The sequence below is a fragment of the Phyllobates terribilis genome, unplaced genomic scaffold (assembly GCF_046119375.1).
Source record: "Phyllobates terribilis strain yellow unplaced genomic scaffold, ASM4611937v1 Scaffold_150__1_contigs__length_4496277, whole genome shotgun sequence".
In the NCBI taxonomy this organism is placed as follows: domain Eukaryota; kingdom Metazoa; phylum Chordata; class Amphibia; order Anura; family Dendrobatidae; genus Phyllobates; species Phyllobates terribilis.
In genome coordinates, this window is record NW_027362910.1 from 3,055,324 (window position 1) to 3,127,412 (window position 72,089).

Genomic DNA, 72,089 nt, shown 5'->3' on the forward strand with positions numbered 1-72,089 from the left:
CATACACCTCGTACACACGCGGCTCCACTCCGTACACCTTGCACACATACGGCTCCGCTCCGTACGCCTCGTACACACACGGCTTTTCTCCGTACGCCTTGTACATGCGCGGCTCCGTACGGCTCTTACACACGCGGCTCGGCTCCGTACGCCTCGTACACACGCGGCTCGGCTCCGTACACCTCGTACACACGCGGCTCCGCTTGCCTCGTACACGTGCGGCTCCGTACACCTCGTACACACGCGGTTCCGCTCCGTACACCTCATACACACGTGGCTCCGCACACCTTGTACACGCGCGACTCCGCTCACCTCGTACACACGCGGCTCTGCTCCATACACCTCACACACATACGGCTCCGTACACACGCGGCTCCGCTCCATACACCTCGTACACACACTGCTCCGCTCCGTACACCTCGTACACACGCGGCTCTGCTCCATACACCTCACACACATACGGCTCCGTACACACGCGGCTCCGCTCCGTACACCTCGTACACACACGGCTCCGCTCCGTACGCCTCGTACACACACGGCTCCGTTCCGTACGCCTCGTACATGCGCAGCTCCGTAAACCTCGTACACACTCGGCTCCGCTCCGTACACCTCGGACACACTCGGCTCCGCTCCGTACACCTCGTACACGTGCGGCTCCGCTCCATACACCTCGTACACATGCGGCTCCGCTCTGTACACCTCGTACACGCGCGGCTCTGCTCCATACACCTCACACACATACGGCTCCGTACACCTCGCACACATACGGCTCCGTACACACGCGGCTCCGCTCCGTACACCTCATACACACGGCTCCGCTTCGTACACACTCGACTCCGCTCCGTACACCTCGTACATACTCGGCTCCGCTCCGTACACCTCGTATACACTCGGCTCTGCTCCGTACACCTCGCACACATACGGCTCCGTACACACGCGGCTCCGCACACCTCGTACACACTCGGCTCCGCTCCGTACGCCTCCTACACGCATGGCAACGCTCCGTACGCCTCGCACACGCGAGGCTCCGCACCGTACGCCTCGTACACGCGCGGCTCCGCTCCGTAAGCCTCGTACACGCGCGGCTCCACTCCATAAGCCTCGTACACGCGCGGCTCCGCTCCGTAAGCCTCGTACACGCGCGGCTCCGCTCCGTAAGCCTCGTACACGCGCGGATCCACTCCGTAAGCCTCGTACACGCGCGGATCCGATCCGTAAGCCTCGTACACGCGCGGATCCGCTCCGTAAGCCTCGTACACGCGCGGATCCGCTCCGTAAGCCTCGTACACGCGCGGATCCGCTCCGTACGCCTCGTACACGCGCGGCTCCGCTCCGTACGCCTCGTACACGCGCGGCTCCGCTCCGTACGCCTCGTACACGCGCGGCTCCGCTCCGTACGCCTCGTACACGCGCGGCTCTGCTACATCCACACTGTAAACCCCTCCTGACCCCACACATAAACTTCAGCTCATCCAGCACCATGACAACCAGCACAGCAGAGTCCTGCATCCACTGAGGCCCCTGATCATGTGACCCCTGACTCCTCCCCTCCTGTGACCTCATCACAGCTCCTGTGCGCACACAACAGCCATATATGTGGTGGCGGCTCTGCAGGTGGAGGTATGTGGAGACCCCATTACTGGGCGCAGGGGGCATTAACCCCTTCAGCACGGAGGCTCTTTGGGGGTCTTGTGTTGCCCCTTTATAAGAATCATAAGGTTTCTGTTCTGTTTCCTGTAATAGATACATACGACCCCACTATGGAGACAGGAAGGGAGGAAACGTATTGTTCTCATAGTACAGGGCCCCGTTCTTGGCCCCACATAGTGTAATTTTCCCATAGTACCGCCATCCCCCCACACAGTACAATCAGAGGCATAACTAGGGTCTGATGGGACCCGTTGCGAGATTTCGACCTCCCCCCATCCTGATACGTGCTGGATTGCAGATCCTAGCAGGATTCTCCGGCCTGTTGATATCCGTTCATTCGACTGAGTCCTGATTTTGCGGATCGTTGTAGCGTTCTCCGGCTGTGACTGGCTGTACATCTGGAGTCACAGCCAGAGAACGCTACTACAATCCGAAAATCAGGACGCTGACAGGAACAAAGGGACGGAATTGCTACAACGTGGCCTTCTTTTAAACCAAGGCCGCCCAATCAGAACGCAGTAGCGTCCACCAATCGGAGATGAGGGGGCGCGAAAAAGTGATTTTATGCATGCCTTTGTGACACAGTACAGTCCCTATCAAGGTGTGGATCGTTGAAATAGCTGCTGTGTGAAAGCGTCCCAACGACCGCCGAGATCGTTAGTTAGATCGCTGGGGTGGCCGAAATCGTTGGGAAGTTCTGCATGTTTGACAGCTCCCCAGCAATCCCAAAACCGTGACGTAATAACGATCTCGCTAGCGATCTCGTTATGTGTGATGGGACCTTAAGTCCACTGGTTATTAAATTGAGTAACAAAGTGTGTATATGGGAAACACTACCTTGGGCAGAGTAAACCTCATTAACATGTACTTAATGCCATGCATTCTGTACATTGTACATAAGCCACCTCTCTGGATTCCTAAATACTGGTTTAGGCAAATGCACAACAGCTTTAGAGACTTTGTGTAGAAGAGAGGGACCCTTAGAATAAAGACAGAAAAATTGCAATTACCAAAAAATCAGGGGAGTAGCTTTGTCTTATATACAGTGGGTACGGAAAGTATTCAGACCCCTTAAAATTTTTCACTCTTTGTTTCATTGCAGCCATTTGGTAAATTCTAAAAAGTTCATTTTTTTCTCATTAATGTCCACTCTGCACCCCATCTTGACTGAAAAAAAACAGATGTACAAATTTTTGCAAATTTATTAAAAATGAAAACCTGAAATATCACATGGTCATAAGTATTCAGACCCTTTGCTCAGACACTCATTTAAGTCACATGCTCTCCATTTCCTTGTGATCCTCCTTGAGATGGTTCTACTCCTTCATTGGAGTCCAGCTGTGTTTAATTCAACTAATAGGACTGGATTTGGAAAGGCACACACCTGTCTATATAAGACCTCACCGCTCACAGTGCATGTCAAACCAAATGAGAATCAAGAGCTCAAAGGAACTACCCAAGGAGCTCAAAGACATAATTGTGGCAAGGCACAGATCTGGCCAAGGTTACAAAAGAATTTCTGCATTACTCAAGGTTCCTAAGGGCACAGTGGCCTCCATAATCCTTAAATGGAAGAAGTTTGGGACCACCAGAAGTCTTCCTAGACCAGCCAAACTGAGCAATCATGGGAGAAGAGCCTTGGTGAGAGAGGTAAAGAAGAACCCAAGATCACTGTGGCTGAGCTCCAGCTATGCAGTAGGCAGATGGGAGAAAGTTCCATAAAGTCAACTATCACTGCAGCCCTCCACCAGTCGGGCCTTTATGGCAGAGTGGCCCGACGAAATCCTCTCCTCAGTGCAAAACATATGAAAGCCTGCATAGAGTTTGCTCAAAAACACATGAATGACTCCCAGACTATGAGAAATAAGATTCTCTGGTCTGATGAGACTTTTTGGTGATAATTGTAAGCGGTATGTGTGGAGAAAACCAGGCACTGCTCATCACCTGCCCAATACAATCCCAACAGTGAAACACGGTGGTGGCAGCATCATGCTATGGGGGTGTTTTTGTCACCCTATCTCGGCGTTCAGGAGGTCAGGAGCCTATGCTGACCCTACACTGAGGCCCTGCCTAATCCCTCTACCTGGAGGTACTGTTGATGGTACAGAGGTCCAGGCCACCAGCGTAAACCTACCTCCTGAGAATCCCTGAACCTCAGTAATCTAGTCCTGAGAAGGACCCCGATCACAACAATTGGGGACAGGACCGTATATGCCAAACACAGTACAAGACGAACGAGACAGTACAAGGGGCAAACCAAAAACCACCTTGCATACAAATAACTTACACCACTACAACGGAGGGAACACCAACGGGTAAGGGGATAAAGAATAAAGCGAGGAAGGGAAAAAACCACACCGAGTACACTTCGCTCCTACTTCACAATACCACGTATCACTCCGATAGTCTGCATGAAAAGCTTTCACCGACAACCACCCTATCAGAACGGCAGGTATTTGAAGGAGTCCCAATACTGCAGAATTAACTGCAGCTGGGCGAGGCTGGGCCTCGTCTAGCACAGAGAGAGAGAATTAACTCCCTCCCTGCCGAAAAACACCAAGCACCAAAAACTCAGCTGCGAGAAGTCAGGCTGTGTAATCGCGACGATCTTCATGGCGACACACCCGTGACAGTACCCTCCCTTCTACGAGGGGCCTCCGGACCCTCAGGGCTAGGTTTATCCGGGTGAGTCGTGTGGAAGGCCCGAATTAATCGGTCTGCGTTAATATCCGACGCAGGAACCCACATCCTCTCCTCAGGACCATACCCCTTCCAATGAACCAGGTACTGAAGGGACCGGCGATTAAAACGTGAATCGATGACCTTCGATACCTGAAACTCCAGGTTACCATTGACCACCACAGGAGGAGGAGGTAAAGGTGACGGTATCACCAGCGCCACATACCTTTTAAGCAAAGATGTGTGGAACACGTTGTGAATTTTAAAAGTAGAGGGGAGGTCAAGACGAAATGCCACTGGATTAATTATAGAGCAGATCCTATACGGCCCGATGAACCTGGGACCCAGTTTCCAGGAGGGAACCTTAAGTTTTATATTCTTGGTAGACAACCATACCCGATCGTTCACACTTAGGTCCGGACCAGACACTCTCTTCCTATCAGCCATACGTTTGTATCGGTTCCCCATAGAACTTAGATTATACAGCAACCCTTTCCATATCGAAGCGAGTGATGACGAAAATCGTTCCTCCTCAGGAACCCCCGAAGAGCCCCCCCTACTGAAAGTACAAAACTGGGGGTGAAAACCATATGCCCCAAAAAACGGGGACTTACCAGTGGACTCACTCCGCCTATTATTAAGAGCAAACTCCGCCAGAGGTAAGAAAGAAGCCCAGTCCTCCTGGTTCTCTGACACAAAACACCGGAGATATGTCTCCAAACTCTGGTTCAGACGTTCCGTCTGACCATTGGTCTGGGGATGAAAAGCCGAAGAAAACGATAAATGCATCCCCCGCTGTGTACAAAATGCCCTCCAGAATTTGGACACAAACTGAGACCCCCGATCAGACACCACATCAGAGGGTACACTGTGAAGCCTTACAATCTCCCCAATGAACACCTGCGCAAGAGTTTTAGCATTAGGAAGAGCGATAAAATGTGTCATCTTGCTGAACCTGTCCACTACAACGAGTATGACCGTTTTACCCGAAGATGGCGGGAGATCCGTAATAAAGTCCATAGACAGATGAGTCCAAGGACGCTCCGGGATCTTCAAAGGTAAGAGAGCCCCAGACGGACGGGTACGTGGGGTCTTAGAGCGCGCACAAACCCCACAGGACGCAACAAAAGTTCCCACCTCCCTATGTAAATTAGGCCACCAAAACCGACGCGAAAGGAGATCCACAGTTGCTTTACTCCCTGGGTGTCCTGCCAAAGCTGAGTTATGGTGTGCCTCGATCACCTTTTGTCGCAACTGATCTGGAACAAACAGTCTCCCAGGAGGTCCAAAAGGGGCGTCCCCCTGAGCCTCCAATACTTCCTCCTCAAGCTCAGAGAATACTGCCGACACCACCACCCCCTCCTGAAGGATAGGAACTGGGTCATCTGTATTCCCGGCCCCAGGGAAACTACGAGATAAGGCATCCGCCTTTACATTTTTTGATCCAGGACGATATGTGACGACAAAATTAAACCTGGTAAAAAACAATGACCACCTAGCTTGTCTGGGATTCAGACGTTTTGCGGACTCCAGATATAGCAGGTTCTTGTGATCGGTGATGACGGTGACCGGATGGATAGCCCCCTCCAAAAAATGGTGCCACTCCTCAAAAGCTAACTTAATGGCCAAGAGTTCCCTATTGCCGACATCGTAATTCCTCTCAGCGGACGACAATTTTTTAGAGAAAAAAACGCACGGACGCCATTTACCAGGAGACGAACCTTGTGATAATACTGCCCCTACCCCTACCTCAGAAGCGTCTACCTCTACAATGAATGGCTGTGACGCATCAGGTTGAATGAGTATGGGTGCCGAGGCAAAACATTTTTTCAAGGAGGAGAAAGCTTGACAAGCCTTGTCAGACCACCTAGAAAAATCCGTCCCTTTTTTTGTTTTGTCTGTGAGAGGTTTAACCATGGACGAGAAATTACGAATGAATTTCCGGTAATAATTAGCAAACCCCAGAAAACGTTGTAGTGCCTTAAGATTCTCTGGCAGATCCCACTCAAGAACTGCCCGCACTTTCCCAGGGTCCATACGAAAACCAGAAGCTGACACCAGGAAGCCTAGAAACTGGAGTTCCTGAACGGCGAACACACACTTTTCCCACTTGGCGTACAGTTTATTATCCCGCAAGATCTGTAACACCTGCCTAACATGCTCCTGATGAGACACAAGATTAGGCGAGTAAATTAAGATGTCATCCAGATAAATAACAAGAAACTGACCCACCAGGCAGCGAAAAATGTCATTAACAAAGTGTTGGAACACCGCCGGGGCATTAGTCAGACCAAATGGCATGACCAGGTTCTCATAATGTCCCTCCGGAGTGTTAAAAGCCGTCTTCCACTCATCCCCCTCCTTCATCCTTATCAGATTGTATGCCCCCCTGAGATCCAATTTAGAGAACCATTTGGCGCCCATGATCTGATTGAAGAGATCGGGGATAAGTGGGAGCGGATACGGATCTCGGACAGTAATCCGATTAAGTTCACGGAAATCCAGGCTTGCGAAAAACTTCCCTGACCGAGAGGCCTGGCGTTGATCGAGAATATGGGGATGGGTTTAGCCAACACACTCAATCGCATACCTTGAACCCGAGCAAACCGAGCGTCCACCAGATTAGCCCCGGCCCCACTATCCAGAAGAACAGATATCCTCTCAGTTCTCGTACCCACCACCACCTCCGCCGGTACAAGAAACTGAGACGAACCTAGGGACGAAATACCTACTCCCAGATTGCCGTCCACCACACAACCTGGGATCAATAGTTTTCCGATGACTCTTTGCTCTGCGAAGGACGGGAAGGACACCCCCCAATAAAATGTCCCTTTCTCACGCAGAAGAAACATCTTCCTGTCTTGTGGCGCACCGCCGGTCCCCTCCCCCGAAAGGATGTCCCTCCTAACTGCATAGGCTCCTCTGGACTGACCAGGGGAACCTCCATATAAGGGACCCTTGTAGAAGGTGGAGTCATCACAGGGGGTGGAGTTATCCCGCACCTCTCCCGAAGCCGTCTGTCAATGCGAATAGCAAGGGCCATAGCGGCTTCCAGCGACACGGGAGAGTCATACTGTGCCAACATATCCTTTAATTTGTCAGATAAACCTTGACAAAACTGGCTCCGAAGAGCCGAGTCATTCCACTGGGTGTCCGTGGCCCACCTACGGAACTCTGAACAGAATTCCTCCGCTGGACGATCTCCCTGCTGGATCCTACGTAACTTAGATTCAGCAAGGGAGATCCGATCCGGGTCATCATATACAAGACCCAGAGCAGAGAAAAACCCATCCACTGTCCGGAGAGCCCGGGGGAAGAGAGAACGCCCAAGATTGGGGGTCCCCTTGAAGGAGCGAGATGACTATTCCCACCCTTTGTTCTTCACTCCCCGATGACCGAGGCCGCAGCCGAAAGTACAACTTACATGCCTCCCGGAAAACAAAAAACTTGTCCCGCCCCACCGTGAACCTGTCAGGGAGAGCTACTTTGGGTTCTGATCCGGCTTGCTCCAGGGGATACAAAACCTTGGACTTAACGTCCGGCAGCTCCAAGGACAAACTCTGCAACTGCCGAGCTATATTGGCTACTGGATCCATGGTGGCTGGAGAGAATCTTTTAGTGGGTCGGTGAAAATGTCACGCTGTCTCGGCGTTCAGGAGGTCAGGAGCCTATGCTGACCCTACACTGAGGCCCTGCCTAATCCCTCTACCTGGAGGTACTGTTGATGGTACAGAGGTCCAGGCCGCCAGCGTAAACCTACCTCCTGAGAATCCCTGAACCTCAGTAATCTAGTCCTGAGAAGGACCCCGATCACAACAATTGGGGACAGGACCGTATATGGCAAACACAGTACAAGACGAACGAGACAGTACAAGGGGCAAACCAAAAACCACCTTGCATACAAAAAACTTACACCACTACAACGGAGGGAACACCAACAGGTAAGGGGATAAAGAATAAAGCGAGGAAGGGAAAAAAACCACACCGAGTACACTTCGCTCCTACTTCACAATACCACGTATCACTCCGATAGTCTGCATGAAAAGCTTTCACCGACAACCACCCTATCAGAACGGCAGGTATTTGAAGGAGTCCCAATACTGCAGAATTAACTGCAGCTGGGCGAGGCTGGGCCTCGTCTAGCACAGAGAGAGAGAATTAACTCCCTCCCTGCCGAAAAACACCAAGCACCAAAAACTCAGCTGCGAGAAGTCAGGCTGTGTAATCGCGACGATCTTCGTGGCGACACACCCGTGACAGTTTTTCAGCTGCAGCGACAGGACGACTGGTTGCAATCAAAGGAAACATGAATGCTGCCAAGTACAGAGAGATCCTGGATGAAAACCTCTTCCAGAGTGCTCTGGACCTCAGACTTGGCCGAAGGTTCACCTTCCAACAAGACAATGACCCTAAGAACACAGCTAAAATAACAAAGGAGTGGCTTCAGAACAACTCTGTGACCATTCTTGACTGGCCCAGCCAGAGCCCTGACCTAAACCCAATTGAGCATCTCTGGAGAGACCTGAAAACGGCTGTCCACCAACGTTCACCATCCAACCTGAAGGAACTGGAGAGGATCTGCAAGGAAGAATGGCAGAGAATCCCCAAATCCAGGTGTGAGAAACTTGTAGCATCATTCCCAAGAAGACTCATGGCTGTACTAGCTCAAAAGGGGGCTTCTACTCAATACTGAGCAAAGGGTCTGAATACTTATGATCATGTGATATTTCAGTTTTTCTTTTTTAATAAAATTGCAAAAATTTCTACATTTCTGTTTTCTTCAGTCAAGATGGGGGCAGAGTGTACTTTAATGAGAAAAAAATGAACTTTTTAGAATTTACCAAATGGCTTCAATGAAACAAAGTGTGAAAATTTTAAAGGGGTCTGAATACTTTCCGTACCCACTGTATATGTATGTCCCTTATCCTGGGCCTCAACCTAGTATATGTCCCCCGTTCTTCCTCTGTTCTTTAGTGTATAGAAAAAAATAAACTATTACACTCACCATGGGCGAACATAGAAGTGATGGGGCCCCATAACAGAAGTATAATTCACTCCCCATAATCCTCCATACAGTATAATGCACAGCTCATAGTCCATACATGTAGTATAATGCACAGCCCATAATCATCCATGTAGTATAATGCACAGCCCATAGTCCGTACATGTAGTATAATGTACAGCCCATAGTCGTACATGTAGTATAATGCACAGCCCACAGTCTGTACATGTAGTATAATGCACAGCCCACAGTCCATACATGTAGTAAAATGCACAGCCCATAGTCCACACATGTAGTATAATGCACCGCCCATAGTCCACACATGTATTATAATGCACCGCCCATAGTCCACACATGTATTATAATGCACCCGCCCATAGTCCACACATGTATTATAATGCACCTTCCCATAGCCCACACATGTAGTATAATGCACAGCCCATAGTCATCCATTTAGTATAATGCACAGCCCATAGTCATCCATGTAGTATAATGCACAGCCCATAGTCATCCATTTAGTATATTGCACAGCCCATAGTCATCCATGTAGTTTATTGCACAGCCCATAGTCATCCATGTAGTATAATGCACAGCCCATAGTCATCCATGTAGTATATTGCACAGCCCATAGTCCATACATGTAGTATATTACACAGCCCATAGTCATCCATGTAGTATAATGCACAGCCCATAGTCATCCATGTAGTATAATGCACAGCCCATAGTCATCCATGTAGTATATTGCACCGCCCATAGTCCATACATGTACTATAATGGACAGCCCATAGTCATCCATGTAGTATATTGCACCGCCCATAGTCCATACATGTACTATAATGCACAGCCCATAGTCATCCATGTAGTATATTGCACCGCCCATAGTCCATACATGTACTATAATGCACAGCCCATAGTCATCCATGTAGTATATTGCACCGCCCATAGTCCATACATGTACTATAATGGACAGCCCATAGTCTGTACATGTAGTGCAACAAAAGAGCATGGACCGCACCTCCAAAAATCATACATTTGATCTAATGCCTCTCGGCAAAAATATATATAACTGAACATGAGGTTCTTAGTTTAACATTCTGATCAAACAGTATGAAGCCCACTGCCACGTCACGGCAAACCTCGTAGCGGGTCCTAACATTTCCTACCTGAACGGGAGTGGAGCCGTGCGCCAACCACCGCCACAGCGACCAATGCACCAGCAGGGCGGGCGGCCTGGTGCCTCACAGCACCCATACTGCAAGACCGAGTCCCCATGACTCCAGGCCACGCTGCCCCACAAGCACAAAACTACAGCAACAATGGCCGACACACTGCACCAACACCACAAGAAGGGAGCATTGTGACTCACCTTCCTCAAGCTCTCAAATGAGAGCAAAAATAGGCTAGACCCTCTTTGCAGTCTCCTGCTAATTAAAATCACCTGTGCCAAATGGGAGGAGTGCTGGTCCAAGAAAGGGGAAAGAATATGCAATGCAAAAAAAAGGAGCATGGACCGCACCTCCAAAAATCATACATTTGATCTAATGCCTCTCGGCAAAAATGTATATAACTGAACATGAGGTTCTTAGTTTTACATTCTGATCAGACTGTATGAAGCCCACTGCCACGTCACGGCAAACCTCGTAGTGGGTTCCTACATTTCCTACCTGAACGGGAGCGGAGCCGTGCGCCAACCACCACCACAGCGACAATGCACCAGCAGGGCGGGCGGCCTGGTGCCTCACAGCACCCATGCTGCAAGACCTAGTCCCCATGACCCCAGGCCACGCCGCCCCACAAGCACAAAACGACAGCAACAATGGCCGACACACTGCACCAACACCACAAGAAGGGAGCATTGTAGCTCACCTTCCTCAAGCTCTCAAATGAGAGCAAAAATCGTCCGGTTGTTGCCTACTCATATAATAAATGGTTCGAAAAAAAGGAGAAAAAATTTGTTTTACAGCATAAAGAACATGATTTTATTAGGTAAAATTTACAAAATAGCACATACAAAATTATTTCAAATAAATCACAACACAAGGGAAGTAAGGTGCAGAGTGCCGGATGCCGGGGGGTCCCACGGATAGTGTGGCAACCGGGCTATATGTGTAAGTGGCTGCATATATAGATTCAGGGTGGGCATGAGGACATTCATCTAAAGGGATTATGGTAAAAAAAAACACAGCAAAATGCTAGACTGCTTATGCAGATAGTAAAGAGTAATAGTAAGATATGCAGACAGTCCCATTCGCGGTCCAGCCCATCCCACACAGGTCAGAGTAGCATTACATGTAGAACTCACCCAAGTTAGGTGCCGGCACGATCCCCACGTCAATAGGACCCCCCCGCCACTGGTGATGATGAAGGTGGCGCGCCCCAACTCATACCTGTAGTATAATGCACAGCCCATAGTCCATACATGTAGTATAATGCACAGCCCATAGTCATCCATGTAGTATAATGCACAGCCCATACTCATACATGTAGTATAATGCACAGCCCATAATCCATACATGTAGTATAATGCACAGCCCATAGTCCATACATGTAGTATAATGCACAGCCCATAGTCCATACATGTAGTATAATGCACAGCCCATTGTCATCCATGTAGTATAATGCACAGCCCATACTCATACATGTAGTATAATGCACAGCCCATAATCCATACATGTAGTATAATGCACAGCCCATAGTCCATACATGTAGTATAATGCACAGCCCACACTCTTACATGTAGTATAATGCACAGCCCATACTCATACATGTAGTATAATGCACAGCCCATAGTCCGTACATGTAGTATAATGCACAGCCCATAGTCCATACATGTAGTATAATGCACAGCCCACACTCTTACATGTAGTATAATGCACAGCCCATACTCATACATGTAGTATAATGCACAGCCCATAGTCCATACATGTAGTATAATGCACAGCCATAGTCCATACATGTAGTATAATGCACAGCCCATACTCATACATGTAGTATAATGCACAGCCCATACTCGTACATGTAGTATAATGCACAGCCCATACTCATACATGCAGTATAATGCACAGCCCATAGTCCGTACATGTAGTATAATGCACAGCCCACAGTCATCCATGTAGTATAATGCACAGCCCATACTCATACATGTAGTATAATGCACAGCCCACAGTCATACATGTAGTATAATGCACAGCCCATAGTCATCCATGTACTATAATGCACAGCCCATAGTCATCCATGTAGTATAATGCACAGCCCATACTCATACATGTAGTATAATGCACAGCCCATAGTCATCCATGTAGTATAATGCACAGCCCATACTCATACATGTAGTATAATGCACAGCCCATAGTCCATACATGTAGTATAATGCACAGCCCATAGTCATCCATGTAGTATAATGCACAGCCCATACTCATACATGTAGTATAATGCACAGCCCATAGTCCATACATGTAGTATAATGCACAGCCCATAGTCCATACATGTAGTATAATGCACAGCCCATACTCATCCATGTACTATAATGCACAGCCCATACTCATCCATGTACTATAATGCACAGCCCATACTCATCCATGTAGTATAATGCACAGCCCATACTCATCCATGTACTATAATGCACAGCCCATACTCATCCATGTAGTATAATGCACAGCCCATACTCATCCATGTAGTATAATGCACAGCCCATACTCATCCATGTACTATAATGCACAGCCCATAGTCATCCATGTAGTATAATGCACAGCCCATACTCATACATGTAGTATAATGCACAGCCCATAGTCATCCATGTAGTATAATGCACAGCCCATAGTCCATACATGTAGTATAATGCACAGCCCATAGTCATCCATGTAGTATAATGCACAGCCCATACTCATCCATGTAGTATAATGCACAGCCCATAGTCATCCATGTAGTATAATGCACAGCCCACACTCTTACATGTAGTATAATGCACAGCCCATAGTCCTTACATGTAGTATAATGCACAGCCCATAGTCCTTACATGTAGTATAATGCACAGCCCATAGTCCATCCATGTAGTATATTGCACAGTCTATAGTCCATACATGTAGTATAATGCACAGCCATAGTCCATACATGTAGTATAATGCACAGCCCATACTCATACATGTAGTATAATGCACAGCCCATACTCATACATGTAGTATAATGCACAGCCCATAGTCCATACATGTAGTATAATGCACAGCTCACACTCTTACATGTAGTATAATGCACAGCCCATACTCTTACATGTAGTATAATGCACAGCCCATAGTCTGTACATGTAGTATAATGCACAGTCCACACTCATACATGTAGTATAATGCACAGCACATAGTCATCCATGTAGTATAATGCACAGCCCATAGTCATCCATGTAGTATATTGCACAGCCTATAGTCCATACATGTAGTATAATGCACAGCCATAGTCCATACATGTAGTATAATGCACAGCCCATAGTCCACACATATAGTATAATGCACAGCCCATACTCATACATGTAGTATAATGCACAGCCCATAGTCCATCCATGTAGTATATTGCACAGTCTATAGTCCATACATGTAGTATAATGCACAGCCATAGTCCATACATGTAGTATAATGCACAGCCCATACTCATACATGTAGTATAATGCACAGCCCATACTCATACATGTAGTATAATGCACAGCCCATAGTCCATACATGTAGTATAATGCACAGCTCACACTCTTACATGTAGTATAATGCACAGCCCATAGTCATACATGTAGTATAATGCACAGCCATAGTCCATACATGTAGTATAATGCACAGCCATAGTCCATACATGTAGTATAATGCACAGCCCATACTCATACATGTAGTATAATGCACAGCCCATACTCGTACATGTAGTATAATGCACAGCCCATACTCATACATGCAGTATAATGCACAGACCATAGTCCATACATGTAGTATAATGCACTGCCCACACTCTTACATGTAGTATAATGCACAGCCCATAGTCCATACATGTAGTATAATGCACAGCCCACACTCTTACATGTAGTATAATGCACAGTCCACACTCTTACATGTAGTATAATGCACAGCCCACACTCATACATGTAGTATAATGCACAGCCCATACTCTTACATGTAGTATAATGCACAGCCCATAGTCCATACATGTAGTATAATGCACAGCCCATAGTCCATACATGTAGTATAATGCACAGTCCATACTCATACATGTAGTATAATGCACAGTCCATAGTCCATACATATAGTATGATGCACAGCCCACACTCATACATGTAGTATAATGCACAGCCCACACTCTTACATGTAGCATAATGCACAGTCCACACTCTTACATGTAGTATAATGCACAGCCCACACTCTTACATGTAGTATAATGCACAGCCCACACTCATACATGTAGTATAATGCACAGCCCATACTCATACATGTAGTATAATGCACAGCCCATACTCATCCATGTAGTATAATGCACAGCCCATAGTCCATACATGTAGTATAATGCACAGCCCACACTCTTACATGTAGTATAATGCACAGTCCGCACTCTTACATGTAGTATAATGCACAGTCCACACTCTTACATGTAGTATAATGCACAGTCCACACTCTTACATGTAGTATAATGCACAGCCCACACTCATACATGTAGTATAATGCACAGCCCATAGTCCATACATGTAGTATAATGCACAGCCCACACTCTTACATGTAGTATAATGCACAGCCCATACTCATACATGTAGTATAATGCACAGCCCACACTCTTACATGTAGTATAATGCACAGCCCATAGTCCATACATGTAGTATAATGCACAGCCCACACTCTTACATGTAGTATAATGCACAGTCCACACTCTTACATGTAGTATAATGCACAGCCCACACTCATACATGTAGTATAATGCACAGCCCATACTCTTACATGTAGTATAATGCACAGCCCATAGTCCATACATGTAGTATAATGCACAGCCCATAGTCCATACATGTAGTATAATGCACAGTCCATACTCATACATGTAGCATAATGCACAGTCCATAGTCCATACATATAGTATGATGCACAGCCCACACTCATACATGTAGTATAATGCACAGCCCATACTCATACATGTAGTATAATGCACAGCCCATACTCATCCATGTAGTATAATGCACAGCCCATAGTCCATACATGTAGTATAATGCACAGCCCACACTCTTACATGTAGCATAATGCACAGTCCACACTCTTACATGTAGTATAATGCACAGCCCACACTCATACATGTAGTATAATGCACAGCCCATACTCATACATGTAGTATAATGCACAGCCCATACTCATCCATGTAGTATAATGCACAGCCCATAGTCCATACATGTAGTATAATGCACAGCCCACACTCTTACATGTAGTATAATGCACAGTCCGCACTCTTACATGTAGTATAATGCACAGTCCACACTTACATGTAGTATAATGCACAGTCCACACTCTTACATGTAGTATAATGCACAGCCCACACTCATACATGTAGTATAATGCACAGCCCATAGTCCATACATGTAGTATAATGCACAGCCCACACTCTTACATGTAGTATAATGCACAGCCCATACTCATACATGTAGTATAATGCACAGCCCACACTCTTACATGTAGTATAATGCACAGCCCACACTCTTACATGTAGTATAATGCACAGCCCATAGTCATACATGTAGTATAATGCACAGCCCATAGTCATCCATGTAGTATAATGCACAGCCCATACTCATCCATGTAGTATAATGCACAGCCCATAGTCCATACATGTAGTATAATGCACAGCCCATACTCTTACATGTAGTATAATGCACAGCCTATAGTCATCCATGTAGTATAATGCACAGCCCATACTCATCCATGTAGTATAATGCACAGTCCACAGTCATACATGTAGTATAATGCACAGCCCATAGTCATCCATGTAGTATAATGCACAGCCCATAGTCATCCATGTAGTATAATGCACAGCCCATACTCATACATGTAGTATAATGCACAGCCCATAGTCCATACATGTAGTATAATGCACAGCCCACACTCATACATGTAGTATAATGCACAGCCCATAGTCCATACCTGTAGTATAATGCACAGCCCATAGTCATACATGTAGTATAATGCACAGCCCATAGTCCGTACATGTAGTATAATGCACAGCCCATAGTCCATACATGTAGTATAATGCACAGCCCATACTCTTACATGTAGTATAATGCACAGCCCACAGTCATACATGTAGTATAATGCACAGCCCATACTCATACATGTAGTATAATGCACAGTCCATAGTCATACATGTAGTATAATGCACAGCCCATAGTCATACATGTAGTATAATGCACAACCCATACTCATACATGTAGTATAATGCACAACCCATACTCATACATGTAGTATAATGCACAGCCCATAGTCCATACATGTAGTATAATGCACAGCCCATACTCATACATGTAGTATAATGCACAGCCCATAGTCCATACATGTAGTATAATGCACAGCCCATAGTCCATACATGTAGTATAATGCACAGCCCATACTCATACATGTAGTATAATGCACAGCCCATAGTCCATACATGTAGTATAATGCACAGCCCATAGTCCATACATGTAGTATAATGCACAGCCCATAGTCCATACATGTAGTATAATGCACAGCCCATAGTCCATACATGTAGTATAATGCACAGCCCATACTCATACATGTAGTATAATGCACAGCCCATAGTCCATACATGTAGTATAATGCACAGCCCATAGTCCATACATGTAGTATAATGCTCAGCCCATAGTCCATACATGTAGTATAATGCACAGCCCACACTCATACATGTAGTATAATGCACAGCCCATAGTCCATACCTGTAGTATAATGCACAGCCCATAGTCATACATGTAGTATAATGCACAGCCCATAGTCCGTACATGTAGTATAATGCACAGCCCATAGTCCATACATGTAGTATAATGCACAGCCCATACTCTTACATGTAGTATAATGCACAGCCCACAGTCATACATGTAGTATAATGCACAGCCCATACTCATACATGTAGTATAATGCACAGTCCATAGTCATACATGTAGTATAATGCACAGCCCATAGTCATACATGTAGTATAATGCACAACCCATACTCATACATGTAGTATAATGCACAGCCCATAGTCCATACATGTAGTATAATGCACAGCCCATACTCATACATGTAGTATAATGCACAGCCCATAGTCCATACATGTAGTATAATGCACAGCCCATAGTCCATACATGTAGTATAATGCACAGCCCATACTCATACATGTAGTATAATGCACAGCCCATAGTCCATACATGTAGTATAATGCACAGCCCACACTCTTACATGTAGTATTATGGCCAAGGGCACCGTGTAGTCGCTGATTTAAAAAAACAGAACATTATACTCGCCTTCTCTCTGCTCCCTCGCCGCTCGGTGTCTTCTTTCTGGAGCTGCCGCTGACTTCAGCTGCAAGTGACAGGAGAGCATGATGTTACTTCCATGCGCCCCCTAATGGCGTACATGCCGATGTCAGCTGCTGGCCTCTGATTGGTCAGCAGTGTGTATTATGGCACTTCAGCTGAATGTCAGTCCGAGAACACATCCAGCTGAAGTAGGGGTCGGTCACAGGAGCCACTGCGGTCATTAAGCCTCTCAATATAATGCTCTCATAGTACCTCTATTTCCCCACACCGTATAATGTTCTCACAGTACCGCCATCCCCCCACATACAGTATAATGTTCCCACATTACCACCATCCCCCCCACATACAGTATAATGTTCCCACAGTACTGCCATCCCCCCACATACAGTATAATGTTCCCACAGTTCCGCAATCTTCCCACATACAGTACAATGTTGTCACAGTCCCGCCATCCCCCCACATACAATATAATATTCCCACATTACAACCATTCCCCCCACATGCAGTATAATGTCCCCACAGTGCCACCATCCCCCCCATATACAGTATAATGTTCCCACAGTTCTGCAATCTTCCCACATACAGTATAATGTTGTCACAGTACCGCCATCCCCCCACATACAATATAATATTCCCACATTACCACCATCCCCCCCGCATACAGTATAATGTTCCCACAGTGCCACCATCCCCCCGCATACAGTATAATGTTCCCACATTACCACCATCCCCCCACATACAGTATAATGTTCCCACATTACAACCATCCTCCCCCACATACAGTATAATGTTCCCACAGTACCGCCATCTTCCCACATACAGTATAATGTTCCCACAGTACCGCCATCCCCCCACATACAGTATAATGTTCCCACAGTGCCACCATCCCCAGTTTTATTTTATGTTTTAACACTTGGTTTTCCTTTTTTGGTGTTTTTCGTGTAATATATGGAAGCCTACAGGAAAATGCTAAAAGAAACATAATATCCAGGAATAAAACCACTGTACATGGAGACATTAGCATCAAATAACTGTCTTGTTCTTACAAACACGCTCTTATAAATGAGATCTAACGTGATAAAAGATTACAACCTGGGGAAGACGGGAAACATTCATATAGACGGTCGGTGGTGATGTAGTCAGTGACGGACTTTGGCCAAATTTGTTTCTAGAGCCGTATTAGAAGATGAAGATGTTGTCCTCATCATGAAGTTGTTATTTCTCATGCCATGTGTAATGTATATGACGAGAATTAGCGTTATGGAAGATGAGTCTATAAGAAACGTATTCAGCTGCCGACTCCGAGGAAGAAACTGCTTGTTGTCTGTGGCCTAAAATACACTGCTCAAAAAAATAAAGGGAACACTTATACAATAGAATAAAACTCCAAGTATATCAAACTTCTGTGAAATCAAGCTGTCCACTTAGGAAGCAACACTGATTGACAATCAATTTCACATGCTGTTGTGCAAATGGAATAGACAATAGATGGAAGTTATTGGCAATTATCAAGACACAGTCAATAAAGGAGTGGTTCTGTTGGTGGGGAACACAGACCACATCTCAGTACCAATGCTTTCTGGCTGATGTTTTGGTCACTTTTGAATGTTGGTTGTGCTTTCACACTCGTGGTAGCATGAGACGGACTCTACAACCCACAGAAGTTGCTCAGGTAGTGCAGCTCATCCAGGATGGCACATCAATGCAAGCTGTGGGAAGAAGGTTTGCTGTGTCTGTCAGCGTACTGTCCAGAGGCTGGAGGCGCTACCAGGAGACAGGTCAGTACACCAGGAGATGTGGAGGGGGCCATAGGAGGGCAACAACCCAGCAGCAGGACCGCTACCTCCGCCTTTGTGCCAGGAGGAACAGGAGGAGCACTGCCAGAGCCCTGCAAAATGACCTCCAGCAGGCCACAAATGTGCATGTGTCTGCACAAATGGTTAGAAACCGACTCCATGAGGGTGGTATGAGGGCCCGACATCCACAGATGGGGGTTGTGCTTACAGCCCAACACTGTGCAGGACGCTTGGCATTTGCCACAGAACACCAGGATTGGCAAAGTCCCCAGAGATGAAAGCAGGTTCACACTGAGCACATGTGACAGACGTGACAGAGTCTGGAGACGCCGTGGAGAGCGATCTGCTGCCTGCAACATCCTTCAGCATGACCGGTTTGGCAGTGGGTCAGTAATGGTGTGGGGTGGCATTTCTTTGGAGGGCCGCACAGCCCTCCATGTGCTCTCCAGAGGTAGCCTGACTGCCATTAGGTACTGAGATGAGATCCTCAGACCCCTTGTGAAACCATATACTGGCGTGGTTGGCCCTGGGTTCCTCCTAATGCAGGACAATGCCAGACCTCATGTGGCTGGAGTGTGTCAGCAGTTCCTGCAAGATGAATGCATTGAAGCTATGGACTGGCCCGCCCGTTCCCCAGACCTGAATCAGATTGAGCACATCTGGGACATCATGTCTCGCTCCATCCACCAACGTCACGTTGCACCACAGACTGTCCAGGAGTTGGTGGATGCTTTAGTCCAGATCTGAGAGGAGATCCCACAGTAGACCATCTGCAACCTCATCAGGAGCATGCCCAGGCGTTGTAGGGAGGTCATACAGGCACGTGGAGGCCACACACAACACTGAGCCTCACTTTGACTTGTTTTAAGGACATTACATCAAAGTTGGATCAGCCTGTAGTGTGTTTTTCCACTTTAATTTTGGGGGTGACTCCAAATCCAGGCCTCCATTGGTTAATAAATTTGATTTCCATTGATGATTTTTGTGTGATTTTGTTGTCAGCACATTCAACTGTACAGAACAAAGTATTCAATGAGAATATTTCATTCATTCAGATCTAGGATGTGTTATTTGAGTGTTCCCTTTATTTTTTTGAGCAGTTTTATTAGTACGTCAGGGACAAAAGCAGAATGTTGTAAAATAATAAAAATACCATTGCTGCTTGGGTTTCTGGGTGATTCTTACTGAAGCAGTGGCCAACTTAGCCAGTGATTGGAAGTATGGAGGAGATGTCTAAGTCAGCAATTCAACTTATGTTCCAGTCCATAAAAACTAGAGAACACAACATCTACACATTCTATCTCCTGATATATTTCCCTTATTGTCTCCAGTAATTGTATTAATACACAGAATTCTTTATGATGTTACATCGGCTCATCTTCTTCTCATTCAGGTTTCTACAATATCAGATCCTCTCAGTGAAGATCTTCTATATTAAGAGAATTTTTCTAAATCACCTATCAAGGATGGACATGGACAGAGACAAGATGGCGGAGAGGTTATTACACCTCACCCTAGAGATCCTCTTCCGGCTTACTGGAGAGGTGAGAGATTCTGATGACGTCACATTACATCATTCTTATCTATGGGAATAACAGATGGACAGAACTGGAGAGGTGAGGACTCTGGAAATGTCTGTAGTGAGATTTATTAATGTGTCTCTCCATAACCAGGATTACACAGTGGTGAAGAATACCTCTAGTGAGCGCTGTCAGGACCCTGTGTCTGAGGGTTGGGGAAGACCCCTGAGCCCAATCACAGAGCCTCCATCTCACCCCCTGATACATGAGGACATCAATGACCAGAAGATCCTAGAACTCACCTACAAGATGATTGAGCTGCTGACTGGAGAGGTGACACTGCTGGGAATGCTGGGACATTATACAGTAACGCTATGGAGGGATCGGGGGATGACGGTATCATTGTATGTGTCAGGTTCCTATAAGGTGTCAGGATGTCGCCGTCTATTTCTCCATGGAGGAGTGGGAGTATTTAGAAGGACACAAAGATCTGTACAAGGACGTCATGATAGAGGTTCCCCAGCCCCTCACATCACCAGGTAATAGACAGGACTAAATACACACGGCCTATAATTATCTGTATGTAAAGAATGAATTCAGTCCCTGTATGTGTTTTCTCCAGATCTATCCAGTAAGAGCACAACACCAGAGAGATGTCTCCCTCCTCTTCTTCCACAGGACTGTAAACAAGAAGATCCCAATGTTCCTCAGGATCATCAGGGAGATGGAGAGAAGGTTTCATGAGATCTCCCCTGTGATGTGTAGATGGCTGTGAAGGTCTTGTGTTCGGTCTTGTTTTATCCACCAGTATTATATGTTTTCTACTTGTGTAATGAGACCGGTGGAGATGGCAAGATTAGAGCTGATCATAGATGTGACTTCTCCATCTGTCTGTGACTTTTACAATATTTGTTTCAGGGTGAAGATCTGACCCATATTAATACTACAGAGACATATGTGAGGGGTGATGAGCGGTGTAAGGAGGAGATTCCTACATATGACTACCCAGGTGAGTAGTGACCACTAAATGCAGAAAAGTCACAGATTCTTCTCAGTCACTGCTTTATCAGTCGTGTAGTCCGGCCGTATCACAATCGGGTGATCACCATTTTCCCTCTAGATCTCAACATTTTCCTCCATCCCAAACTGTTCACATTACTTTGTGTAATTGTAAAAGCCCTTTTCTGTAGAATTTACAACCTGGAGGATCCACCTACCTCCTGGGATTAGAAGACGCTGACCGTTACCTGCCCAGGTCTGTAAACTACAAAGTCAAATGACAGCGTACGTAGAAAGTGCTGACAAGTGAGAAAATCACTTGTAGAAAAATATTCTGATGGGCCTGTAAGAGAAAGCGGAGGGTGATGATGCTGTTGACTTCCTAGATCCCTGATATCTTATTGGATGAATCTACCTTCTCTCCCTTCTGTGCGGCTGAATGTTCTCATATGGTCCCTACAAGACCAGGTCCAGTCTTTCTGACCAAACTTCACTTTTATGATCGACAACATTAAATGTACAGTGAGGGCCAGGTGTGAATATCTGTACAATAACAACGGAGTTTCCCTTTATCCCGACTTTTCAAACTATCTTCAAGCAGGATTGCGATAAACTACATAAATAACATTACACCTGTGCCATGATATATCTCTAAGCTGTGCGTGGCTGATGGCTGTAATATACATCTATTCACGCCTGCAGGAGATGTGGTGGCATGGCTCGAGCCCTGGTTTCATGGATTCACTCCACGTCATAAATTCCATTATGTTTTCAATCCTAAGGAATTCAGATTACTGCACAATCTCTCCTGAAACGGGGGCACTAATACTTTCTCTACTCTCCTGGTCAGGACTCATCATACCTCCAATGGTCCACCATAAACGAGTGCGACTCCGGTTTAGTGTTGGAGCTCTCCCTTATATATACGTTCCTGTTGGGGATGTAACAAATCTTTTATTCTGTCTTTTTTACAGGTTCATTCTCTATGATAGCTTGATTGTGGTGGGATCGGCCTTACTCACTTATGTGTCTCTGTAACTCCATGGTGGTCTTTAAAAGGTCTCCATTACGTCTTCCCAATGCCCGAGGTCTAGATTTAAGACCCCTCATCTCTGCACTATTATAAAAAGTTCTACTTCAATGTCTAATATTTCTTCTTGAAATTTATCTGACAGAAAATATTGTCCCTTACGATAGTTTAGATGATGAAGAGCCCCCGAGCCCCAGACTCTAATTACCCCAGAGAGGTTTCTCCACTAGTTACTCACTATTTACTGAGAAGACTGTTCAGTTCCATCATTTCAGTAGATGTTATTGTCTATACTCACAGTTTTTGACTACAGCAGTTCGTTCCCAAAATACTCTGATTTAACCCCTTCCTGCAGACAGTTTTTTGTTCCTAATCAGGTTCCATTTTTCAAATCTGACGTGTGTCACTTTATGTGGTGATAACTTTGAAATTCTTCACAAAGGATAATAGGAAACAAATGGACCTTACAAATTATTTCCAGCTACTCTTGAATGTGACAATCCCCTATATACGGTTGTACACTACTGTCTGGGCACATGGCAGGGTAAGAAGGGAAGGAGCGCCATTTAGCTATTTGAATGCAGATCTTGCAGATCCCAGAGGAGATGGGACACAACATTTGCAGAAACCTTAATATGACAAAATGGCAGAAAACCAGAGCAATATAAATCCCCATAAAGTGACTGCATTTTGGAAATGATAACCCTCAGTGAATTAATCTATAGGAGTAGTGACTATTTTGACTCCACGGCCACTTTCTGGACATTAGCTCGCAGTCGATGTTGGAGAGTAAAAATTGCACATTGGCCATTTTATTGCCCGACACATAGTGCCCAGATTGTGCTCCAGGAGACACACACCGTAAATGAAGAGGGTTCTTCTCACTATAGTAATGCCAAATACATGGATGATAAATGTGGTTTGGACGCACTGCAAGGCTCAGAAGAGAGGGGGAGATCTGACTTTGGGAGAGCGGATATTGCTGGATTGTTTTTTATTGGTATCATTTTCATCTACATAACATTGTTTGGTGGCTTCTTATTCCTTATTTTGGAGGCAGAATGAACAGTTGAACACCACGATCCAATGGTTCATCCTATGAAGCTTTCTATTAGACTGTGAATTGTCATTCACTGTCATTCTGTCAATAAGTTGTCATTTCTACTGACATTTTAAGTAAAAATGTTCAAAAATATAAATTTCCAGGTTGTTTTATTCAAAATTAATAATTGTTTTTTTTTCTTGGCAGATGACTGTACCAGGAGATCAGAGGGACAGGAGATTTTTATATCAGATGATCTTCAGATCCCACAGGATACAATTGAAGTGAATGCCATTACTCCAGATATCCCATCATCCCTTCACATCAAAGATCTGTCATCTGATCATATGAAACACGTCCCGTCTTCTGATTCATTACCGACTACTAAGGAAAATCAAAATAAAAAAATAAGGATTGAAAAACGAACTGCTCCTAAAGCAAAGAAGCCATTTTCACTTTCAGAAAATGTAAATAGTTTTACCCTCGAAAAGTCTATAAGTCAAAAAATACACACAGTGGACAATAGATTTTCTTGTTCCAAATGTGGGAGATGTTTTAACCGTAAATCAGTTTTGGTTATTCACCAGAGAACTCACACAGGGGAGAAGCCTTTTTCATGTTCAGAATGTGGGAAATGTTTTAACCGGAAATCTGAACTTGTTAGACATCAGATAATTCACACCGGGGAAAAGCCTTTTTCATGTTCAGAATGTGGGAAATGTTTTAACTGGAAATCCAAACTTGTTAGACATCAGATAATTCACACAGGGGAGAAGCCTTTTTCCTGTCCAGAATGTGGGAAATGTTTTAAACAGAAATCATATTTTGTTATTCACGGGAGAACTCACACAGGGGAGAAGCCTTTTTCCTGTTCAAAATGTGAGAAATGTTTTATCCAGAAATCAGATCTTGTTAGACACCAGAGAACTCACACAGGGGAGAAGCCTTTTTCATGTTCAGAATGTGGGAAATGTTTTATCCGGAAATCAGCTTTAATTAAGCACCAGAGAACCCACACAGGGTAGAAGCCTTTTTCCTATTCTTTTTTTTTTTTAATCCAATAAATTTTTCAGTTTTTTTCATTAGTTTTTTTTTTCCAAAACAAAAACCAGTACATACAATAATAAAATAACATACATGCATCTCTCCGATATATCCTTTCAGCTTGCCCATTACCGTCTGATAACTTGCAGTTACTATATCTTACAATTAACATTCCACATTCTTGAAATCTCTTATTAGCATAATATTGTAATAAACATTATAATCCTATACACATATAGGTGTGCTATATTATCCAGACCACATGTTAAGGAATTCCAATACACAATGAAACATTAGACCTCGTCAATGCCTCCCTTCCTCCATAAGTCAAACTGTCTCTCCAGCAATAACCCCCTTGATGGCATTCCAGGTGTATCCAACCATAAGTCTCGTATTTTCTCAAATGTATCCATTGAGTTTCATTTTTGATATACCCCTTTTTCTAATCTTTTATACCGTATTTTTCTGAATATAGGATGCACTTTTTTCCTCCAAAATTTTGGAGGAAAGTAGGGGGTGCATCTTACAGTCCGAATGTGGCATATATATATATATATATATATATATATATATATATATATATATATATATATATACAGTTATATGAAAAAGTTTGGGCACCCCTATTAATCTTAAGCTTAATGTTTTATAAAAATTGGTGTTTTTGCAACAGCTATTTCAGTTTGATATATGTAATAACTGTTGGACACAGTAATGTTTCTGCCTTGAAATGAAGTTTATTGTACTAACAGAAAATGTGCAATCTGCATTCAAACAAAATTTGACAGGTGCATAAGTATGGGCACCCTTATTATTTTCTTGTTTTAAATACTCCTACCTACTTTTTACTGACTTACTAAACCACTTTTTTTGGTTTTGTAACCTCATTGAGCTTTGAACTTCATAGCCAGGTGTATGCAATCATGAGAAAAGCTACTTAAAGTGGCCACTTGCAAGTTGTTCTCCTGTTTGAATCTCCTCTGAAGAGTGGCATCATGGGCTCCTCAAAACCACTGTCAAATGATCTGAAAACAAAGATTATTCAACATAGTTGTTCAGGGGAAGGATACAAAAAGCTGTCTCAGAGATTTAACCTGTCAGTTTCCACTGTGAGGAACATAGTAAGGAAATGGAAGAACACAGGAACAGTTCTTGTTAAGGCCAGAAGTGGCAGGCCAAGAAAAACATCAGAAAGGCAGAGAAGAAGAATGGTGAGATCAGTCAAGGACAATCCTCAGACCACCTCCAGAGAGCTGCAGCATCAACTTGCTGCAGATGGTGCCACTGTGCATCGGTCAACTATACAACGCACTTTGCACAAGGAGAAGCTGTATGGGAGAGTGATGCGAAAGAAGCCGTTTCTGCAAGCACGCCACAAACAGAGTCGGCTGAGGTATGCAAAAGCACATTTGGAGAAGCCAATTTCTTTTTGGAAGAAGGTCCTGTGGACTTATGAAACCAAGATTGAGTTGTTTGGTCATAGAAAAAGGCGTTATGCATGGCGGCAAAAAAACACAGCATTCCAAGAAAAACACTTGCTACCCACAGTAAAATTTGGTGGAGGTTCCATCATGCTTTGGGGCTGTGTGGCCAATGCCGGCACCGGGAATCTTGTTAAAGTTGAGGTACGCATGGATTCCACTCAGTATCAGCAGATTCTTGACATAATGTTCAAGAATCAGTGACAAAGTTGAAGTTACACAGGGGATGGATCTTTCAGCAAGACAATGATCTAAAACACCGCTCCAAATCTACTCAGGCATTCATGCAGAGGAACAATTACAATGTTCTGGAGTGGCCATCCCAGTCCCCAGACCTGAATATCATTGAACATCTGTGGGATCAGTTGAAGAGGGCTGTCCATGCTCGGCGACCATCAAACTTAACTGAACTGGAATTGTTTTGTAAAGAGGAATGGTCAAAAATACCTTCATCCAGGATCCAGGAACTCATTAAAAGCTACAGGAAGCGACTAGAGGCTGTTATTTTTGCAAAAGGAGGATCTACTAAATATTAATGTCACTTTTGTGGTGAGGTGCCCATACTTATGCACCTGTCAAATTTTGTTTGAATGCAGATTGCACATTTTCTTTTAGTACAATAAACCTCATTTCAAGGCAGAAACATTACTGTGTCCAACAGTTATTACATATATCAAACTGAAATAGCTGTTGGAAAAACACCAATTTTTATAAAACATTAAGCTTAAGATTAATAGGGGTGCCTAAACTTTTTCATATAACTGTATATCAGTACAGACCAAAAGTTTGGACACACCTTCTCATTTAAAGATTTTTCTGTATTTTCATGACTATGAAAATTGTACATTCACACTGAAGGCATCAAAACTATGAATTAACACATGTGGAATTATATACTTAACAAAAAAGTGTGAAACAACTCAAAATATGTCTTATGTTCTAGGTTCTTCAAAGTAGCCACCTTTTGCTTTGATGACTGCTTTGCACACTCTTGGCATTCTCTTGATGAGCTTCAAGAGGTAGTAACCGGAAATGGTCTTCCAACAATCTTGAAGGAGTTCCCAGAGATGCTTAGCACTTTTTGGCCTTTTTGCCTTCACTCTGCGGTCCAGCTCACCCCAAACCATCTCGATTGGGTTCAGCTCTGGTGACTGTGGAGGCCAGGTCATCTGGCGTAGCACCCCATCACTCCCCCCCTTGGTCAAATAGACCTTACACAGCCTGGAGGTGTGTTTGGGGTCATTGTCCTTTTGAAAAATAAATGATGGTCCAACTAAATGCAAACCGGATGGAATAGCATGCCGCTGCAAGATGCTGTGGTAGCCATGCTGGTTCAGTATGCCTTCAATTTTGAATAAATCCCCAACAATGTCACCAGCAAAGCGCCCCCACACCATCACACCTCCTCCTCCATGCTTCACGGTGGGAACCAGGCATGTAGAGTCCATCCGTTCACCTTTTCTGTGTCGCACAAAGACACGGTGGTTGGAACCAAAGATCTCAAATTTGGACTCATCAGACCAAAGCACAGATTTCCACTGGTCTAATGTGCATTCCTTGTGTTCTTTAGCCCAAACAAGTCTCTTCTGCTTGTTGCCTGTCCTTAGCTTTGGTTTCCTAGCAGCTATTTTACCATGAAGGCCTGCTGCACAAAGTCTCCTCTTAACAGTTGTTGAAGAGATGTGTCTGCTGCTAGAACTCTGTGTGGCATTGACCTGGTCTCTAATCTGAGCTGCTGTTAATCTGCGATTTCTGAGGCTGGTGACTCGGATAAACTTATCCTCAGAAGCAGAGGTGACTCTTGGTCTTCCTTTCCTGGGGCGGTCCTCATGTGAGCCAGTTTCTTTGTAGCGCTTGATGGTTTTTGCAACTGCACTTGGGGACACTTTCAAAGTTTGTCCAATTTTTCAGACTTACTGACCTTCATTTCTTAAAGTAATGATGGCCACTCGTTTTTCTTTACTTAGCTGCTTTTTTCTTGCCATGATACAAATTTTAACAGTCTATTCAGTAGGACTATCCGCTGTATATCCACCAAACTTCTGCACAACACAACTGATGGTCCCAACCCCATTTATAAGGCAAGAAATCCCACTTATTAAACCTGACAGGGCACATCTGTGAAGTGAAAACCATTTTCGGTGACTACCTCTTGAAGCTCATCAAGAGAATGCCAAGAGTGTGCAAAGCAGCCATCAAAGCAAAAGGTGGCTACTTTGAAGAACCTAGAATATAAGACATATTTTCAGTTGTTTCACACTTTTTTGTTAAGTATATAATTCCACATGTGTTAATTCATAGTTTTGATGCCTTCAGTGTGAATGTACAATTTTCAAAGTCATGAAAATACATAAAAATCTTTAAATGAGAAGGTGTGTCCAAACTTTTGGTCTGTACTGTATATGTATGTATATATATTAATATATATATATAAATAATACTCTGGCTGGTTGAGGACCGGGGCACAGGAGGCAGGAGCCGCCTGCTGCAGCCTACACTGTGCTCGCTGCTAAAGAAAATGACTATTCACTGCTCCCCACGCCCATGGGAGTGAATATTCATGGTCTTTAATAGCAGGCACACGCGATCGCTCAGCAGCAGCAGTATCCGCGCCGCGGCTACACTGTGTGCCGGCTATTAAGGAGAATGAAGTTACTGCTCCCCATGCACACAGTCCCGGCAAACTCTGTGGTGACTCTTCCCGCAGCTCATCTCACCTTGTGAGGGCGCATGGCAGTGAGATCAGCTGCTGGTAGACAGGATTCACGTCGTACACACGCGGCTCCGCTTTGTACACCTCGTACACACAGGGCTCCGGTCCGTACACCTCGTACACACGCAGCTCCGCTCCGTACACCTCGTACACGAGCGGCTCCGCTCCGTACACGAGCGGCTCCGCTCCGTACACCTCGTACACGCGCGGCTCCGCTCCGTAGACCTCGTACACGCGCGGCTCCGCTCCGTACACCTCGTACACGCGCGGCTCCGCTCCGTACACCTCGTACACGCGCGGCTCCGCTCCGTACACCTCGTACACGCGCGGCTCCGCTCCGTACACGCGCGGCTCCGCTCCGTAGACCTCGTACACGCGCGGCTCCGCTCCTTAGACCTCGTACACGCGCGGCTCCGCTCCGTAGACCTCGTACACGCGCGGCTCCGTTCCGTACACCTCGTACACGCGCGGCTCCGCTCCGTACACCTCATACACACACGGCTCCGCTCCGTACACCTCGTACACGCGCTGCTCCGCACACCTCGTACACGCGCGGCTCCGCTCCGTACACCTCGTACACACTGCTCTGCTCCGTACACCTCGTACACGCGCGGCTCCGCTCCGTACACCTTGTACACGCACGGCTCTGCTCCGTACACCTCGTACACGCGCGGCTCTGCTCCGTACACCTCGTACACGCGCGGCTCTGCTCCGTACGCCTCGTACACACGCGGCTCCGCTCCGTACACCTCGTACACACGCGGCTCTGCTCCGTACACCTCGTATACGTGCGGCTCTGCTCCGTACACCTCGTACACGCGCGGCTCTGCTCCGTACACCTCGTACACGCGCGGCTCTGCTCCGTACGCCTCGTACACACGCGGCTCCGCTCCGTACACCTCGTACACACGCGGCTCCGCTCCGTACACCTCGTACACACGCGGCTCTGCTACATCCACACTGTAAACCCCTCCTGACCCCACACATAAACTTCAGCTCATCCAGCACCATGACAACCAGCACAGCAGAGTCCTGCATCCACTGAGGCCCCTGATCATGTGACCCCTGACTCCTCTCCTCCTGTGACCTCATCACAGGTCCTGTGTGCACACAACAGCCATATATGTGGTGGTGGCTCTGCAGGTGGAGGTATGTGGAGACCCCCATTACTGGGCACAGGGGGCAATAACCCCTTCAGCACGGAGGCTCTTTTGGGGTCTTGTGTTGCCCCTTTATAAGAATCATAAGGTTTCTGTTCTGTTTCCTGTAATAGATACATACGACCCAACTATGGAGACAGGAAACGTATTGTTCTCAGAGTACAGGACCCCCCACAGTGTAATGCCCCTGTTATGCAGTATGTATGATGCCCCCACACAGTGTAATGTTCCCATAGTACCGCCATCCCCCCACACAGTACAATCAGAGGCATAACTAGGGTCTGATGGGACCCGTTGCGAGATTTTGACCACCCCCCATCCTGATATATACAGTGGGTACGGAAAGTATTCAGACTTCTTTACATTTTTCACTCTTTGTTTCATTGCAGCCATTTGGTAAATTCTAAAAAGTTCTTTTTTTTCTCATTACAGTACACTCTGCACCCCATCTCGACTAAAAAGAAATGTAGAAATTTTTGCAAATTTATTAAAAAGAAAAACTGAAATATCGCATGGTCATAAGTATTCAGACCCTTTGCTCAGACACTCATATTTAAGTCACATGCTGTCCATTTCCTTGTGATCCTCCTTGAGATGGTTCTACTCCTTCATTGGAGTCCAGTTGTGTTTAATTAAACTGATAGGACTTGATTTGGAAAGGCACACACCTGTCTATATAAGACCTCACAGCTCACAGTGCATGTCAGACCAAATGAGAATCATGAGCTCAAAGGAACTGCCCAAGGAGCTCAGAGACAGAATTGTGGCAAGGCACAGATCTGACCAAGGTTACAAAAGAATTTCTGCATTACTTAAGGTTCCTAAGAACACAGTGGCCTCCATAATTCTTAAATGGAAGAAGTTTGAGACCACAAGAAATCTTCCAAGACCTGGCCGTCCAGCCAAACTGAGCAATCGTGGGATAAGAGCCTTAGTGAGAGAAGTAAAGAAGAACCTCAAGATCACTGTGGCTGAGCTCCAGAGATGCAGTAGGGAGATGGGAGAACGTTCCACAAAGTCAACTATCACTGCAGCCCTCCACCAGTCGGGCTTTTATGGCAGAGTGGCCCGACGGAAGACTCTCCTCAGTGCAAGACATATGAAAGACTGCATAGAGTTTGCTCAAAAACACATGAAGGACTCCCAGACTGTGAGAAATAAGATTCTCTGGTCTCATGAGATGAAGATAGAACTTTTTGGTGATAATTCTAAGCGGTATGTGTGGCGAAAACCAGGCACTGCTCATCACCTGCCCAATACAATCCCAACAGTGAAACATGGTGGTGGCAGCATCATGCTATGGGGTTGTTTTTCAGCTGCAGGGACAGGACGACTGGTTGTAATTGAAGGAAACATGAATGCGGCCAAGTACAGAGATATCCTGGATGAAAACCTCTTCCAGAGTGCTCTGGACCTCAGACTTGGCCGAAGGTTCACCTTCCAACAAGACAATGACCCTAAGCACACAGCTAAAATAACAAAGCAATGGCTTCAGAACAACTCTGTGACCATTCTTGACTGGCCCAGCCAGAGCCCTGACCTAAACCCAATTGAGCATCTCTGAAGAGACCTGAAAATGGCTGTGCACCAATGTTCACCATCCAACCTGACGGAACTGGAGAGGATCTGCAAGGAAGAATGGCAGAGGATCCCCAAATCCAGGTGTGAAAAACTTGTTGCATCATTCCCAAGAAGACTTGTGGCTGTACTAGCTCAAAAGGGGTCTTCTCCTCAATACTGAGCAAAGGGGCTGAATACTTATGACCATGTGATATTTCAGTTTTTCTTTTTAAAAAATGTGCATAAATTTCTACATTTCTGTTTTTTTTCAGTCAAGATGGGGTGCAGAGTGGACTTTAATGAGAAAAAAATGAACTTTTTAGAATTTACCAAATGGCTGCAATGAAACAAAGAGTGAAAAATTTACTGTTATACCAATTAAATATGTGAATAGAGTTGTTATAGACCCAGTCTGCGTACGGGCACTCTGACCTCTCTATGTACCAGATTAGATGTATGTTATGTATTTATGTTTTGAAAAATAAAATAAAAATGATGTTGAAAAAAAAAGAGTGAAAAATTTAAAGGGGTCTGAATACTTCCCGTACCCCCTGTATATGTATGTCCTTTATCCTGGGCCTCAACCTAGTATATGTCCCCCGTTCTGCCTCTGTTCTTTAGTGTATAGAAAAAAATAAACTATTACACTCACAGGGGCGAACATAGAAGTGATGGGGCCCCATAACAGAAGTATAATGCACAGCCCATAATCCTCCATACAGTATAATGCACAGCCCATAGTCTGTACATGTAGTATAATGCACAGCCCATAGTCTGTACATGTAGTACAATGCACAGCCCTTAGTCCGTACATGTAGTACAACCCCTGGCAAAAATTATGGAATCACCGGGCTCGGAGGATGTTCATTCAGTTGTTGAAAAAAAGTGTGGTACTCAGTAAGGGTAATTTCTTTCCGACCAAGCAGAGGGAAAAAATTATGGAATCACTCAATTCTGAGGAAAAAATTATGGAATCATGAAAAACAAAACACAAAATAACACTCCAATACATCACTAGTATTTTGTTGCACCACCTCTGGCTTTAATAACAGCTTGCAGTCTCTGAGGCATGGACTTAATGAGTGACAAACAGTACTCTTCATCAATCTGGCTCCAACTTTCTCTGATTGCTGTTGCCAGATCAGCTTTGCAGGTTGGAGCCTTGTCATAGACTATTTATCGGTCGACCATGACAGCACCACGAGAGAGGGGATCCGCCCACCAAGGATAGGAAACCTACAGGCTTAAATGTGGTCGGCCCTCCCTCGCCTCAGTTTGGTTTCCTGTCCTTGATGGAGGGAACCTATTGCAGGCCTTCAGGAAAGATAGTTCCTTATTTATCTCCTTCCAAGGGGTGAGGAAGGGGCTTAAGGTTACTAAATCCACCATAGCTAGGTGGATCAGGGAGGCTATTACTCTAGCCTATGTCTCCAGCGGTGAGGAAACGCCACAGGGGTTGAAGGCTCACTCTACCCGTGCGGTGGCAACCTCAGTGGCAGAGAAGACTGGTATCTCGATGGAAGACATATGTAAGGCTGCTACCTGGTCTTCTCCATCTACCTTCTATAGGCACTATAGACTGGAGTTGCTTGTTTCATCCAACCTCACATTTGGGAGAAGGGTGCTCCAGGCTGTAGTCACTCCCTAGACTTTTTCATCTCTGCAATTCTCTCGTGGTGCTGTCATGGTCGACCGATAAAGTCATAAGTTACTTACCGGTAACGGTATTTTTCGGAGACCATGACAGTACCCTTATATTCCCTCCCTTCACCTTATGGGAGCACTCCTCATCTATTAATTACAACCTTTTCTCACTTAGTGGTGTTGTATAAAAATGTTATTTTTATGATTGTTTTGCTATGTCTACTAACCTGGCAGTCCTCTCAATGCTCTGTAATCCAAACTGAGGCGAGAGGGAGGGCCGCCCCCTTTTAAGCCTGTAGGTTTCCTGTCCTTGGTGGGTGGATCCCCTCTCTCGTGGTGCTGTCATGGTCTCCGAAAAATCCTGTTACCGGTAAGTAACTTATGACTTTTCTTCAACTTCCACCAAAGATTTTCAATTGGATTGAGATCCGGACTATTGGCAGGCCATGACATTGACCTTATGTGTCTTCTTTCAAGGAATGTTTTCACCGTTTTTGCTCTATGGCAGGATGTATTATCATCTTGAAAAATGATGTCATCATCCCCAAACATCCTTTCAATTGATGGGATAAGAAAACTGTCCAAAATATCAATGTAAACTTGGGCATTTATTGAAGATGTAATGACAGCCATCTCCCCAGTGCCTTTACCTGACATGCAGCCCCATAGCATCAATGACTGTGGAAATTTGCATGTTCTCTTCATGCAGTCATCTTTATAAATCTCATTGGAACGGCACCAAACAAAAGTTCCAGCATCATCACTTTGCCCAATGCAGATTTGCGATTCATCACTGAATATGACTTTCATCCAGTCATCCACAGTCCACGATTGCTTTTCCTTAGCCCATTGTAACCTTGTTTTTTTCTGTTTAGGTGTTAATGATGGCTTATGTTTAGCTTTTCTGTATGTAAATCCCATTTCCTTTAGGCGGTTTCTTACAGTTCGGTCACAGACATTGATTCCAGTTTCCTCCCATTTGTTCCTCATTTGTTTTGTTGTGCATTTCTTGTTTTGGAGACATATTGCTTTAAGTTTCCGGTCTTGATGCTTTGATGTCTTCCTTGGTCTACCAGTATGTTTGCCTTTAACAACCTTCCCATGTTTTTTGTATTTGGTCCAGATTTTAGACTCAGCTGACTGTGAACAACCAACATCTTTTGCAACATTGTGTGATGATTTACCTTTTAAGAGTTTGATAATCCTCTCCTTTGTTTCAATTGACATCTCTCGTGTTGGAGCCATGATTCATGTCAGTCCACTTGGTGCAACAGCTCTCCAAGGTGTGATCACTCCTTTTTAGATGCAGCCTAACGAGCAGATCTAATTTGATGCAGGTGTTAGTTTTGGAAATGAAAATTTACAGAGTGAATCCATAATTTTTTCCCTCTGCTTGGTCGGAAAAAAATTACCCTTACTGAGTACCACATTTTTTTTCTTGATTTCTTTTAGTGTTTCTTAAAGCCATAAAGTTGCCATTTTAAATTACTTTAATGTTGTTGAAAAAAAAGCAGATCACAGACATGCCACAAAACTAAACAACTGAATGAAAATCCTCCGAGCCCGGTGATTCCATAATTTTTGCCAGGGGTTGTATAATGCACAGCCCATAGTCATACATGTAGTATAATGCACAGCCCTGGTCCATACATGTAGTATAATGCACAGCCCATAGTCATCCATGTAGTATAATGCACAGCCCACACTCTTACATGTAGTATAATGCACAGCCCATAGTCATACATGTAGTATAATGCACAGCCCATAGTCCATACATGTAGTATAATGCACAGCCCATAGTCATACATGTAGTATAATGCACAGCCCATACTCATACATGTAGTATAATGCACAGCCCACAGTCATACATGTAGTATAATGCACAGCCCATACTCATACATGTAGTATAATGCACAGCCCATAGTCCATACATGTAGTATAATGCGCAGCCCATGGTCCATACATGTAGTATAATGCACAGCCCATACTCTTACATGTAGTATAATGCACAGCCCATACTCATACATGTAGTATAATGCACAGCCCATAGTCCATACATGTAGTATAATGCACAACCCATACTCATACATGTAGTATAATGCACAGCCCTGGTCCATACATGTAGTATAATGCACAGCCCATAGTCATCCATGTAGTATAATGCACAGCCCATAGTCATCCATGTAGTATAATGCACAGCCCATAGTCCATACATGTAGTATAATGCACAGCCCATAGTCATCCATGTAGTATAATGCACAGCCCATAGTCATCCATGTAGTATAATGCACAGCCCATAGTCCATACATGTAGTATAATGCACAGCCCATAGTCCATACATGTAGTATAATGCACAGCCCATAGTCCATACATGTAGTATAATGCACAGCCCACACTCATCCATGTAGTATAATGCACAGCCCACAGTCATCCATGTAGTATAATGCACAGCCCATAGTCATACATGTAGTATAATGCACAGCCCATAGTCCATACATGTAGCATAATGCACAGCCCATAGTCATACATGTAGTATAATGCACAGCCCATAGTCCATACATGTAGTATAATGCACAGCCCATAGTCATACATGTAGTATAATGCACAGCCCATAGTCCATACATGTAGTATAATGCACAGCCCATAGTCATACATGTAGTATAATGCACAGCCCATAGTCCATACATGTAGTATAATGCACAGCCCATAGTCCATACATGTAGTATAATGCACAGCCCATACTCTTACATGTAGTATAATGCACATCCCACACTCTTACATGTAGTATAATGCACAGCCCACACTCTTACATGTAGTATAATGCGCAGCCCACACTCTTACATGTAGTATTATGGCCAAGGGCACCGTGTACTCGCTGATTTAAAGAAAACAGAACATTATACTCGCCTTCTCTCTGCTCCCTCGCCGCTCGGTGTCTTTTTTCTGGAGCTGCCGCTGACTTCAGCTACAAGTGACAGGAGAGCATGATGTTACTTCCATGCGCCCCCTAATGGCGTACATGCCGATGTCAGCTGCTGGCCTCTGATTGGTCAGCAGCGTGTATTGTGGCTCTTCAGCTGAATGTCAGTCCGAGAACACATCCAGCTGAAGTAGGGGTCGGTCGCAGGAGCCACTGCGGTCATTAAGCCTCTCAATATAATGCTCTCATAGTACCTCTATTTCCCCACACCGTATAATGTTCTCACAGTACCGCCATCCCCCCACATACAGTATAATGTTCTCACAGTACCGCCATCCCCCCACATACAGTGTAATGTTCTCACAGTACCGCCATCTTCCCACATACAGTATAATGTTCTCACAGTACCGCCATCCCCCCCACATACCGTATAATGTTCTCACAGTACCGCCATCCCCCCACATACAGTATAATGTTCCCACAGTACCGCCATCCCCCCACATACAGTATAATGTTCTCATAGTACCACCATCTCCCCACATACAGTATAATGTTCTCACAGTACCGCCATCCCCCCACACCGTATAATGTTCTCACAGTACCGCCATCCCCCCACATACAGTATAATGTTCTCACAGTACCGCCATCCCCCCACATACAGTGTAATGTTCTCACAGTACCGCCATCTTCCCACATACAGTATAATGTTCTCACAGTACCGCCATCCCCCCCACATACCGTATAATGTTCTCACAGTACCGCCATCCCCCCACATACAGTATAATGTTCCCACAGTACCGCCATCCCCCCACATACAGTATAATGTTCTCATAGTACCACCATCTCCCCACATACAGTATAATGTTCTCACAGTACCGCCATCCCCCCACACCGTATAATGTTCTCACAGTACCGCCATCCCCCCACATACAGTATAATGTTCTCACAGTACCCCCATCCCCCCACATACAGTATAATGTTGTCACAGTACCGCCATCTTCCCACATACAGTATAATGTTCCCACATTACCACCATACCCCCACATACAGTATAATGTTGTCACAGTACCGCCATCTTCCCACATACAGTATAAAGTTCCCACATTACCACCATCCCCCCACATACAGTATAATGTTCTCACAGTACCGCCATCTTCCCACATACAGTATAATGTTCCCACAGTACCGCCATCCCCCCACATACAGTGTAATGTTCCCACAGTACCGCCATTCCCCCACATACAGTATAATGTTCTCACAGTACCGCCATCCCCCCCACATACAGTATAATGTTCTCACAGTACCGCCATCCCCCCACATACAGTGTAATGTTCCCACAGTACCGCCATCCCCCCACATACAGTATAATGTTCTCATAGTACCGCCATCCCCCCACATACAGTATAATGTTCTCACAGTACCGCCATCCCCCCCACATACAGTATAATGTTCTCACAGTGCCACCATCCCCCCCACATGCAGTATAATGTTCTCATAGTACCGCCATCTTCCCACATACAGTATAATGTTCTCACAGTACCGCCATCTTCCCACATACAGTATAATGTTCTCACAGTACCGCCATCCCCCCCACATACAGTATAATGTTCTCACAGTACCGCCATCTTCCCACATACAGTATAATGTTCCCACAGTACCGCCATCCCCCCACATACAGTATAATGTTCTCACAGTACCGCCATCCCCCCACATACAGTATAATGTTCTCATAGTACCGCCATCCCCCCACATACAGTATAATGTTCTCACAGTACCGCCATCCCCCCACATACAGTATAATGTTCTCATAGTACCGTCATCCCCCCACATACAGTATAATGTTCCCACAGTTCCGCAATCTTCCCACATACAGTATAATATTCCCACAGTACCGCCATCTTCCCACACCGTATAATGTTCTCACAGTACCGCCATCTTCCCACACACAGTATAATGTTCTCACAGTACCGCCATCTTCCCACATACAGTATAATGTTCTCACAGTACCACTATCCCCCCCACATACAGTATAATGTTCTCACAGTTCCGCAATCCCCCCACACCGTATAATGTTCTCACAGTACCACCATCTTCCCATATACAGTATAATGTTCCCACAGTTGCGCCATCCCCCCACATACAGTATTATGTTCCCACATTACCACCATCCCCCCACATACAGTATAATGTTGTCACAGTCCCACCATCTCCCCACATACAGTATAATGTTCCCACATTACCACCATCCCCCCACATACAGTATAATGCTCCCACAGTGCCGCCATCCCCCCACATACAGTATAATATTCCCACATTACCACCATCCCCCCCACATACAGTATAATGTTCCCACAGTACCACCATCTTCCCATATACAGTATAATGTTCCCACAGTTGCGCCATCCCCCCACACCGTATAATGTTCCCACAGTTCCACAATCTTCCCACATACAGTATAATGTTCCCACATTACCACCATCCCCCCACATACAGTATAATGTTGTCACAGTCCCACCATCTCCCCACATACAATATAACATTCCCACAGTACCGCCATCCCCCCACATACAGTATAATGTTCCCACATTACCACCATCCCCCCACATACAGTATAATATTCCCACATTACCACCATCCCCCCCACATACAGTATAATGTTCCCTTAGTGCCACCATCCCCCCACATACAGTATAATATTCCCACATTACAACCATCCCCCCCACATACAGTATAATGTTCCCACAGTACCACCATCCCCCCACATACAGTATAATATTCCCACATTACAACCATCCCCCCCACATACAGTATAGTGTTCCCACAGTGCCACCATCCCCAATTTTATTTTATGTTTTAACACTTGGTTTTCTTTTTTTGGTGTTTTTCATGTAATATATGGAAGCCTACAGGAAAATGCTAATAGAAACATAATATCCAGGAAAAACCACTGTACATGGAGACATTAGCATCAAATAACTGTCTTGTTCTTACAAACACGCTCTTATAAATGAGATCTAACGTGATAAAAGATTACAACCTGGGGAAGACGGGAAACATTCATACAGACGGTCGGTGATGATGTAGTCAGTGACGGACTCTGGCCAAATTTGTTTCTAGAGCCGTATTAGAAGATGAAGATGTCGTCCTCATCATGAAGTTGTTATTTCTCATGCCATGTGTAATGTATATGACGAGAATTAACGTTATGGAAGATGAGTCTATAAGAAACGTATTCAGCTGCCGACTCCGAGGAAGAAACTGCTTGTTGTCTGTGGCCTAAAATATATAGGTTTTATTACTACGTCAGGGACAAAAGCAGAATGTTGTAAAATAATAAAAATACCATTGCTGCTTGGGTTTCTGGGTGATTCTTACTGAAGCAGTGGCCAACTTAGCCAGTGATTGGAAGTATGGAGGAGATGTCTAAGTCAGCAATTCAACTTATGTTCCAGTCCATAAAAACTAGAGAACACAACATCTACACATTCTATCTCCTGATATATTTCCCTTATTATCTCCAGTAATTGTATTATTACACAGAATTCTTTATGATGTTACATCGGCTCATCTTCTCATTCAGGTTTCTACAATATCAGATCCTCTCAGTGAAGATCTTCTATATTAAGAGAATTTTTCTGAATCACCTATCAAGGATGGACATGGACAGAGACAAGATGGTGGAGAGGATAATGCACCTCACCATAGAGATCCTCTTCCGGCTTACTGGAGAGGTGAGAGATTCTGATGACGTCACATTACATCATTCTTATCTATGGGAATAACAGATGGACAGAACTGGAGAGGTGAGGACTCTGGAAATGTCTGTAGTGAGATTTATTAATGTGTCTCTCCATAACCAGGATTACACAGTAGTGAGGAAGACCTCTAGTGAGCGCTGTCAGGACCCTGTGTCTGAGGGATGGGGAAGACCCCTGAGCCCAATCACAGGATCTCCACCTCACCCCCTGATACACGAGGACATCAATGACCAGAAGATCCTAGAACTCACCTACAAGATGATTGAGCTGCTGACTGGAGAGGTGACACTGCTGGGACATTATACAGTAACGCTATGGAGGGATCGTGGGATGACGGTATCATTGTATGTGTCAGGTTCCTATAAGGTATCAGGATGTCGCTGTCTATTTCTCCATGGAGGAGTGGGAGTATTTAGAAGGACACAAAGATCTGTACAAGGACATCATGATGGAGGTTCCCCAGCCCCTCACATCACCAGGTAATAGACAGGACTAAATGCACACGGCCTATAATTATCTGTATGTAAAGAATGAATTCAGTCCCTGTATGTGTTTCCTCCAGATCTATCCAGTAAGAGGACAACACCAGAGAGATGTCCCCGTCCTCTTCTTCCACAGGACTGTAAACAAGAAGGTCCCAATGTTCCTCAGGATCATCAGGTAGGTGGAGAGAAGGTGTCCTGAGATCTCCCCTATGATGTGTAGGCGGCTGTCAAGGTCTTGTGCTCAGTCTTGTTTTATCCACCAGTATTATATGTTTTATACTTGTGTAATGAGAACTGTGGAGGTGGCAGGATTAGAGCTGATCATAGATGGGACTTCTCCATCTGTCTGTGACTTTTACGATATTTGTTTCAGGGTGAAGATCTGACCCATATTAATACTACAGAGACATATGTGAGGGGTGATGAGCGGTGTAAGGAGGAGATTCCTACATATGACTACCCAGGTGAGTAGTGACCACTAAATGCAGAGAAGTCACAGATTCTTCTCAGTCACCGGCTGTGGCTGCTTTATCGGTCGTGTAGTCCGGCCGTATCACAATCGTGTGATCACCATTTTCCCTCTAGACCACAACATTTTCCTCCATCCAAAAATGTTCACATAACTTTGTGTAATTGTAAAAGCCCTTTTATATAAAACTTACAACCTGGGGATCCACCTACCCCCTGGGATTAGTAGACGCTGACCGTTACCTGCCCAGATCTGTAAACTACAAAGCCAAATGACAGCGTACGTAGAAAGTGCTGACAAGTGAGAAAATCACTTGAAGAAAAATATTATGATGGGCCTGTAAGAGAAAGCGGAGGGTGATGATGCTGTTGGCTTCCTAGATCCCTGATATCTTATTGGATGAATCTACCTTCTCTCCCTTCTGTGCGGCTGAATGTGTTCGTATGGTCCCTACAAGACCAGGTCCAGTCTTTCTGGCCAAACTTCACTTTTATGATCGACAACATTAAATGTGCAGTGAGGGCCAAGTGTGAATTTCTGTACAACAACAACGGAGTTTCCCTTTATCCTGACTTTTCAAACTATCTTCAAACAGGATCTTGATAAACTACATAAATAACATTACACCTGTGCCATGATATGTCTCTAAGCTGTGCGTGGCTGATGGCTGTAATATACATCTATTCACGCCTGCAGGAGATGTGGTGGCATGGCTCGAGCCCTAGTTTCATGGATTCACTCCACGTCATAAATTCCATTATGTTTTCAATCCTTAGGAATTCAGATTCCTGCACAATCTCTCCTGAAATGGGGGCACTAATACTCTCTCTACTCTCCTGGTCAGGACTCATCATACCTCCAATGGTCCACCATAAATGACTGCGACTCCGGTTTAGTGTTGGAGCTCTCCCTTATATATACATTGTTGTTGGGGATGTAGCATATCTTTTATTCTGTCTTTTTCACAGGTTCATTCTCTATGATAGTTTGATTATGGTGGGATCGGTCTGACTCACTTATGTGTCTCTGTAACTCCATGGTGGTCTTTAAAAGAAGGTCTCCATTACGTCTTCCCAATGCCCGAGGTCTAGATTTAAGACCCCTCAGCTCTGCAGTATTATAAAAAGTTCTACTTCAATGTCTAATATTTCTTCTTGAAATTTATCTGACAGAAAATATTGTCCCTTACGATAGTTTAGATGATGAAGAGCCCCCGAGCCCCAGACTCTAATTACCCCAGAGAGGTTTCACCACTAGTTACTCACTATTTACTGAGAAGACTGTTCAGTTCGATCATTTCAGTAGATGTGTTATTATCTATATTCAGTTTTTGACTACAGCAGTTCGTTCCCAAAATTCTCTGATTTAACCCCTTCCTGCAGCCAGTTTTGTGTTCCTAATCAGGCACCATTTTTCAAATCTGACGTGTGTCACTTTATGTGGTGATAACTGTGAGATTCTTCACAAAGGATAATAGGAAACAAATGGACCTTACAAATTATTTCCAGCTACTCTTGAATGTGACAATCCCCTATATACGGTTGTACTCTACTGTCTGGGCACATGGCAGGGTAAGAAGGGAAGGAGCGCCATTTAGCTGTTTGAATGCAGATCTTGCAGATCCCAGAGGAGATGGGACACAACATTTGTAGAAACATTAATATGACAAAATGGCAGAAAACCAGAGCAATAGAAATCCCCATAAAGTGACTGAATTTTGGAAATTATAACCCTCAGTGAATTAATTTATAGGAGTAGTGACTATATTGACTCCACGGCCACTTTCTGGACATTAGCTCGCAGTTGATGTTGGAGAGTAAAAATTGCCCATTGGCCATTTTATTACCCAACACATAGTGCCCAGATTGTGCTCCAGGAGACACACACCGTAAATGAAGAGGGTTCTTCTCACTATAGTAATGCCAAATACATGGATGATAAATGTGGTTTGGACGCACTGCAAGGCTCGGAAGCAAGGGGGAGATTTGACTTTGGGAGAGCGGATATTGCTGGATTGGTTTATGGATGAGTAAAATTAATTATTGGTATCATTTTTGTCTACATAACATTGCTTGGTGGCTTCTTATTTCATATTTTGGAGGCAGAATGAACAAACAGTTGAACACCACAATCCAATGGTTCATCCTATGAAGTTTTTCCCCTTCTCCCATGACAGCACCACCTGAGAGAGGGTATCCACCCACCAAGGACAGAAACCTACTGAATAAAAAGGCGGTACCTCTCTTCCGCATCAGTTTTGGTTCCTGTCCTTGATGGGAGCCTCTCTAGGTGGTGCCTCGCCTACCTGATCGTGGGGTCTGGACCGTGGATCCCGGGATCGATGCGGCCTGGAGGCCATGAAGATGCAGCAGATGGTCCTCTGTTCCCAGCCCCATCTTGCTGATACCTGGGTCTGCGTGCGGGGGGGTGCCTTCCGGGGTCCTCTCCCATGTGCGCTGGGTCCTGCAGCTGGGTCTGCGCTCACATGGTGGCCCTGGCTGAGCGCGCCGGCAGGCAGGTCTTCCGGGCTGCGCATGTGCAGGGTTGCGTCGCGCCCTGTGACATAGCGCGCCGGGTTATCCCCATTTGCAAGCGCGCCGGGAGCCGCTGGGCTGCGCATGCGCATGAGGGATCCTGCGGCGTAGCGCGCCAGCTGGCATTAAAAAAAAAAAAAAGAGTATATTTAATTTAGTAAAATAAAAATATATATAAAAATATATATATATATATATATATATATATATATATATATATAAAAAAATCCTGCATTAAGCAGAAAAGAGAGAGCACACTGCTGCCGGAAGGGGAGGAGCCCAAAGGAAGTGGAGTCCCTTATGCTTTTTAAGGATGGGAAGCAGTCGAGATGGCGGTGTCTGCATCCCCGTCATGATGAGTGAGGAGCCGCAGTCACCTGGGCAGCAGCTGTCACCGCCGCAGGAGGAACAGCAGCAGCCACAGCTGCCAAAGCAGCATAAACAGCTCAAGCAACCGGAGCATCGAGAGTCTTCCCATCATCGGAGCCACAGCAGTGGGGGTCGTACTAGTGCCGGCAGAACCGGTCAGAAGAAATCTCGTCAATCCACCTCCGCCAGATGGGAGCCTTCATGTGAACGGCAACCACCGCCTCCGGTACCCTGGTCTGAACGGCAGTGTGGTGAGTGATCTTCGTGAAAGTTCACCTTAGTAATGTGCTCTTCTCTGTTTTTTTTTCTCTTTTCTCTCCTTTCAGTTCTTTCTGGTTGTTAGGGACCAAAAAAGTGTAGTTCCAAGAATAAAAATAAGGAGTGTGCATTATGTAAAATTAACTTTCTCACCTCCTACGCTAAAAACCTTTGCTCGGATTGTATCCAGAGAACCACAGCAGAGGAGTCCCCTAGGTTTTCTATGGAATTAAAAACTTTGATCCAAACAGAGGTCAGGGATTCCTTAAAAGGCTTGACCTCGCGTAAGAAGAGGAAGCAGAAACGGGTTTCCTCGGACTCAGAGGAATCAGTAGAGTCCCGTTTCACGAAAGAATATCCTTCCCCCTCTGACCTCTCCTCATCATCGTCATCAGAGTCTTCGGATGATGATGGAAGGGGTAGGCCTTGTTTTTCGGTGGACAATACTGAAAGACTGGTTAAGGCTATTAGAGTGACTATGGGTATTGCTGATACCAAAGCTCCCAGAACAGTTCAGGATGTCATGTTCGGGGGCTTAGATCAGAAGAAGAGATGCACATTCCCAGTAAACGAGAGAATCAAGTCTCTTATAGATAGAGAATGGAAAAAAACAGAGAGGAAATACCCTTTTGAAGAGGAGGATGCAGCTAAGTGGGACAAAACCCCTAAAATTGATGTGGCCATCGCGAAGTCCTCAAAAAGATCCACACTGCCCTTTGAGGATTTGGGGACCCTAAAAGATCCGCTTGATAAAAAGGCGGAATCTTTTCTTTAACAGGCCTGGGAGTCAGCAGGGGCTCTAAAACTGGCAGTGGCAGCCACCTGCACCGCCAGGTCTATGATGATCTGGCTTCAACAGTTAGAAGACCAGATCAAAGGGAATGTCTCTAGAGAGAAAATTCTGTCAGATCTTCCTCTCGTGCAGGGGGCGGCTGCATTCCTTGCAGATGCATCGGCAGATTCAGTTAGGCTGGCTGCCAGGTCAGCAAATCTTTCTAATGCAGCCCATAGGGCATTATGGCTCAAGAGCTGGCCAGGGGATGTGCAGTCAAAATCTAAACTCTGCTCAATCCCTTGCGAGGGGGACTTTCTTTTTGGGAAGGCCTTAGATGATATCCTGGATAAAGCCGCAGACAAGAAACATGGGTTTCTGTGTCTGTTCCCCGATATAAGAGCTCCTTTCGGAAGAGGAAATAGAATCGGAGCAAGTTTCCCAGAGACCAAAGTGGCTGGAGAGACAGGAAGCCGAATAACAGAGGCTTCATGTTCGGGGGTCCATCCTCCGAGAGTAAGAAAGCCCCTAAGTGACAGACCTCCCCAGGTGGGAGGAAGGTTGTCCCACTTCCTTCCTGCCTGGGAAAAAATCTCGTCCAGTACTTGGATTTTAGGGATAATCAGGAGGGGGCTCAAGTTGGAGTTCAAAAACATTCCCAGAAACACCGTCAGGATTTCTGCCCCCAGAGGCCTAAGGGAGCAGATGGCCCTGCAGCAGGAAGTACTCACTTTTGTTGTGAAGGGGGTTCTAGTAGAAACACCTGTACCCGAGCAAGGAAGAGGGTTTTACTCAACTCTCTTCCTAATAAAGAAGCCGGATGGTTCCTTCAGAACCATTGTCAACTTGAAGAAGCTGAACGACCATTTGATCTACAGGCCATTCAAGATGGAATCAATAAAATCGGCCATAAAAATGTTGTTTCCGGACTGTTATATGCACGTCCTCGATCTGAAGGACGCTTACTACCACGTCCCAATCTTTCCTGCACACCAACAGTTTCTGAAGGTAGCTGTACAGTTCGGCAAGCACATAAGGCATTTTCAGTTTGCAGCTCTTCCCTTTGGCATCTCCATGGCTCCAAGGGTTTTTACAAAGATTATCCTGGAAGTCACAGCGTATTTAAGGGAAAAACATATCCTAGTCATCCCTTACCTGGACGATTTTTTAGTGGTGGGCAGATCAAAGCAACTCTGCGCACTGACTCTGGCGGAAGTCATGGCCAGTCTAAATGGCCTGGGTTGGATGTTAAATTTAGAAAAATCGAGACTAGAACCAAAAAAGGTTAAATCATTCCTGGGTCTCATTTTGGACTCCGAAAACCAGACCTGTCTTCTGCCAGAGGACAAGAAACTGAAGATCAGTTCCCTAATATCACGGGTAATCAGCAATCCAACCATGACCTTGAGAAATTCAATGTCTCTATTGGGTACAATGACAGCTTGTATCCCAGCAGTTCAGTGGGCCCAGTTCCATTCCAGACGTCTTCAGCAGGAGATCCTGACAGCAGACAGGCGACTAAGAGGTTGCCTGGATGGGAGAATATCCCTTCCAAGTGTAGTAATCAACTCGCTGGACTGGTGGAGGATTCCGGTAAATCTATCTCTGGGGGTTCCTTGGTCTTTCCAGGTGTCAGATACAATTACGACAGACGCAAGTGCAGAAGGCTGGGGTGCTCACCTGAGAGATCATTCAGTGCAAGGCCTCTGATCGGACAGCGAGACGGGTCTCTCCTCCAACATGAGGGAGCTGTTGGCAGCCAGAAATGCACTAGTAGAGTTCAGTTCTTTTCTCCAGGGTCATCACATCCGGATCATGTCGGACAACCGAACGACAGTCGCCTACATCAATCATCAGGGGGGTACCAGATCCCTTCCTCTGATGTTAGTAGCGGATCAGATCTTTCGTTTTGCCGAGAGTCATCTGTTAACGCTCTCGGTGCTGCATATAAAAGGAGAGGAGAACGTAAAAGCCGATTTTCTAAGTCATCACATCTTGAAACGAGAATGGGAGATGAATCCAGCGGTGTTCCAGCAGATTGTCGGCCGATGGGGACAACCTCAGATAAATCTGTTTGCAAACAAACACAATCGGAAAACCAAAATCTTTTGCTCCTTGAATCCAAAAGAGAGGCCGTTTGCGGTGGACGTGCTGCAAATTCCTTGGGATTTTTCCCTGGCCTATGCCTTTCCCCGTCTAATGCTGATCCCTACCATCCTAAGGAAGATCCGAGAAGAACAGGCGAGGGTTATATTGATCACGTCGTTTTGGCCCAAGAGACCATGGTTCACTTGGATGAAGAGAATGTCCCAAGCGGATCCATGGGTTCTTCCGGACACCCCAGATCTCCTCAGGCAGGGCCCAGTCTTCCATCCCCAAAGATCGGGCCTGCATTTGACGGCCTGGATTTTGAAAGGTTGCTACTAGCGCAAGAGGGGTTTTCTCCAGATCTAGTTACTACTCTACTGGCGAGTAGGAAGCAGGTGACGACTAGGATCTATGGCAGAACCTGGGCTAAATTTCTGTCTACCTCAGGTCAGTCCGCCAAAGGGAGGGTTCCTATTGGGGCCATACTGGAATTCCTTCAGAAGGGTTTAAGCATGGGGTTAGCCACCAGTACCCTTAAGGTACAAGTATCAGCTCTGGGGGCACTATATAATTGCGACTTGGCGGCGAATAGGTGGATCATCAGATTCATTAAAGATTGCAGTAGATCCAGACCTATTCCTACTCCAAGGATGCCTCCTTGGGACCTTAATCTGGTTCTAGAAGCGCTAACAAAACCTCCCTTTGAGCCCTTAGATGAAGTTTCAGAAAAAATTCTAACTTTAAAGACAGCCATGCTGGTAGCTCTAACGTCAGCTCATAGAATTAGTGATCTGCACGTTCTGTCAAGTTAACAATCCGTTCACTCAAGTGTGTATGGATAGAGTAATCTTACGACCAGATCCGGCCTATCTTCCAAAGGTAGCCTCCAAATTCCATAGAACACAAGTAATTACTCTCCCTTCCTTCTATCCTAACCCTAGAGATTCTGAGGAACATAAGCTTCACACCTTAGATGTTAAGAGGGTATTAGTCCAGTATTTGGAGGTGATGAAGGCCTGGAGGAAAAGTAACGCCTTATTCATCTCCTTTCAGGGGGCTAGGAAAGGGCTTAAGGTTACAAGGGGGACCATAGCTAGGTGGGTCAGGGACACCATGGCTTAGCATACTCTTCTAGCAATCTGCCAGTTCCAGAGAACCTGAAGGCCCACTCCACCAGAGCTGTAGCTGCTTCCTGGGCTGAGAAGGCGGATGTGCCCATCGACATCATATGATCATATGTAAGGCGGCAACTTGGTCATCCCCCACTACATTTTACAAGCATTACCGTCTTGACCTTTCCTCTTCTACTGATCTGTCCTTTGGGAGGAAGATTTTGCAAGCGGTGATCCCTCCCTCTGGTGTCTGATCTCTCTAAATCTCTCAGGTGGTGCTGTCATGGGAGAAGGGGAAAAGTGTTATGATCTGCTACAGAGACTAAGGAAAGACAGGAGATCTGTCCCTACAATAGAACTAAACTAGATCCCTACGATGTAACGGGGAACCTGATCCTGCGATCAGACCCGCTAAAGTCCTCGGCTAGTCTGTACGAAGACCTATAGATGTGAGGGAGGAATCCCTACAAGAACTAGGGACTGGGATAAGTTGGACACCTCCTAGCAGAAATAGTAGCAGTCAAAGACAAACACACAACAAAAAGCATAGAGGTCAGAAGACCTAGCAAAACTAACAGAGAACGGCAACAGAGCACCAAGCTAGCTCAAGAGTAGTAAATACAATGAAGTCCAGCAAGGCAAGGAGGGCGGAGCCGGATTAAATAGGCAAAAATGGTCATGTGACCAGCAAACTCAAAAAAACCTAACAGGAGAGTTCTAACAAAAAGATCCTAGTTACTTACCGGTAACGGGATTTTACAGAGCCCATGACAGCACCCTATTAATTCCCTCCCCTTTATCACTTATGGTGTGCACTTCTTAGGGTGTTTTATTAGAAATGTTTAGGTGACAGTTATGTACTAACCTATTTTTCGGAGGCCCTCTCATGCTCTGAAACAAAAACTGATGTGGAAGAGAGGTACCGCCTTTTTATTCAGTAGGTTCCTGTCCTTGGTGGGCGGATACCCTCTCTCAGGTGGTGCTGTTATGGGCTCTGTAAAATCCCGTTACCGGTAAGTAATTCGGATCTTTCTATTAGACTGTGAATTGTCATTCACTGTCATTCTGTCAATAAGTTGTCATTTCTACAGACATTTTAAGTAGAAATGTTCAAAAATATAAATTTCAAGGATGTTTTATTCAAAATTAATAATTGTTTTTTTTCTTGGCAGATGACTGTACCAGGAGATCAGAGGGACAGGAGATTTTTAAATCAGATGATATTGAGATCCCACAGGATACAATTGAAGTGAATGCCATTACTCCAGTTCTACCATCATCCCTTCATAGAAAAGACCTGTCATCTGATCCTATGAAACAGGTCCTGCCTTCTGATTCATTACCGACTACTAAGGAAAGTCAAAATAAAAAAATAAGAATTGAAAAACAAACTGCTTCTAAAGCAAAGAAGACATTTTCACTTTCAGAAAATGGAAATAGTTTTACCCTCGAAAAGTCTATAAGTCAAAAAATACACACAGTGGACAATAGATTTTCTTGTTCCAAATGTGGGAGAGGTTTTAACCGTAAATCAGTTTTTGTTATTCACCAGAGAACCCACACCGGGGAGAAGCCTTTTTCATGTTCAGAATGTGGGAAATGTTTTAACCGGAAATCAGTTCTTGTTAGACATCAGATAATTCACACAGGGGAGAAGCCTTTTTCCTGTTCAGAATGTGGGAAATGTTTTATCCTGAAATCAGATTTGGTTCATCACCAGAGAACTCACACAGGGGAGAAGCCTTTTTCATGTTCAGAATGTGGGAAATTTTTTAACCATAAATCAACTTTGGTTAAGCACCAGAGATCTCACACAGGGGAGAAGAAGCCTTTTTCATGTTCAGAATGTGGGAAATGTTTTTACCATAAATCAGCTTTGGTTAAGCACCAGAGAACTCACACAGGGGAGAAGCCTTTTTCCTGTTCTGAATGTGAGAAATGTTTTATCCAGAAATCAGATCTTGTTAGACACCAGAGAACTCACACAGGGGAGAAGCCATTTTCATGTTTAGAATGTGGGAAATGTTTTAACCATAAAACAGCTTTGGTTGACCACCAGAGAATTCACACAGGGGAGAAGCCTTTTTCATGTTCAGAATGTGGGAAATGTTTTAACCGTAAATCAGATCTTGTTAGACACCAGAGAATTCACACAGGGGAGAAGCATTTTTCATGTTCAGAATGTGGGAAATGTTTTAACCGGAAATCAGCTTTAATTAAGCACTAGAGAACCCACACAGGGTAGAAGCCTTTTTCCTATTCTTTTTTTTAAAATCCAATAAATTTTTGAGGTTTTCTCATTAGTTTTTTTTTTTTTACAAAACAAGAAACCAGTACATACAATAATAAAATAACATACATGCATCTCTCCGATATATCCTTTCAGCTTGCCCATTACCGTCTGATAACTTGCTGTTACTATATCTTACAATTAACATTCCACATTCTTGAAATCTCTTATATAAGCATAATATTGTAATAAACATTAGAATCCTCTACACATATAGGTGTGCTATATTACCCAGACCACATGTTAAGGAATTCCAATACACAATGAAACATTAGACCTCGTCAATGCCTCCCTTCCTCCATAAGTCAAATTGTCTCTCCATCAATAACCCCCTTGATGGCATTCCCGGTGTATCCAACCATAAGTCTCATATTTTCTCAAATTTATTCATTGAGTTTCGTTTTTTATATACCCCTTTTTGTAATCTGATAATATTATTTATCCTATTTTTGAGTTCACTAATTTCTGGGGGTGAGGGGTTAATCCATTTGGATGCAATATGTTTCCTAGTTTGAAATAAAATATGTGAAATCCCTATTGAAATTGGGTCAAATTCCATATAATCTTCTAATATACCTAATAGGCATTTTTTGGGTCTGGTTGAATATCTATTTTATATTCCCTCTTTATAATAGACAGAACTCCTTTCCAGCATTTACCTGACTCCCGGCATTCCCATAGCGTATGTAATAGGCCCGCATCATCCATTTTACATCTTGGACATTCACCATCAGTCCGGTATCCTATGTTACATAGGAATCTTAGTATTTCCCTTCTCTAATACCAACTTAACAAAAGTATTATGTTTTACCCAAAAGGGAGTCCATTTTGATTGTGCATTAAATGATGCCGAAACTGTAAATATCTATAGAATTGTGTCAACCCAAATCCCCCCTTTAATTGATCAAAGCACTTAAGGATCCCTTCAGACAATATGTTTTATATCGTATATACCGTATTTTTCGGACTATAAGATGCACTTTTTTCCTTCAAAATTTTGGAGGAAAGTAGGGGGTGCATCTTACAGTCCGAATGTGGCTTATAAATAATACTCTGGCTGGTTGAGGAGCGGGGCACAGGAGGCAAGAGCCGCCTGCTGCAGCCTACACTGTGCTCGGTGCTAATGAAAATGACTATTCACTGCTCCCCACGCCCATGGGGGTGAATATTCATGGTCTTTAGTAGCGGGCACACGCGATCGCTCAGCAGCAGTATCCGCGCTGCGGCTACACTGTGTGCCGGTTATTAAGGAGAATGAAGTCACAGCTCCCCATGCATACAGTTCCGGTGTGGGGAGCAGTGACTATTCCCGCAGCTCATCTCACCTTGTGAGGGCGCATGGCAGTGAGATCAGCTGCTGGTAGACAGGATTCAGCGATGGAGCAGAGGGGAGGAAGGTGAGTAGAAGCGTTTTTTGTTTTCTTTTTGCAGCGTGATGGAGATAAGGGTTGCCATGCATACCAGGAAGAGGGACGAGGGGTGCCATGCATGCCAGGAAGAGGGATGAGGGGAGCCATGCTTACCAGGAAGAGGGATGAGGGGTGCCATGCATACCAAGTAGAGGGATGAGGGGGACCATGCATACCAGGAAGAGGGATGAGGGGGGTCATGCATACCAGGAAGAGGGATGAGGGGGACCATATATAGATGGATAAGGATGAGGGGGGCCTTGCATTCCAGGATAGGGATGAGGGGTGCCATGCATACCAGGATAGCGATGAGGGGGCCATGCATACCAGGAAGGGGGATGAGTGGTGCCATGCATACCAGGAAGAGGAACGTGGGGGGCCTTGCATACCAGGATAGGGTTGAAGGGTGCCATGCATAGCAGGATAGGGATGAGGGGGCCATGCATACGAGGAAGGAGGATGAGGGGTGCCATGCATACCAGGAAGAGGGACAAGGGGTTCCATGCATACCAGGAAAAGGAACGAGGGGGGCCTTGCATACCAGGATAGGGATGAGGGGTGCCATGCATACCAGGATAGGGATGAGGGGGGCCATGCAGACCAGGAAGAGGGACAAGGGGTGCCATGCATACCAGGAAGAGGGATGAGGGGGCCATGCATACCAGGATAGGGATGAGGGGGCCATGCATACCAGGTAGAGGGACAAGGGGTGCCATGCATACCAGGAAGAGGGATGAGGGGGCCATGCATACCAGGATAGGGATGAGGGGGGCCTTGCATACCAGGATAGGGATGAGTGGTGCCATGCATACGAGGATAGGGATGAGGGGTGCCATGCAAACGAGGATAGGAACGAGGCATCCCATGCATACCAGGATAGGGATGAGGGGGGCCTTGCATACCAGGATAGGGATGAGGGGTGCCATACATACGAGGATAGGGATGAGGGGTGCCATGCAAACGAGGATAGGAACGAGGCATCCCATGCATACCAGGATAGGGATGAGGGGGGCCTTGCATACCAGGATAGGGATGAGGGGGCCATTCATACCAGGAAGGGGGATGAGGGGTGCCATGTATACCAGAATAGGGATAAGGGGTGCCATGCATACCAGGATGGGGATGAGGGGTGCCATGCATACTAGGATGGGGATGAGGGGTGCCATGCATAACAGGATGGAGGGGTGCCATGCATACCAGGAAGAGGGATGAGAGGGGCCTTGCATACCAACAGGGATTCGGAGTGCCATGCATACCAGGATAAGGATGAGGGGTGCCATGCATACCAGGATAGGGATGAGGGGGCCATGCATACCAGAAGGGGGATGAGGGGTGCCATGCATACCAGGAAGGGGGATGAGGGGTGCCATGCATACCAGGAAGAGGGGTGCCATGCATACCAGGAAGAGGGACGAGGGGTGCCATGCATACCAGGAAGAGGGACGAGGGGTGCCAGGCATACCAGGGGTGCCATGCATACCAGGAAGAGGGACTAGGGGTGTCATGCTTACCAGGAAGAGGAATGAGGGGTGCCATGCTTACCAGGAAGAGGGATGAGCGGGGCCATGCATACCAGGAAGAGGGATGAGCGGGGCCATGCATACCAGGAAGAGGGATGAAGGGTGCCATGCATACCAGGATAAGGATGAGTGGTGCCATGCATACCAGGATAGGGATGAGGGGGTCATGCATACCAGGAAGAGGAATGAGGGGTGCCATGCGTACCAGGAAGAGGGATCAGGGGTGCCATGCTTACCAGGAAGAGGGATGAGCGGGGCCATGCATACCTGGAAGAGGGATGAGAGGGGCCATTTATACAAGGATATGGATGAAGGGTGCCATGCATACCAGGATAGGGATGAGGGGTACCATGCATACCAGGATAGGGATGAAGGGGTGCATGCATACCAGGATGGGGATGAGGAGTGCCATGCATACTAGGAAGAGGGATGCCATGCATACCAGGAAAAGGGATGCCATGCATACCAGGATAGGGATGATGGGGGCCATGCATACCAGGATAGGGATGAGGGGTCTCATGCATACGAGGATAGGGATGAGGGGGTCCATGCATGCAAGGATAGGGATGAGGCATGCCATGCATACCAGGATAGGGATGAGGGGTGCCATGCATACGAGGATAGGGATGAGGGGGGCCATGCATGCCAGGATAGGGATGAGGCATGCCATGCATACCAGGATAGGGATGAGGGGTGCCATGCATACGAGGATAGGGATACGGGGGGGCATGCATCCCAGTATAGGGATGAGGGGTGCCACACATACCAGAAATGGGGGTGAGAGGTGCCATGTATACCAGGAAGAGGGACGAGGGGTGCCATGCATACCAGGAAGAGGGACTAGGGGTGCCATGCTTACCAGGAAAAGGGATGAGGGGGACCTTGCATACCAGGATAGGAATGAGGTGGGCCTTGCATACCAGGATAGGGATGAGGGGTGCCATGCATACAAGGATAGGGATGAGGGGTGCCATGCATGCCAGGATAGGGATGAGGGGGCCATGCATACCAGGATGGGAATGAGGAGTGCCATGCATACCAGGAAGAGGGATGCCATTCATACTAGGATGGGGATGAGGGGTGCCATGTATACTAGTATGGAGGGGTGCCATACATACCAGGGTGAGGAGTGTCATGCATACCAAGATGGAGGGTGTCATACATACGAGGATGAGGGGTATCATGCATGCCAGGATGAGGGGTGCCTTGCATGCCAGGATAGGGATAAGGAAGGGGTACCATACATACCAGGGCTGTGGAGTTGGTAAGCCAAACCTCCGACTATGACTCCTCAATTTCCATGACTATGACTCCTCAATTTCCATGACCACGACTCCGACTCCCTCATACATGGCTCATGTTTAAGTGATGAATTTACTGTAGCACAGATTAATCTCAGCTAAAAGTCCAGACCCTTAGATCAGGAATAGGACAGACATTTATAGGACATTTCATAACTTTCCCAAATTCTTATGAAAAAATATTCCACACAAACTGCATTGAACTACTGTACCCAATTTATTATATATCGGGTCCATTTTATTCCGACTCCACCAAAATGGGCTCCGACTCCACAGCCCTGATGCATACCAGGATGGAGGGGTGCCATGCATACCAGGATAGGGCATTGGGGTGTCACGCATAATAGGAAGGGGGGCATATACAGTATACCAGGGTGGGTGATATTAACAGAATTGGGGGACATTACCCCTATAACAGTGTCAGCAGCAGACTCCCTCCCCCATAACAGTGCATCATGAACACATTTTTTGCTTACATTTTTTTTCTATTTTCCTCCTCGAAAACCTAGGTGCGTCTTATGGTCCGGTGCATCTTATAGTCCGAAAAATACAGTATACCTTTATCCATCCAACTGCGAAATCCCTCTAATTTATAGGACTCAGCATATTTATTATTAAACCATATCTATAATATAAGGCGGGATGCGTGTCTCTGTCTGAAGCCTCTATAGACTGCGCATGCGTGATTCGCAGTCTGGCTCCAGAGAGAAGCAGACATCCAGCCGTTACAGGTAAGAGGAGTGTATGGTGCTGGAGATCACGGTATGCGTATACACTGAACACATACCGCGATCTCTGGCGCCATACTTACATACTTACCTGACCGGGAGGAGCGTTGCCGCGGCGCCTCTCTTCGCTGGGACCGGAGGCGGAGTGAAGGCGTCGGACCGGCACGTGCGCATTGCGCTATCCGGCGCCATTTTACTGAAGACACATTTGCAGTGCTCCAGCGCCGCACTCCTCCCCCGGCCTCCGGCAGAAGAGGACACAGCAGCGCTGGAGCACAGAGAAGAGAGGTGAGTATAACTGTTTATTTTTTTTGTATGTGTGTACAGTGTGAAAGGGATGAGGGGGCCACACATAACAGGATTGTGGGGTAAGGGGACCATGCATATACCAGGATTGGGGGGTGAGGGGTACCACACATAACAGGATTGTGGGGTGAGGGGACCATGCATATACCAGGATTGGGGGGTGAGGGGTACCACACATAACAGGATTGTGGGGTGAGGGGACCATGCATATATCAGGATTGGGGGGTGAGGGGTACCACACATATCAGGATTCGGGGTGAGGGGTGCCACGCATACCAGGATTGGGGGTGAGGGGTGTCACGCATAAGAGGATTGGGGGTGAGGGGTACCACGCATACCAGGATTGGATGGTGGGGACAGGATGGGGGCAGCACAAATACAAGGAGGGGGGCAGCACATACCAGCATGGGAGACCATATACCAATAAAAATGCTCGCCACCCGGGCGTAGAACAGGTTCAATAGCTAGTAGGTGTATATTCACTGCAGTCTCCTATTTCTATTATATGGTTACCCCTATCCCAGACCTTGTAGAGAGTAGAGCAGGTGTAGGGTATATTGATTTCTTGTGCTCGAGGTCATTCAGTTCAACTATATGAATAGGAATATTCCACGGTGTTCCTGAGGTAATTAACCCCTTAATATTATTTGGGTTTGCAGCGCTATGTCACCCACCCAAATGTTGCAGTTGCGCTGCAGTATAATATATTAGTGCATTAGGAATCGCCAATCCACCAGATTCCTTGTCACTTTGTAGATATTCACATTTTATCCTAGCCAATTTATTTTTCCATATAAGAGAATGAAACTTACTATGAATTTTCTGAAAATGGGAATTATGGATCCAAATAGGGGCATTATGCAGAATGTATAAGAGTTGGGGCATCAATATCATTTTTAATACGTTCCCTCTTCCTACAGCCGATCATGGTAATCTGCACCAAGCATCGATTATCTTTATAAACTTTTCCAGAAGAAGAAATAGATTCAGTGCAATGTAATCCAGAGTTCTTTTTGTTATAGTTATACCCGGTATTAGAATTTCTCAACCGTTTGTATTCGTGTATGTTCTAATATGCTCGAATTAGGGATATCATCAAATGGTGGAATAACCGACTTATTCCAATTAATGGACAGTCCTGACCATTCACCAAACTCTCCAATAATGATCGGAATAGGTTCAATAGACTTCTGGATATCACCTACAGTGTATATATATCAGTAAATCGTCAGCATAGAGTGAAACTTGTTCATCTAAGTTACCATATTTAAAGCCTACAATATCCGGACCAGCACATAACATACAGGTAAAAGGTTCAATGGCGATCGCGTAAAGGAGGGGAGACAGGGGACATCCCCGCCGTGTGCCCCTCCCCAACACGACTGAAGCAGATAAGAGACCATTTGTTCTTATTTTAGCCTGAGGTCCAGAGTACAAAACCTGTATGTATGATAGGAATTTGGGACCGACCCCAAACCTTTTAAGAACCTCGCAAAGGTATTTCCATTCTACGCTATCGAATGCTTTAGCCGCATCGAGAGAAAGAATAGCTTTATGCCCCATTATTACATCTGATTTCTGAATATTCAAAAAAAGCCGTCGTAAATGTATTGCTGTGGACCGGTCTGGCATAAAGCCTGATTGATTCTGATGAATAATCTCCATAATAATGCGAAATAATCTATTTGCCAGGGCCTTTGCAATTATTTTAGTGTCTACCTATAGAAGAGCAATGGGACGATATGACTCGGGGTGCAGCGGGTCTTTCCTTGGTTTCAAAAGGGCCACTACAATAGTGTCATTCATAGATTTTGGTATGTGACCCGATTCTAATGCTTGATTAAAAGTATCTAATAGTTTAGGGATTAGGAGATTCTTATATTTTTAAAAAAATTCACATGACAGTCCATCAGAGCCGGGCGCCTTTCCATTAGCAAGGGACTGTAATGCATCCTCAAGTTCAGACATTGTCAGTGGGTTTTCTAGGTAGAACCTACTTTCCTCTTTAAACTTTAGGTAATTTTATATCATCAAGAAACCATCCAAGTTCATCCTCATTATCTCTAAATCTTGATTCATAAATATTAGAATAGTAAGTATGAAAGGCATTGAGCACATTATTGTTTCCCGTTATGGTATCTCCATTTTCCATAATCAACTGAGCGACATCAGATGGACCCTCCTGTGATTTAACTATGGTAGAAAGAAGATGCTCCACACTTTCCCCCTGTTAAAAATACTTTTGCTCTGTAAAGAACTGCGTGTTTTCCGCCTTAGAGATAAGATGATCATGAAATAATCTCTGAGCTGCCTCCAGCTCTCGCCCATTCTCCAGCCCATTTTGGAGATCTTGTATGAATTCTTTACTTTTAGCTTTGTATCTAATAATATCTCCTAAGTGTTCCTATAACATACGCCTTCATGGCATCCCACATTATTATTATTATTATTATTACTATTATGTTTTTAAACATATTTTACTGGTTTTATTGTAAAGATAATTCAAAACACATCCAACCATAAACACAAGAAAAAATCAATCCAAATGGGTCTCGCTGTTGATTCTTGAGCTTTCAGCCATACATTGTGACACATACCAATCCTTCCTTTCTAATTTGTTCGTATTCTCATCCTCCTTCCTTTCCCTGATCTACATGCTATAATCTTTCTCTAACCATTTCACACCTTTATGCAAGTTGGTTTCTCATTATGTGTTCTAATATCAATTACTTTTCCTAATAGATTCTTATGTATCATACAATATTTACAGTATCAACTGTTGGGTCTTGTTGGAGTTTTCCTAGGGACCCTCTCAATTTCTCAGTGTGATACCAAACAGAGTTAACAAACGACGTTACAATATGTGTGATTTCTTCTTGATTACAGTGTTTTTCAATAAAAGTTTTCCATTTCACAAAGTATTTGCTCGTGAGTTTCTTATTTTTTTCTGGATTGAAGGTTCCAATCAACAGAACCAAAACATATAATAATGGGGGGGATCTTAAACGAAGAACTTCCTTCTTTCGTTTTATCTCTAGGCCAGTACTGAAACAATATCATCATAAGAGGGAGTTGTGTTTTTAAAGTTCAACATTTTTTTAATGAATAGAATAGCCCCCCAGAAGATGCGTAATTTTGGACACAGCGAAAGCCCATGTAATAAGTCTAAAGAAGGGGTTTTACATTTAGGACAATAAGTAATTCTATCAGGTTTAAGGGGCGTTTTGGGAAGAACAAAGGCGTATCTTGCTTTATGAAAGATCTTAAAATGTTTTTCCCTCCATATCTCATTAGTTATTGCTTTTCAGCTTTTTTCCCCACCTTCTCTTATGTCTACTCTAATGTCTTGATCATTTAATTGTTTCTCCCAGTGTTTGAAAAAAATTTCAAGATTTGCTCCCAACATCACATCCCTCATTGCATTGTATAAGAAAGAGATAGATGATGACGTTCTCGTGGCCTTCACTAAGCAATCAGTCATTAGTAGTAATTTATTGGTCAACCATGACAGCACCACAAGAGAGGGTCCACCCATCAAGGACAGGAAACCTACAGGCTTAAAAAGGGCGGCAACCCTCTCTGCCTCAGTTGGCTTCCTGTCCTTGATGTGGAACCTTTGGCAGGCTTACCTGTAGAAGATAGAAGATTCCAGCTGGCTGTCCGGGCTGGATCTGGATCCTGGCTATGGTACGCCCAGGGGGATGTCACCATAGCTAGTGGAGGAACTGTTGAGCAGCCCCCCTGTCTTGGGTTTTGCAGCTCCGGCATCATGGCTGTGGCTTCTGGGATCCCCCCTCCATAGTTCGGCTACTGCGCGTCTCAGGACTTGTCTGAGAGTAGAGGTCGCGGCATGATGATGCAGTGGGCGCCCCCGGCCGTAACGTGAACGAAAGTGCTGGTCATGTGCGGCCACAATGCGGGGGAGCACGAGTTTTTTGCCTTCTGACCACTTCAGATGATGCTCCCGTTGGGCAGCGCACCTGCTAACAGATGGGGGCGGAGAAAATCGCCCGGGCTCAATTAAAGGAAAATAAAAAGGGGGCTGGTGCACCTATAAATTAGGTCTTGCACCATAGCCCTGTGCTTCCCAGCTACTTCTGACCCATATTCTAAATGGAGACAGAGAGTGAGCAGCAACAGCAGCCACCATAATCATTTCAGCGGCTGCTTGGGAAGCTCCAGGAGAAATGGCACATTCGGGTGAGCGGAGGTAACCGGACCTCAGAAAGGCGTGGATCTGCAAGCAGGTCCAGTCACCTTAGCTCCAGCAGGATGGATGAATCTGCAGCCAGGGATGATACCTAGGCTATGAAAGATCCTTCCTTCAAACCGGTACCAGCCATCTGAGTCTTATGAGTAAGTGATCTTCGAGAAAGTTCACTTAATAATAGGGTGTCCCTTCTTCTTGTCTATCTTTTACTAGGGGAAGAAGTGCGTCACCGAAACTAGGCACAAGGAATGTGCATTGTGTAAAGCCCTGTTAGCGGACTCATACCCAAAAAGGCTGTGTCAGTCCTGTATCAACCAGACTCTGGCAGATGAGACCCCTAGTTTTTCATCAGAATTAAAATCCTTGGACAAGTCAGAGATCTGCAAGGCCCTCTAAAAAAGAAAGAGGAAGGAGGTTTCGGATTGGGAGGGTTCGCCGGTTTCGGACGTCCCCCTCCCATCGGACTATGAGGAAGAGTCTGATGGCTCTTCTTCCTCATCCTCGTCCTCAGATAGTGGGGCTGGGCAACACTGTTTCCCATTGAATGAGATCGATGGTCTGGTTAAAGCTAGACCAGAGAAACCTGTCCAGGACGTCATGTTTAGGGGCCTAGAACAATGGAAAAGAAAATGTTTTCCAGTTCATGATAGGGTTCAGAGCTTGATACAAAGAGAGAAGGAAAGACCTGATAGAAAGGGCTCTCTCCCCCCTTCCTTTAAAAGGAAATACCCCTTTGAGGACTTGGCCGCATCCTCTTGGGAGAAAGCCCCAAGACTTAATGTGGCAATAACGAAAGCATCTAGGAAGTCATCTCTTCCCTTTGATGATATGGGAGCCCTCAAGGACCCTTTGGACATAGAAGCCGATACCTTTCTTAAGGGGACCTGGGAGACAACTGCTGGAGCCTTAAAGCTGGCGGTCGCAGCAACCTGTACGGCCAGGTCTCTGATGATATGGATGGAACAGCTTGAATCCCATATGAAAGATAGGATGCCTAGGAAAGATATATTGTCTAACATCCCACTCATGCAAGGAGCTGCTGCTTTCTTAGCGGACGCCTCGGCAGATTTAGCCATGTTGGCAGCAAGATCGGCTGCCCTGTCCAATGCGGCTCGTCGAGCTTTATAACTCAAGTGCTGGCCGGGTGATATCCAGGCCAGAACGAGACTGTGCTCTATCCATGCAAGGGAGATCATTTCTTTGGGCCGGCTCTAGATGAAATTTTGGACAAATCAAGCTATGCGAAAAAGGGATTCCCTAATCTATCCATGTCTACCTCTAGACGCTCATTTCACAAAAGAAAATTTGTCTGTAAAAGACCGCAAAAAGATCAAGACAAGTGGGAGGATCCCAGGCCGAAAAGTAGAGGGCTTCTGTTCGGTTCTTCTTTCCAGGGACCCCGGAAGCTGAGTAAATGACTTGTAGCCCAGGTAAGGGAAAGTCTGTTGTGCTTCTTACCTGCCTGGATGAATATTTCAGCCAGTAACTGGATCCTTGATCTGATAGGTTCGGGTCTGAGGTTTGAGTTCCAGGCGATCCCTCACGAGAGATTCATCTTGACCCCGGTCCGTTCATCTGAGAAAGAACAACTAGCCCGACAAAAAGAGGTGCTGGATTTAGTGCAGAAGGCAGTCCTGGTGGAGGTCCCAGCGTCAGAAAAGGGTTGAGGTTCTACTCTCCCCTCTTCCTGGTTTCTAAACCTGACGGTTCCTTTACAGCTATCATTACCCTGAAAGCCCTAAATAAGTTCTTGAATGTTCGCACTTTTAAAATGGAGTCTATTAGTTTGACAATAAAATTACTTTTTTCTGGGTGTTACATGGTAGTATTGGATTTGAAGGATGCGTACTATCACGTTCCTACACATCAAGAATATCAAAGATACCTGAGGGTGACCATAATTATGGACTGAGAAATAAAACATTTTCAGTTCAGGGCCCTACCATTCGGTCTTGCCATAGCCCCTCGGGTGTTTACTAAAGTAGTGGCAGAAGTTATGGCTCATATCCAGGAACAAGATATTCTAATTATTCCTTATCTGGATGATTTTTTAGTGGTAGGGAATTCGGCCTACCAATGTAAAGAACACCTAAAGGAGGTGATGTCCATCCTTAATAATCTGGGCTGGGTGCTGAAGTTAGAAAAATCCAGATTGGTCCCCTCAAGGCTTCAACAATTTTTAGAAATTATGCTGGATTAGGTAGCTCAAAAATGTTACTTTCCGGAAACTAAAATACAAAGGATTAAGAGCCAGGTGAAGAAACCATAGCCAATCCGGTCTTGTCCTTTAGAGGAGCAATGTCCCTGTTTAGGTACCCTAGTAACCCGATGTTTATCATGGTTACGAGCCTGCTAAAGTGAGCAGTAACCTCCCGCTCACTGTAGCAGAGTGGTAACCATGATAAACAACGGGTTACTAGGTGCGCGTGTGCCCCTAGTAACCCGATGTTTACCATGGTTACCAGCCTGATCGCTGCTCCCGCTGGTCACACACAGCGATGTGTGCTGACCAGCGGGAGAGCAACGACCACAAAATGGTCCAGGACACTGTAGCGATCAGCGACCTCACAGCAGGGGTCTGATCGTTGCAAAGTGTCACACATAGCGACATCGCTGGTGAGGTCGCTGTTGCGTCACCAAAACCGTGACACAGCAGCTATGTGAGACGGGGGCTTGAGTCTCCCTCCAAGGTCAAAACGTTAAGGTTCTCTCAGATAATCAAGTTACAGTAGCTTATGTGTGTAACAACGTGTCCCTCCCCCGGCCTGTGTTCCTGGACTGCAATGTAATCATGCCTGGGTCAACATCTAGTGGGCGATTCTGTCTTTGTTCTTTTCAGGATAGAACTCATCCAATATAAGCCAGTAGCTTCTGTAAACTTCTCAAGGTAGCCATATGTTCAAAATAGGTGGTACCCCTCCCCCATCGATGGGCTGATCCCAGGATACAGAACGATAGACACATGGTTTTGGCCAGTTAGTTGGGTGCTGACGTGCAAAGGGCTAGGATCTTACGCTGAGGCGAGATCCTCGTGCCCATGTGTGGATGGTTAGAAGCTGCCACATGGGATTGTGTTGTGTCCCTCATCTGTTGGATCCATCAAACTCATCGCAGGATTATTTCTACCTTTTCCCTGGCGTTGGATTGCCGGGTGGCGCCCCCGGAACAGTTCCCCTTTTGGTGTGGACTCATTGTGGACTCTAAGGAACAATATTGATATTTGATGTTCTATGTTCCCTGCCTCAATAAATCTTGTTGGATTGATCATCGGCCTGGTGTCCCTTCTTGCTCTGTCGCACACCCCATCACAAACTGGTTGGCCACCATGGGATCAGAGCAGAAGGAATGGAGGACAGCGGCCCATCAACATCTGGAACCAGAAACTCAGGATACAGGAACTGGACTGTGTTGAGCCTACAAACAAAGGCCCGTGAATTTGGAGTCAGCTACAAAGGACTGTCCAAGGAGCAATTAATTGAGGCTTTGGAAGAAGCATGGCACCGAGGAAGGATTTCCACAGCAAGGGGAGGAAAGACGGGAGCTGGAAGTAAATACCCAAAAAGTCAGTGGATTGTGTGGTATGAGAAGGAGATGGCATTGTTTGGAGATGAGGCCACCGTAGAAGACACGAGGGAGGCCATCCGCACAGCTAAGGAGAGTCAGCGCATGGTGGAAGCAGCTAGAAGCTCCAGACAGACTGCAACCACAGCACCCACCATGAGGGAATTCCCAATATCCCGTGAGGACTTCAAGCCGTTTAATGAGGCTGCATGCGACATTGAGGGCTTCTTCCAGGACTTTGAACATCAATGTCGATTAATGTAAGTCCTGGAAAGGGAGCTAGTCAGACATCTAGTGGGGCTCTTAGAGGGGGGGAGCTGCTGAAGCTTATAGAGCTATGGACTCTCAGTGGAACAAGCTGCTACTCTAGCTGATGAGGTTCTCACCATCAAACCTCAGTGGAAAAAACTACTAGCCAGTGAGAAGAAAACTACCAGCTCCCCAACATTGTCGGCCTTCAATGTTCACCGTCCCACTAGACTACCAACTTATGGGGGACCCCGTGTGAATGTGCCTCCCATTAATCCTGCCTCCTCTTTGGGAATACGACATGGAGAAAAAATCATAGAACGCAGATGTTATGGATGTGGGCAGCCTGGTCATCTGCAAGCCACCTGTCCAGGTGTTCGGAGGCAGAACAGCTACAAACCACCTTTGCCTGTCCATTATCTACAGACAACAGGAGAAGAGCTGGATTCACTCCCTGATGATTTGCCAAGTGACTCTGATATATTGGCTCCCCTACCAGGAGTCTATGGGGTGCGAGCCACAGCCACATGTTCATCTGATCTGCAGCACAAACATCTACAGGAGGTCGTGCTAGATGGCCAAAAAGTTGTTGGCTTTCGTGACACTGGGGCTTTTCTCACCATAGCCGATCCCTGAATAATTCAACCAGAAGCAATTCAAAAGGGGCCAGGAATTGCCATTGAATTGGCTGGAGGTACTCAGAGATATATTCCAAGAGCGAGTGTGACCCTGGATTATGGTTTTGGGGCAAATCAATGCCTGAATGGTGTGATGAGCGGCCTTCCTGCAGACGTTCTTCTAGGAAACGATGAGGGGAATCTTCAATGTGACTTTGTTGGTGCGGTAACTCAAAGTCAAGCCAAGAGAGCTGCAGATGTGGACGTGTCACCCTGTCAATGGAAGTAATGCCACCAGAACAGCCGTCACATGACTCTTCTTGTGGGGGATCATATGAGTGTCACTTGGGATAAAGTTCAGTTTAGACAAGAGGTAGAGACTGACCCCACCCTAGCTAGTTTTAGAGCTCGGGCTGAAATAGGGCAGTTAGGGGAAAATGGGGAAAAAATTATCAGAGAAAATGGACTTCTATATCGGGTTACCAACCCTGACTCCTTAGATAGACCCTGGACTTAGAGCAAACAGCTGATTGTCCCTCAGAAATACAGAGTCTCCCTATTACACTATGCTGATGACATTACTACTGCTGGCAATCAAGGGAAAACCCGCACTGAGAGACAATTGACTCAAATTTTCTATTGGCCTGGGATTTCTCAGGCCGTGGCAATTTTTGCCGAACATGCGACATATGTCAGCGTAGAGGGCGACCAGGAAATCACCCAAAGGCACCCTTGCAACTGCTCCCTATAATAGAAGAACCCTTTCAAAGAGTAGCTGTCAATATCATTGGACCCTGGGTAAACCAAGTAAATCTGGAAAGCAGTACATTCTTGCTGTTGTGGACTATGCCACCCAATATCCAGAAGCTGTGGCCTTGTCAAGTATTTCTGCAGCCAAGGTGGCCGAGGCCCTGGTTACCACTTTCACCAAAGTAGGATTCCCAAGTGAGATCCTGACAGACCAAGGCTCACAGTTCATGTCAGAGCTGGTACAGTGTCTGTGGCGCACTTGTGGAGTACGAGCGATCCGAACGACACTTTATCATCCTCAAACAAATGGACTTTGTGAACGATTCAATGGCACTTTGAAGAATATGCTAAGATCCTTCACTGACAGGGATTCAGACTGGGAGAAGTACCTACCCCATCTCCTGTTCGCTTATTGGGAAGTCCCCCAGGAGTCCACTGGGTTCTCCCCCTTTGATCTTCTCTATGGAAGAAAGGTCAGAGGACCTTTAACCCTGCTAAAAGAATATTGGGAGGGGCAAGTTGAAGATACAGGAACCCCTGTTGTTCCATATGTCCCGAAGCTTCGTGAAACCCTGGCTCAACTTGCTAGTTTTGCTCAGGATCATGTGCGGATGGCTTAAACCAGACAGAAGACGTGGTATGACCGCAAAGCATGCTATCGGGAGTTTGCAGAAGGACAACAGGTATTAATGATTGTTCCCCATTGGCAACATAAACTGCAGACAACATGGGAGGGTCCCTTCCGGGTTCTCAGGAAACTTATTGACACCAATTACCTTCTTGCTTTATATGACCAGGGTTTAAGACAAAAGACTGTCCATGTGAATATGATTAAGGAGTACCATGACCGGTCACTACCAGTGATAGCAAGCTGTCGGCTAGCTTCAGAAGACAGTCAGGAGGAGGAGGACTCACTACCTGATCTTGTGGAAGCAGCGAGTGCCCCATCCTCTGTGGAACAGGTTCCTCTGAGAGATCACCTGGATTCCTTACAGAAAACCCAGATGCTGGGAGTGCTCCATCAAAGACAGGCTGCTTTCTCATCCTTACCAGGTCGAACCACAGTAGCCCAACATCATGTGGACACTCCGGGCATCCGTCCCATACAGCAGGCCCCTTTCCGAGTACCAGAATCAGTTAGAACCACCATGCAGCAAAAACTGGAGTAGATGTTACAGCTCGGGGTAATTCAGGCCTCCCATAGCCCTTGGGCTTCTCCTGTGGTGTTAGTACCCAAGAAAAATGGGAGTACTTGATTTTGTGTGGACTACAGACGACTAAATGACCATACCATCAGTGATCCTTACCCAATGCCCCGTATTGATGAACTTCTAGACCGGCTAACTGGGGCCCGATATGTCACTACCTTGGATCTCAGTATGGAGTACTGGCAAATCCCTCTAATGGAGGGAGAGAGAGAAAGGTTGGCTTTTATAACCCCCTTTGGTCTGTATGAATTTCTAAACATGCCTTTCGGAATGAAGAATGCCCCTGCAACCTTGCAGAGAATGGTGGACCAGATCCTCCGGGGATGTGGCGACTTTGCTTGTGCCTACTTAGATGATATTGCCATCTTCAGCCTGACGTGGTAGGAACATTTGAATCAAGTAGCAGTTGTTCTTGACCGGATTCTTGCAGCAGGCCTAACCATTCGACCAGATAAATGCCAGTTGGGGAATGGGTAAAGTCCATAGAGCATAGGGCATAGAGTAGGAGGGGGGAAGCTACGGCCTGAACCTGCCAAAATCCAGGCTATTAGAGATGGGCCTGTACCCCAAACCAAGAAACAAGTTATGACTTTTTTGCGCACTGCTAGTTATTACCAAAAATTTGTTTCTCATTTCAGCACTGTGGCCAAGCCTCTTACAGACCTCACCAAGAAAACAATGCCCCGGGTGGCCTGGACTCCATCCTGTGATGAGGCTTTTAACTGGCTGTAGAACGCCCTGGTCTGCGACCCTATTCTGGCTGCTCTAGACTACAAGAGGAGATTTATTGTGCTGACGGATGCCTCTTCTTATGGACTTGGAGCTGCACTCAGCCAGGTGAATTCAGCTGGAGAGGAGCACCCCATCGCCTACCTCAGCAGGAAACTGCTGGACCGGGAAGTGGCCTATGCAATTGTTGAAAAGGAATGCCTGGCTGTAGTATGGGCCCTTAGGAAACTAAAGCCATATCTGTATGGATGAGAATTCACTGTGGTTACTGATCACAATCCTCTCACCTGGCTGAACAGAGTTTCTGGGGACAATGGACGCTTACTACGATGCAGCCTGGCTCTGCAACCCTATAACTTTACAATACAATATACACTGTGTGCAGAATTATTAGGCAAATAAGTATTTTGATCACATAATACTTTATATTCATGTTGTCCTACTCCAAGCTCCATAGGCTTGAGAGCCAACTACCAATTCAGTAAATCTGGTGATGGCATCTCTGTAATGAGGAGGGGTGTTGACTAATGACATCAACACCCTATATAAGGTGTGCTTAATTATTAGTCAACTTCCTTTCCTTTGGCAAAATGGGTCAGAAGAGAGATTTGACAGGCTCTGAAAAGTCAAAAATTGTGAGATGTCTTTCAGAGGGATGCAGCAGTCTTGAAATTTCCAAACTTTTGAAGTGTGATCACCGAACAATCAAGCGTTTCATGGCAAATAGCCAACAGGGTCGCAAGAAGCGTGTTGGCCAAAAAAGGCGCAAAATAACTGCCCATGAATTGAGAAAAATCAAGCGTGAAGCTGCCAAGATGCTATTCCCCACCAGTTTTGCCATATTTCATATCTGCAACATTACTGGAGTATCAAAAAGCACAAGGTGTGCGATACTCAGGGACATGGCCAAGGTAAGGAAGGCTGAAAAACGACCACCTTTGAACAAGAAACATAAGATAAAACGTCAAGAATGGGCCAAGAAATATCTTAAGACTGATTTTTCAAAGGTTTTATGGACTGATGGAATGAGAGTGACCCTTGATGGGCCAGATGGATGGGAAAGAGGCTGGATCAGTAATGGGCAGAGAGCTCCACTCCGACTCAGACGCCAGCAAGATGGAGGTGGGGTACTGGTATGGGCTGGTATCATCAAAGATGAACTTGTGGGACCTTTTCGGGTTGAGGATAGAGTGAAGCTCAACTCCCAGACCTACTGCCAGTTTATGGAAGACAACTTCTTCAAGCAGTGGTACAGGAAGAAGTCGGTATCGTTCAAGAAAAACATGATTTTCATGCAGGACAATGCTCCATCACATGCATCCAACTACTCCACAGCGTGGCTGGCCAGTAAAGGTCTAAAAGAAGAAAAAATAATGACATGGCCCCCTTGTTCACCTGATCTGAACCCCATAGATAACCTGTGGTCATCATAAAATGTGAGATCTACAGGGAGGGAAAACAGTACACCTCTCGGAACAGTGTCTGGGAGGCTGTGGTGGCGGCTGCATGCAATGTTGATCGAAAACAGATCAAGCAACTGACAGAATCTATGGATGGAAGGCTGCTGAGTGTCATCATAAAGAAAGGTGGCTATATTCATCACTCATTTTTTTGTTTTTGCATGTCAGAAATGTTTATTTCTAAATTTTGTGCACTGATATTGGTTTACCTGGTGAAAATAAACAAGTGAGATGGGATTATATTTGGTTTTTATTAAGTTGCCTAATAATTCTGCACAGTAATAGTTACCTGCACAAACAGATATCCTCCTAAGATAGCCAAATCTAAAAAAAAAACACTCCAACTTCCAAAAATATTAAGCTTGGATATTTATGAGTCTTTTGGGTTGATTGAGAACATAGTTGTTGATCAATAATAAAAATAATCCTCTAAAATACAACTTGCCTAATAATTCTGCACACAGTGTATAGTGCACTACACTATAATGGCTCCATATAGTGCAGCATACTATAATGTGCCTCACATATTACTCCACAGTGTAATGGTGTCATATAGTGCCCCACAGTAGAATGTGTCCCATAAAGTGCATCCTGGTGTGTATGGCCACCATCATCCTCCATGTGTGTATGGCTCCCATCCTCCTCCTCCATGTGTGTATGGCCCCCATTCTCCTCCTGTGTGTATGGTCCCCATCCTCCTCCTCCCGGCGTGTATGGCCCCCATTCTCCTCCTACCTGTGTGTATGGCCCCCATCCTTCTCCTACCTGTGTGTATGGCTCCCATCCTCCTCCCGGCGTGTATGACCCCCATCCTGCTCCCTGCGTGTATGGCCTCCATTTTCCTCCTACCTGTGTGTATGGCCCCCATCCCCATCCCAGCATGTATGGCCCCCATCCTCTTCCTCCCGGCGTGCATGGCCTCCATCATCATCCTCCCGGCATGCATGGCCCCCATCATCCTCCTCTCGGCGTGCATGGCCCCCATCATCCTCCTCCCGGCGTGTATGGACCCCATCTCCCTGCGTGTAAGTGTTCTGCTCAGACACTTACACCCCCACCAAATTAAAATGGCAGCCCCCAGTGGCTGAAATAAAAATGTATAAATAAAAAAACTAATAAATTGGTACATTTAATTTTGTATTAAAAATAATTGATTATATAATCAATAATTATTAATACAAAATTAAAAAATCGTGGCTCCTTCCCTTTAAGACATTCCCAATGTGAGCATCTTAAAGTGATAATATATGCAGAGGGTCAGTACGTGTATTTGTTCTGTAAGTTATTACTAAATCTCTATTAATAATCTATCTACATGTCACCCCCATATTCCAGGAGAATCATACATAAAATTCTCACCATTATTTCCGGCTTCTCGCACACCCCCCTATATTATAATAGGGGACTTCAATAATATACCGGACTCTCACTAGGATAGAGGGAGACATGAAGCTAAGAGGGTAGAAGGCAATTGTGCCCCTTTTGGTCAGTTAAGGAGACCGTCATAATTGCTCTTTGGAGAGTCCGTCATCCTAATGTATACCAATACTCCTGCTCTTCATCCACATTCTCCTCATTGTGGAGAATGGATTTGGCTCTTGGAAATGATCTGATGCAGGGTCTTATATCTGACTCCAGCTCCTGCCCAGAGCGCTATCCCATCATTCTCCTCTGTGTCTTCCTAAGCTTAATCCCCCAATGCAGTACAGACCCACAGGGAAATTAACCCCTTTTGGCTGCAAGTTATAGATCTTAAGGGGAAAATTGAAGGGGATATAAAGGAATATCTTGTGATTAATAAGAATACAACTTATTTTTTATATGTATGGGAAGCCATGAAGGCCCGACCTTAAAGGAATATTTATAACAGAAATCTCAGCAGCTAAATCCCGGACTAAGCAGCAGGGGCGATTGGTGTTTCAGGAATTGGGAGATGCAGAGAGTGCGATGATTACAGATCCAACGCCGGCTGCGCAAAACAGAAAGCAGCTCAGGACCTGCTGAATCTGGGAACATTGCAGCTGCAGGAAGGAAGAAGCTGCTTCACAAGGTGCAATAATGTGAAGAGGGGGAAAAGCAGGTCACTTATATCTGTGATAGCTGCTGCCCAGAGGGACTCCGCCTGTATATCCAGTCTGGAGACTAGGGACGGTAATGTGTACAGTCCACAGTGGACATACTGAAAGTGTTGGAGGAATATTATGCAAAGCTGTATACTTCTCAGGTTCAACCCTCAGAAGAACAGACCCAGACCTTCCTAGATAAGGTTCAGCTCCCGCTCCTTTCCTTAGACTCTCAGAATTTATTAGATGAACTACTTGATATAGAAGAGTTAGAATGGGCACTGAGCTCAATGGCCAACGATAAAGCACCGGGAATGGACGGTCTTCCAGTGGAAGTATATAAGAGATATAAGGAAGTATTACTACCAGTATTATTGGAAGTATACAATTCGAAGGAGGATCATTGCCACATCCATGCATGAAGCCATAATTACAGTATTACCTAAATAAGGCAAGGCCCCCAGCATGCCGGCATCCTATAGACTCATCTCTCTTTTAACAGTAGACGTCAAACTTCTTGATAAAAGACTCTCAAAAGTAACCTCAATAATACACCCCGATCAGTCTGGGTTTATGCCTGATATGTCCATCACAATCAATCTCAGAAGGCTTTATATTAATATACAAGCAAGGGCTGATAATATTGGTCAAAGGGGGTTCCTGTCTTTGGACGCAGCTAAGGCCTTTGACAGTGTAGAATGGCAATATTTCTGAGCTACATTGTGGCAGATGGACAAATTTATATAATGGGTGCAACTGCTTTATTCGGACTCAAAGGCCAAAATAAGAGCGAATGGCTTTATGGCAAAAAGAGAGAGCCCCTGTCTCTCTTATTCTTTTCAATAGCAACTGAACCTCTTGCGGCAGAAATTAGTAAAATGTCTGAGATAAATGGATTTAAATATAGGACCAAGGAAGAGAAGGTGGCATTGTTTGCCGATGATTTACGATTATTCCTTGGGGATGCTCGGGGGTCTCTGGAGAGCATGATGGCGACTATCTCTAGCTGACTTATTCCTTTCAAAGATCATACTAAGGACTTGGGAGAACTTAATACGGGTGGAGAAATGGCCATTCGGGCAAACAGGAAAGAG

General features: G+C 45.4%; 2 protein-coding genes across 2 annotated transcripts; both read left to right on the forward strand.

Annotated features, from left to right (window-relative positions):
- The first annotated feature begins 1,544 nt into the window (after positions 1 to 1,544).
- Positions 1,545 to 25,668, forward strand: LOC141206925 (uncharacterized). The gene is made up of 7 exons (XM_073664289.1): positions 1,545 to 1,620; positions 21,030 to 21,180; positions 21,310 to 21,489; positions 21,572 to 21,695; positions 21,779 to 21,891; positions 22,075 to 22,165; positions 24,435 to 25,668. The coding sequence occupies exons 1-7, from the start codon at positions 1,595 to 1,597 to the stop codon at positions 25,250 to 25,252; spliced, it is 1,503 nt and encodes a 500-aa protein (XP_073520390.1). The 5' UTR covers positions 1,545 to 1,594; the 3' UTR covers positions 25,253 to 25,668.
- Positions 25,669 to 30,522: 4,854 nt separating this feature from the next.
- Positions 30,523 to 56,227, forward strand: LOC141206940 (uncharacterized). The gene is made up of 7 exons (XM_073664307.1): positions 30,523 to 30,614; positions 40,330 to 40,480; positions 40,610 to 40,789; positions 40,863 to 40,986; positions 41,070 to 41,167; positions 41,366 to 41,456; positions 49,767 to 56,227. Exons 1-7 carry the CDS (start codon positions 30,589 to 30,591, stop codon positions 50,819 to 50,821), a joined length of 1,725 nt encoding a protein of 574 aa, XP_073520408.1. The 5' UTR covers positions 30,523 to 30,588; the 3' UTR covers positions 50,822 to 56,227.
- The last annotated feature ends 15,862 nt before the right edge of the window (positions 56,228 to 72,089 follow it).

Excerpts from the sequence above, each read along its gene's own strand:
- LOC141206925 (XM_073664289.1), top strand. The coding sequence starts at position 1,595 with ATGTGGTGGCGGCTCTGCAGGTGGAG. Across the intron at positions 21,696-21,778 it reads CCAGCCCCTCACATCACCAG|ATCTATCCAGTAAGAGCACA; the intron begins GTAATAGACAGG and ends TGTTTTCTCCAG. Across the intron at positions 21,892-22,074 it reads ATCAGGGAGATGGAGAGAAG|GGTGAAGATCTGACCCATAT; the intron begins GTTTCATGAGAT and ends TATTTGTTTCAG.
- LOC141206940 (XM_073664307.1), top strand. The coding sequence starts at position 30,589 with ATGTGGTGGTGGCTCTGCAGGTGGAG. Across the intron at positions 30,615-40,329 it reads TGGTGGCTCTGCAGGTGGAG|GTTTCTACAATATCAGATCC; the intron begins GTATGTGGAGAC and ends CTTCTCATTCAG. Across the intron at positions 40,987-41,069 it reads CCAGCCCCTCACATCACCAG|ATCTATCCAGTAAGAGGACA; the intron begins GTAATAGACAGG and ends TGTTTCCTCCAG.